Raw genomic sequence first — 72,089 nt, forward strand, 5'->3', positions numbered from 1 at the left:
CAGGCCATGTTCAATGTATCAATATCAAGTAGGTAATCCTTCATAATGTATATTTCCCCTTAGTCCTAATTCTGGTCTCTACCACACAACAAATATTTCACATGAGCCTAGAGTGCATACCGACGAGCGAGAGGTGTCAATCTACGGCACTACGGGGTAACACTAGAAGTTTGCAGGGGAGCAAAAAAAAAAAATCTAATGCAATTCTTGATTCTTCTAATGCCTTCTTCTTATCTAAACAGTTTAAAAGTCCTTATGTAAAACTCAGCATGTGACATTTACAGCAGTTGAGTAGAATCTACGTTGGAGACACTTTAGTAGACTGAAGGAGCTATTTTAACCAACAATGGCTCAAAACTGATGAAGAGATGACAAAGTTTCTGTTGGACGGGTAAATACCAAATTGTTTATTGTATTTTAAAGATTTGTAACCAAAATTCTAAAAAGAATAATATGGCGCTAGCTTAATGCTATCTTGACCTGCATTGATTTAACGTCCATGCATTAACTTAAAACCTAATATGGAAGTGGGGGGAGGGGAACGATAATAGATTTATCTTTTGTGTATTGAAGCTAAGTGATCAGCGTTGCTTTTAACCTTGCGCTACATTGGACTGTTGACTTGGCTTTAATAGTTAGGCGGAAAGGTGCGAGCCTTTTACCCAGCCAAGTCACCCATGAACTTCTCCAACAGGTAATTGTGAAAAGAACAGGAGCCAGGAGAGAGTGAAAGAAGAATGTAGACAATGTAGTGAGTGAGCTTATAGAAATCTTTGAAGATGTGATGCTGAAGATACAGTTTAAGAAATTAAAGCCTCAAAAATTAAAGTGGGGACTACTCTTATCTCCTCAGAATGAAAAACCACAGGTTTAAATCCCACTGTCAATCTTATGTGTTGGGTGTTTTCTGCATAAGTGGGTTTTCTTCAGGATCCTCTGATTTATCCCAGCATCTCAAAATGTGGTTATTAGGCAACTAGGAGATCCAAATTCCCCCCCAAAAATGCAAACTGATGCAGACAAATGGTGTGCCATTTATCCTCCTATTAGGAAGAACATATCCACACACATATGCAATTCTCTCTGGACACAGACACATTCACACAACTAATAAGGCGGGTTTGTTGAGAGCCAAAGAAGAGAAGAACTCAGAGACTATGAAAAGACTCCTCTCTTTGCACTCCTGCCAAGGAGAAGCTGCGTTATTACATAACACTCTGAGGGGTTTAGCAGCTCACATGCTTTTAAGAAAGAAGCACATGTTCCACCACACCTGAAGTCTTATTGCAAGCTGGGAGAAGCCTGACATGAGATGAAGGCTTGTAACCCAAGGCAGCAATGGCAGAGGAGGAATAATTAGCAGGGAAATGCTGAGAAAGTAAATTGTCATTCATAATTATATCTGTTTACTTACTCGGTTGCTAATGATGCCTTGAAAACAGGTTTTATTTATTTATGTATTTATTTTAGAAATGTTTGCTACCGCAAATTAGAAACCTGCAATTGTAGACGAAGAGCTTGGTGCTACATAGTGGTTTACAAAGTCAGGGTCAAGCACCCGATGAAAAAGCATCCACATATTTTTTCCATTAGTTTTACAAAGTTGAAATGCATTGTTTGCAAGTGGATGAAAATTTCAGTATGAATATAGGAACTAATTTTATTTTATACCTTGGTTTAAAGCTACAACGGCAAATTTGGAAGACTAATTAGCTAAAAATATTTTTCCATGCTGCTTTACAATATTCTAACTTAGTATAGCTAAATTTAGTGTGGAGATTTAAAAAAAGAAAAAAATGAAGAAAGTGGTTATCTCGCATTAGTCAAAAAAGCGACACCACTGACACGTTTCCGAGCAAAAACAACTATTGGACCATCCCGTTGTCGGTCTCGCCAAACCGCCACACTTCCCTGGGTCCTCCACTGATAACGCACTCGTGTTTAGAAACAGAATACCACTGCTACCACTTCAACTTTAGGACCCAAAAAGATAAATACCATTTGAAGTCACAAATAACAAGACATTTGTACATAAAAAAATGGCAACTGGTGTTTAGCACTGTCCTGTTTCCTCGGGCATCACGGGCTTCTGGTTTCGGCAGAAGCGTCTCAGTGAAGATCCCAGAGGGGCAGGGTGAGTGTTCCGTCACCGTATTTACGTTCAAAACTTAGCTTGTTTTGTAGATTTGCTATAGCAGCTTTAATCTTGCTACAGCTGCACCCAGGGTGTGAGTGTGTGTGCATGGCTGAATGACTGATTGTGTTGTAAAGTGCCTTGGGGGGTTCTAGAACTCTAGAAGGCGCTAAATCAAATAAAAGTCATTTACAGCACAGGCCATTTACCCTTTGACTGTAAAAAGAGCTCTTTGACCTCTATATGTTAGTGTTCATTCAGACGTTATTGATGTCGTGGGTCTGTCATGGTTTGGGAAGTTTGGCTCCTATCTAATATGCTTTCCCAGTTGTCCTTCCTTTTTGGTGCACATGTGGCTTTTGTTCTCTTGGTTCCAGAATTTATCAAGCTGCGGTTTGCTGCTGCTGGTGATAAATTGTGGCTGATTATACACACATGTGGCTCGTTATCTTTAGTCTGTAAATGAAAGAAAATGATATATGTTAATCGTAAATGTGAAAATAACACAGCTGCGGAAAGCTGGACAAAACAAAGTATTGTAAATGAAGACCTAAACTAACATTGGTATCTTAATATCTGCAAGTCCTAAAAACTAGGTGGTAAAGGGTATGATCACACCCAGATAATGAATGTGTGTACAAATCATGAAAACATGTTATGTGGTGATTTTTAACCCTCTGGAGGCAGGCGTTGCAGATTTGCAACGTTAAAACCTACCTACCTGGTTACTCCACATATGTGTTTCATGAGCATTTTTTAACTCAGAAGTCCCCCTGAAGGACTTAGTTGTTCATCCTTTTATCAAAACTTATTTTGAGCCTGAGAGGGTTAAAATGTGGTTGTGCCTTATATCTCTCTTAGCCTTACTCATATGTTGGCATACTCGTTGCAGAGCAGGGCATACCGCTGAGCTGAGTAAAAGACATATTCAAGAATTCTGATTAATCTCCTCTGTCTGTCCTGGAGTTCTCCAGTATTCACTTGTCTCTCCCACTCAGACTCAAATAATGTTTTTTAGGGTCAAGTCGAAGTTATCAGCAGAGCTCCACATTGTCCTTGTCATCTTGTCATACTGCGTTTTTCTGGAATGCAGCTCCTTTTCATTGAAAAAAACTGATAGTTTGCAAGTTATATATATATATATATATATATATATATATATATATATATATATATATATATATATATATATAGCAAGGTGAATAATATTTGACACATCAGGATTTTATCAGCAGTGGTGTTATTAGTTGGCTCTTTACAAGACATTTGCACCAGATGTTGCCATCAAGCCAAATATCGAATTCATACAAATAACTCAGAACATGTACAAGTTGAGTCATAATAACTAAAGTGAAATAACACAGGGAGAAGATATTAAACACACATTATATTAAACTTTGTAGAAAAGCCTTTGTTGGTGATTACAGCTTATAGACATCTCTTGTATGGTGAGACCAGTCTTCTGTGTTGCTCAGGACTGATTCTGGCCCATTCTTCCACACAAAGCTCTTTAAATCTTGAAGATTATTTGGGCCTCTTTTATGAACTTTGATCTTCGGTGGGATTTATGTGGTTTAGGTCAGGTTGAGTGGGCCCTTCAAGCAACTTGATGTTCTTTCTTTGAAACTAATTCTTTGTTTCCTTGGCCTTGCGTTTGGGATCATTGTCTTACTGAAATGTCCACCCTCTTTTCATTTTCAGCTTTCTGGTAGATGACAGCAGATTTTTATCCAGAATGTCCCGGTATATTTCTCCATTCAGCCATATGAAGTCTGGTGGTACCCCTTGGTGAAAAGCAGCCCCACACCATAATACTTCCACCTCCAAACTTAACTGTTGGTATGGTGTTCTAATGGTGGTGGTCAGTGCCATTTCTTCTCCAAACATGATGTTTGGAATGACAGCCAACAAGTTCCATTTTGACCATATTATAGTCTCCCAGAAATCAACAGGCTTCTCCAAATGCTGTTTTGCAACTTTTAGCTAAACCTCAACATACATTTTGTCCAATAATGGAGCGTTGCCATGGCGGTTCAGGGCATTGCTTATAGTTTTCTTTGAAACAACAGTACCTGCTGATGCAAGGTCTTCCTGAAGTTCTGCCTGAGTGGTTTTTGGCACTTGGAGATCTCTCCTGATTATTCTTTGGACTCCTCAGACAGGAATCTTACGTGGACCACCTGATCATGGTCGGTTTGTGGTGAACTGATGCTCTTTCCATTTCCAGATACTGTCCTTCACGTTGCTCATGGGGACATTCAGTATTCTGGAAATGCATCTATAACCCTTCGCATCAGAATGATTGTCAACGATAAGATTACGACGATTTTGAGAACATTCTTTACTTTTGCCCATCATGAAGTCTTTCCTGTGTGCCTCTTGGGTAACGAGAAGCCTTTATAGGCCGTCAATCAGAACTAAAGCAGCTGGTATCTATTAAGACTGATAGGAGACAGGATCGCAGGTGATCTCATTGCTTTCTATTCCATTTTGCAGACAGTACATTGACTTAGAAGACATTTTAAATGTTTACTGATTAAAATATACAGGTGCTGGCCAGTAAATTAGAATATCATCAAAAGGTTGAAAATATTTGAGTAATTCCATTCAAAACGTGAAACTTGTACATTATATTCATGCAATGCACACAGACCAATGTATTTCCAATGTTCATTACATTTAAATTTGATATTCATAAGTGACAACTAATGAAAACTCCAAATTTGGTATCTCAAAAAATTAGAATATTCTGAAAAGGCTGAATATAGAAGACACCTGCTGCCACTCTAATCAGCTGATTTACTCAAAACACCTGCAAAGGCCTTTAAAAGGTCCCTCAGTCTTGTTTTGAAGGCACCACAATCATGGGGAAGGCTTCTGACTTAACAGCTGTCCAAAAGACAATCATTGACACCTTGCACAAGGAGGGCAAGACACAAAAGGTGATTGCTAAAGAAGCTGGCTGTTCGCAGAGCTCTGTGTCCAAGCACATTAACAGACAGGCGAAGGGACGGAAAAAATGTGGTAGAAAAAAGTGTACAAGCTCTAGGGATAACCGCACCCTGCAGAGAATTGTGACGACAAACCCATTCAAAAATGTGGGGGAGATCCACAAAGAGTGGACTGCAGCTGGAGTCAGCGCTTCAAGAACCACCACGAGGAGACTCATGAAAGACATGGGATTCAGGTGTCGCATTCCGTGTGTCAAGCCACTCTTGAACATGAAACAGCGCAAGAAGCGTCTCGCCTGGGCCAAGGACAAAAAGGACTGGACTGATGCTGAGTGGTCCAAAGTTATGTTTTCTGATGAAAGCAAGTTCTGCATTTCCTTTGGAAATCAAGGACCCAGAGTCTGGAGGAAGAGCGGAGAAGCACAGAATCCACGTTGCATGAGGTCCAGTGTAAAGTTTCCACCGTCAGTGATGGTGTGGGGTGCCATGTCATCTGCCGGTGTTGGCCCACTCTGTTTCCTGAGGTCCAGAGTCAATGCAGCCGTCTACCAGGAAGTTTTAGAGCACTTCATGCTTCCTGCTGCTGACCAACTTTATGGGGATGCAGACTTCACCTTTCAACAGGACTTGGCACCTGCACACAGTGCCAAAACCACCAGCACCTGGTTCAAGGACCATGGTATCCCTGTCCTTGATTGGCCAGCAAACTCGCCTGACCTTAACCCCATAGAAAATCTATGGGGTATTGTGAAGCGGAGGATGCAATACGCTAGACCCAACAATGCAGAGGAGCTGAAGACGACTATCAGAGCAACCTGGGCTCTCATAACACCTGAGCAGTGCCACAGACTGATCGAGTCCATGCCACGCCGCATTACTGCAGTTATTGAGGCAAAAGGAGCCCCGACTAAGTATTGAGTGCTATACATGCACATTCTTTTCATGTTCATTCTTTTCAGTTGGCCAACATTAGAGAAACAAACATTTTTTCATTGGCCTTTAGAATATTCTAATTTTCTGAGATACCAGATTTGATGTTTTCATTGGTTGTCACCTAAAAATATCAAAATTAAACGTAATAAACATCGGAAATACATTGGTCTGTGTGCATTGCATGAATATAATGTACAAGTTTCACGTTTTGAATGGAATTACTGAAATATTTTCAACCTTTTGATGATATTCTAATTTACTGGCCAGCACCTGTAATGTGTCAAAAACATATTCTCCCCCGCTGCATAGAGGTGATGTTAAAGTCTATAAAATAATGTTTTTATAAATTTCAGTGGAATTTTTACAATGATCTACCAGCATTAGTGGTCATCTCAATTTCATGTGCGTTCATTCAAGTACTGTCCACAGCGGATTTGTTGTTTCTGCATAGCTTCACATGAAATTGTCTGAACCTTCATTTTCAAATCTGAACGTGTCAACCTGCATCAAACACACAGAGTCAAACACAGCATTCATTTGTTTTCTTTTTATTTAAAGACTAATGCAGAGAATCAGATTTTACAGGGCCGTATCATAACCAAAATAAACAAAAGAAAACATTTACAGGTTTACCAATTCATCTACAGCAACCACAACCCTTTTTCTGTATCATCAGACTACCAGCATCACGTACTGTACGTGGATATGTGAGCTTTGTGTGCAGTTTGTGTGTTCTTTGACGAACACAGTATTGTCCCAATTTATCTCACCCTTATCAACATTTGTGCTTTAGAAAATGTTTTTTTATCTTTTTTTTCTTGTTTGTTTTGTTTTCAGTGAAAATCTGAACATATTGCGCTTGTTAAAAATACAAGAAAAAAAAACAAAATAACTCCAGTTGGTATCTAGAAATAATCAAAGATTTAGTGTTGGAAAGCAGGTGCTGATGAGAACTGCAACGGGCCTGTAGCTGTGTGATATTTACATATTTGAAATGCCTGTGAGGGTGGAGATAAAAGTAGGAAGCTCATGACTGCACTGTGTTTCGTTTTTCACATTCTGGAGCATTAAATGTAGCAAAAACCAAATCTGGCTGGAAAAATATTTTGAAATGTTTTTTTTTTCTTTTTTGACAAAAGAGGATAAGACTTCCAATGGAAATCTGCGGTAGAAAATTCACATTTACGCTGTCGAAACTCTCTGGTCTGGTGCACATTATATTATCATTCAGCTTTGGGAAATACAAAACAAAGTCAATGATCCTTTAAGCAAAGCGACATTTTCACCTTCTACCATTTTCGTAATGACTAACAAGCTTAAGGACTGAATGGAGTGAAAAAAGCAATAGCAAGGTTATCTTGTTCTTAGCTCCTGTTTTTTTTCCATTCATTCACTTTATTGCATGACCCCGGAGAAAAAGTGCAATCAACAATGAAAGCAGTTCTCCCTTCAACCACTGGCAAATCCAAAGCTCAAACAAAAAAGATAATCCACTGTTTTCTTTGATGTCACCCTGTATGCCCATTGTTCGAAAGTGGCGGTGGAAGGGGGCAGGGAGCTAACTGATGCACAACTGATTCAAAAAGTCAAGCTAATTTCTTTCTTTTGCCTTTTATGTTTATAAACCTAAAGTTCAATGGTCATGAAAAGATCGGTGATCTGGTTAAAAGCTGTTCTTGCATAGCACGAAGCTGACTACATAAATGTAATGTTATTGTTCCCTTACATGTGCAAAATGCATAACAATAGGTTCATAATACAAACAATATTCATCATCATCTTAGCTAACATCTTTAATTATAGAATTAAAACTGTATGCATTATGTATTTTACATAAGTATATATACTTTTCTTCATGATAAACGTAAATACAATAGTTTAAAATCCAAACATCTTTATACAACTCTTTGCCCTGACCTTTACAAATCCTTGAATCTCTCTGCTTGTGGATGAGGTGGCTGTGAACAGTGGACTGCTTGCATATGCTCAATAATACGACTTCCAATGGGAGATATTGGTCATCATGGTGAAAAGAATTATTCTAAAGACACAAGCATTGATCTGTTTTTTAGTTTGTTGCAGCCAAAGCATGATTCATTGCACAGATGAAGCCCCACAGTTCTAATGAGTCTTGACCTGTTCAGTGCCGCCTTAAAAATATTCAGCAATCAGTCACTCTGGGAAACTTTCTCAAACCAAACGGAAGCTGAAGACTCAAAATGCAAAGCACAACGCAATGACCAACGTCGTTAACCCGTGGGATCGAGTCGAATTCTAAGTCCAGCACGCACAAAGAACTGCTAAGTACAGATGGGTCAGTGTAAAGCTACAATGAACATAACCCCCAGACTGAGTGTCAAGTTCAGGTCCCAAGAAAAGCCCTTGCTAATTTATATTGCTACATTGACATAATTTAAAGTGGACTGTTTAGAAACCTTGAAAAGTCACATCACAAAAACTGAAGCTTTAGTTCCCCCTTAAAGTGTGTGTTCTTGTTTTAAAGAAGAAAAAAGAAGCAAGCAACGTCAAAGACCACAAAAAGAGCATTTCTTTCACCTTGGTTTTCTGTTATCGGAAGAGGGATTGACATCATGCTACAAAAATATATTCATCTTCATCACAACCTTTGAACTACAAGACAAGTCCTCTGTGTGTAACACAGCACCGGCTAACCTATGATTACAGTGCCACTTCAGCTAAGCTTTGTTTTTCACGTTGTCTCCTTCAGTCTCCGTCTCTCTCTGTTGCTCACCAACAAATGACTGCAAACGGGCATGAGTTACTCAAGGCAGTGTAGCTGGTACTTTCTGAGTGTTATGTCTCAATATTCAACCCAGTGACTACATGAACTATGATGAACATGAACGGGGTGGGGGCACAGTAGGATGGAGAATACAGACGTGCCATCAATCACCCACCGTAGCCTCAATTCTGAAAATGGAAAAGGCACTTCTCCTCCGTCTCAACGTGCCCCACCACTGTACTTTCCTTAAATGCTGTTCTAAGTAAAGGAGATCCCAGTGTACGTGGGTAAAAGGCTGAAAGAAATGAAGAATTCAGAAAATAACCAACAGATTACGGAATTTTCACAAATTTAAAATGCACTCAAAGATTGAAAATGGTTTTACATTCTTGCTCAGCCAATCTCAGCGTATCGAAGTCCTATTCGCTGCTTCTGATGCCGTCTGCGTGTGCACAGACACACAGCTGAATAAAATTTAACCGGAGTGTGAAAGATGTTTTTGGTGGAATGTTAACTCAGTGAGAAACAGTCAGTTAAGCATGAATTATATAGCTTCTATTTGTTTAAAGCCTTTTTTTTTATATAAAGAAACCAAATGAAAAGAAATGTGAAAAATCAAGAATTTACCAACCGGGGATTCAGATAACACCCTCTTTAGTTACACTTCTTTTCAAAGCTTATTCAAAATAAATACATCTCTAACACCTAATAGTATTTACAAAGCAGTGAAAGGAAATTAATATATTCTCAATGCTGAGCACAGGGATGGTGGACCTTTATGTGTTTTGATCCCTAAATGAACAGCGTTCATTGAGACATGTTTTATTGCTATTGCAGAAACCATAAAATATATTTATAGTATTTCCCCTAAAGAATGACATATTCTAATAGACATTCTACAAAGAATGGAAGATATTTTTAAAAACAATTGAAGAAAAATGAAAAGAATCAGCGTTAGCACTGGTGACATCAAACGAACCAATAGGCCATCAGTCAATGCTGCCTTGAATGTGAGTAAATAAATAAATATAAATAATAAAATGTCCTGCCCATGCATATTCACAAGTGCCTTAGAGAGATTTTAAAGGAAAAATAAAAAGACACTCAAACAAGAAAACAAACACTGAAACAACCGTCCCTTGACACATTTGGGCTCTGTAAAGTTGTAGAATAGTCTCTTGGCTAAATATATATAGTAGCATTGTTTTTTTTAGCATCATCTTAGACCTGAACAACACCCCTTTCAAAAGTCTGTGATAAATTCTTTTTCCTGTTTTGTATCTTTTTTTTTTTTTCCCCCAAATCCTAAGAAATTTAGGTTACCATATAAGCAATGTAACAACTGGGCTTTGAAACCAGAATGAATGCAATGTTTATCTCAAAATAAACCTTTTTTTGTGTATGTAAAACAAATAAGAAAAGGAAATGAAACAAGATAAAATTGAAAAGAGATTAAACATGGATTAGGTTGGAACCATCCCCTGTAATTTGGGCTTCTTATTCAAGTAGGTTGCCCAGTAGACCAAGTTAAATGTTCCAAAGAGCAGAGGGAAGGCTATTCTGGCAATCCTGTCAATCTTGCTCACACTGTTAAAGGTCTTCTTTGCCTCTGGAGGCTTGGGTTTGGGCTCTTCCTTGGGCTCGTCTGGGGGTGGTGGGGCACTTTTTGCAATTGTGGCCAATCCGGGGTTCCTAGCAGGATTAGGGGCGAAAGGTGTAGCAGTGGCAGTTGGGTAGGCTGTAGTGTTGTTCTTCTTGAGGAGAGACTCCTTCTTCTTCTTTTGCTGATTACAATATCGAAAAAAGTAGAAGAAGAAGAGGAAGGGTGAAATACAAAAAATCCAGTGGATGAACAATTACCACAAAACTGGTCTAATTCTGAGTTATCCAAGAATATTTATTCATTTAAAGCGGCTGGAGAATTGTGAGCGTGCTAGATACAGCATTCAGATTGGTAAAACAAAAATTTAACTATTTTATTTTTGACAATCTGGAGGTAAAAGCTACTGCTTTTCAGTTAAGTGCAACCCTTCACTGCAAAACATGATTTCTAAGTAAGAATAAAAAAACCCTCTTTTTTTAGACACATTATCGAATTTTTTTGTCTTAAAAATTCTTGTCTTGTTTTCAGAAAAAAGAAAAATCTGCCAGTGTGGTAAGCAAATTTTGCTTGGCTGGAATTATTAAAACTAGTTAATAAATCTAACTAGATTCTTATTATAGTTTTAAAAGTGTTGAACACTTGTTTAATCAATACTTTAGCAGCAGTCTCTAGTAGGAATGAATGCCTTGGAAGTCGTACTCTGGGAAAGGAAAACACCTATGCAGCATTTTCAGGAAATGGAAGTGAGCCACGTCACAGCTGAGCTTCTGATGGCAGTTTTGCCTCAGACTGGATAACAACAACACAACTCTACCACTGACTTACAACATTGATGTTTTATCTCCACTGATAACACAAGCATGGAGAAGCTTCTTCCATGTGTAGGAGTTGCTAATGCTAATGGTTAGCTTCTACTGGCCGAGGCGTTTGCTGATGTTTCCTGGATACTACACCACCAACAGCCTTCTTTGTCGTGAGTCCAGATGGGTGGGAATCAAAGTCGCAGTATCGTGACAAGTGTTTTGCTGACTTTAATGAGCCACAGCCACAAATAGGATCCCTCATGAAGTTATTACTTTACACCAGAAGATAGTGGAGATGTGTAACTTGAGCAACACTTACCCCAAAATTCCACTATCTCCACTCCGCTCCGCCCCCGCCGCCGCTCGCTTCCGGACTCAAATTATACTGTACCCACTCTACAATGGCTCTGCTCCGGTGCGGAGACCTGAGGTGCGCAAACAGGCATGCGCTGGATTTTCGAGATCTTGCTATACAGTCCGAGCAATAAACGCGGAAGTTAGATCCAAACACCCGTTGTGTGGGAGAAGCATCAAAATGAACTGTTTAATCTGCCCATCATTTGTGTTGAGAGATCAGCCGTGTTTGGATCAACAAAGTGTGACTACTTTGATAGTGGAAACTTTATTTATGGCTTACTTTTGTGCATTTAAAGTTCAACCGCCATTGATAGTTGTTAAAAGTTGTTAAACCTGTGCGTATGAACAAAAAACGCTTTTTGTTTATCGATTTATTGTGAAATAACGGAAGTTGTGCTTGCTCCTTTTCCTGTTGGGCGGTTGTGGTTGCTGTCCATTGACTGTGGAGGTGCTCTGGCGTCCGGCAAAAATAGAATCAACCCTATTTTTGCTGGATGGAGGAACGGCGGGAGGCGCACTGCGTCGCACGGCCTCAGTAGTGGAACAGCTCTGATTGACTACAACGGGACCGTTTTTGCTGCGGAGTTCGTGCCGGACCGGAGCGCAGCTCCGCGGAGCGGAGATAGTGGAATTTTTGGGTTATGGGTGTGTTTATATGAAAAATTTCAGAGTGTGTGACTTCCTGTCTAGTTCTATGGTAACTGCGGTAATTGTCATGATCCAGAAGCGGCTCTCCGCCAAAAAAGAACCCGAGCTCATCTGTAGTGGCACGGCATGCCGCTTCTGGGAAAGTACTTGAAAATTTCTGCGTCGCAGCTGGTTTGAATCACCCCCATAATCTATAACGGATTCTATTTCAAGCAGTGACGTTCTGTTGCTGTTCAGCGCTGCTGATGCTTCCATTATCTAATACTGAGCTGTTAATCTGATCGTTACCTTAGTTTTACTGATTGACAGTAAGTCTTTCTTTCTTTCAAATCTGATTAAATCTTTTGCAGATATGATATATTTTAATACTGTGAAAGATGCATTTCTTTGATTTGTTGTATTGATTTGTATTTGATTTCAGTCATTTTAAAACATTTTTCACTAGTGTATTACTATTAAGAGCTATGTTGTACAGTATAGTGTTTTTGCTGCTTGTGCACCTTAATAGAATTGGATCTTTGGTATACGTATTGGCAATAAACCACTGATGCCCAACCTACCTTCTCAGGTACCACACTTTTTCCATCCCAAGCATAACCCCTCTTGGTGAAGTAGTTGACTGTAGCAAACTCAATGAGGGCCGAGAAGACAAAGGCGTAGCAGACAGCAATGAACCAGTCCATAGCTGTGGCATAGGCCACTTTAGGAAGAGAGTTCCTGGCGCTGATGCTGAGAGTAGTCATTGTCAGGACCGTGGTAACTCCTGCATAACAGAGAAAAAGATAAAGTTACTTTCCATTATATTCATCTTTACTTTATCCTTTATTCTTTAAGCTAAGCCTTTTTGCCTTTTTCATTTAGAACACTGTTTGAAGATTTACAATGACAGCAAATGCAGTAAAGTCATTGTAAAAATCTGAATCTGTGATGCATTTCTCATCATATGAAACTGGAAATATTGTAAAAATATGTGTTTACTTTAAATTCAAGTACATTTTTTGGCAACTCTCAAAGCATGGTATACTATGAACATGAAAAAGTATTTTAATAATCATATTAAAGTCATTGTATTTACAGTCTAAGCAGCAGAAATGTCTTAGACATTTTAAAAATGACTAATAGTTCTTAAAATTGATGTTGACTCGTTATACTGCTGAAGACTTCAGCAGCAAAATCACGTCTTGTCTCTATTTTTTTAAATAAACTGTTTTCAGAGATACAATAAATTCTATCCATCCATTTTGTTCACAGAGGTATAATCCACAAGGAAAACCCAAACATATCATAAATAATAGAAAACCTCTTTAGTCCAAAATATCTTACATGGTATGATGGATCAGAATAGGTTGACAGAAGCTGCACTCTGTCGGCCTACAAACACCATTTTCAGTTCAGCTAGCTCACCCAGCGAGAGCTGTGATAAGACACTGATAACCAGAAGAGTAACTGGGTCATAGCAAATCTAATAATGCACTGCTCATATTGGCTTGTGCAGATGTTTACACACCAAGAAAAATTGGTCCCAGCTACACAGAATCCTGATTCCATTTGGACTTGGATGAAGAACAGCTGGTTTGTGGATTAACTAATAAAGGCAGACGTTATCCTTCCACACAAATGATTTATGCAGACATGGCACTAAAAATAGAGATGTAAGAATATACTGATGCACTGAAATATTGTGAAACTTTGTGTCTTGACACTGAATCGATATTTAAAAGCACAGTATTGACTGTTTTAATAGAAAATTTACATTCCGACATTTACCGTTTTTGTGTGGTACAATACAAACTCCAACTGCTAGGTGGCAGCAGTTCTTATTGCCTTCATTTTCACAACTTAATGAGATCTCCCGATAACACTGGATGTGTCTTGGAAGCGTCTGACCTGAGTTTCCAAATCAGTGAAATCTTAATAATTAAACATATCATCTGGCTTTTAGTATCCCAATATATCGTATCGTCTCTGCTGTATTATCATATATATCGTATCGCCAGATTCTTGCCAAAACCCACTCCTACCACAAAATAATTAATGATACATATTTATGTATGTGTGTGTATTTATTTCCTTATATTCTGTGCTTATTATTGATTTATTTTTAAATGTGAGTGCAATATAAATTGTCCTTTTACGTCGAGTTTTTTTTTTGTGATTACAATATGAATAAATGAATACCAACAGACAGATACATGTACAGAAGTGTTTTCCTCTCTGAATGAAACTAAAGGGAAAACACAATACCACTCAGACAACATACATGTACATATAGATTAATACTGTATTTTACTACGAGTATTCTGATGGATACAACCTACAGTATCTGTTGGTGCAGTATTCACCTCCGTTATTCCCTATTTGCCTTTTTTGAAATTTATGAATGCAAAACACACACAAAAAAAAGACATCTAAAAAAATCTGAACTCAGAACAAATACTGACGTTATTTACAGCACACTAATTGCAAACGCTTCACAATGACAAAGACGTGTCAAATAAAGGGCACATGCATTAGCAAGGAATAATAGTTGACCCAGAAAAATAAATCCCCAACGACATGATTGTATTCTTCCACTGACACACACACAAACACACACACACACACACACACACACACACACACACACACACACACACACACACACACACGCGCGCACACACACACACAGTTGGTGCAATTGTTCCCACCACTTATAATATGCAAAAGTAGCTGCTAAGTTCGTGTTTGCATCTCTCAGAAACTCTCTTTTTACTCCCTCCTTATTTCTAATGAAATTTTAAGTGATGAATCACAAGCTCCTCTTCCTCCCACTCTTTTTTCACATCGTTCTGCAGACTAGCTGCTGTAGCTAGAACTCATAAGTGAATAAACTCATCAGTTGAAGAACTAAAATATAAATGTCCACAACCAAGCACGACACATTGAATGGGCTATTCATGCACTGATTATTGTTCTGAAATTACATAATGAGAAAAATGCATTTATTTTAAATGTGACATCTTTAATATCAATCTGCTATGATTACATATTCACCTACATCATGGTTACGTTTCACTCATAAACACTGTAAGGTCCACATTCATGAATGTGTAAATCTACTGGAGGCAGTAGTGTGCTATCATATTTTAAAGCATTTTAGATTGGACCTCTAATATAGAGGCATCACTGCTTCTGACTTCGACTCCTTTGGAGAACTGCCAGAGAAAAGTGATTTAGCCAGCAATCATGTGTGGTTATGGCAACAGCAAGCGCTTTAGCACAAAAGAGCACCACCTAACGTCCACTGCATCTTAACTAGGAATCTGGAGGCGTAGGATGGAGGCAAAGAATAAAAGGTCACATGAGTGCAGCCTCATACATCACATTGTTATAGGTAACCTAAATACATCTGTAATGTGAGGGTGAAGCCCTATATGTTTGTGGTGATATATGGAGTAAAGCGAAATAAAGGGGTCAAGGTTAGTAATGAAAGGTGGGTGACATGTAGGTAACAACTGAATGGAGTCATTAGGTAACCTTTTCTTGCTGCAAGGGCAACAAATGCTGACAATTTGTCTAAGCTGGCAGCTCATCTGGGATTTACTGAAGTCCATTGATGTGGTGTGCCGGCCACAGTAATGTTTGACAAAGAAACAAAATGTTTGTCCCAAACTCAAAGTCCACGTACGGATTTAAGAGATATGGTGGTGCCTTAGAACTATTTTAACTTCACCATCCTTGTAATTTAAATCTCTTTAAAGATTAGAACTCTGACATTTGAAGATTTCTTTCTTACTTTCTTCTTTTTGAGTTTGGTACCAACACATTGCAGTTAGGTAAAGGTGGTGATTTGGTTTTAAAGGGGACATTTTATGACTTTTTTTTGTCAAATTGTAACAGTTCAATGGTTGATACCAAAACATCTCCATGAAGTTCTTTGCAATAAATCCCTCTCACAATTTCAGCTGTTTTATTCTTGCCATTTTCAGTACCTTCCAGAATAAGCCAGCTTGTTTCACTTTTAGAAAACAAGCTGGAGCTAGCTGTGCCTACCCACTCCCTACTCAGGCTGCTATAAGCTGAGAAGTTCTGAAATGTCTGGGAGGGGCTCATAGTAGAGCTGCTGCTTCTCCAGCAGCAGCTCTTTTGTACGTGAGAAGTGGTTCTATTTTACCTTTCCCATTTGTGACATCACAAACAGGGACTTTTTGAAACAACTTATATTAGGCACATGATTCCAACAACCAAACCCTGAGTATTTATGGAGGCAGAAGAGACCCCCAGACCTGCCAACCTGTATGCATTTTGCGTAGCCAGTACGCAATTTGGCATCTATTTACGCTGGTATGACTCACCTCTCTAAACTACGCAAAAAGCTGTGGATATGTGAGTTGAGTTCTGTGGAAACACGACTCAGCAGCGTGGTGAAGAAGTTTAAGCCAATCATCGTAGAAAAGCAGAGAAAAACTATCCTGCCTAACCTATAGCGTAACACTCCCACCCCCCTCCTCCCTGCTTCATCCTGCCCTCTGCTAAACTGTGTGTGTGTGTGTGTGTGTGTGTGTGTGTGTGTGTGTGTGTGTGTGTGTGTGTGTGTGTGTGTGTGTGTGTGTGTGTGTGTGTGTGTGTGTGTGTGTGTGTGTGCGTGCGTGTGTGCGTGCACATGTGTGTGTCAGTGGGCCAGACCGGCCATCTTTTGGTGAATGTGAACGCGTAACGTTACTTTCACTGTTGAATATTCAAGCCGAAATCTGGGTGAAAAAATAAAAAATCTGCGACTAAAGAGAAAGAGGCAGCTGTGTATCTGTGTGGTGTGTGTGTGTGTGTGTGTGTGTGTGTGTGTGTGTGTGTTTTCCTTTATCCATTGCAGATAGATTTGGCCTGAATATAAGGAGGAATGTGATTATTTATACAGTTTAAAAATGCAGCCATTTTTTTTCGCAGCTCATTTTGCAACTCATGCTATGGCAGATGAGTGAGAAGCAGACAGGGAGGGAATGGTTAGCAGACCTGCCAAAAAGAAGAGGGTCCATGTGTGTCAGAAGTTTTTTTCCTAATATCAAGAACAGTTGCCATGCTTGCGACCCTCACCATGCATTTTGCACAATCTGCAATTATGATGTGGACATAAGCCAACAGGGAGCTGCAGGTAATTATTAAATTAGCCCTGGTGATGTGTGCATATGTGCTTTAAGCCAATTCAATATTACATTCTTGAGAACAGAAACACCTACTGATATTTACAAAATAAATATTTACCATTAAATACATACAAATGTTTTTTATTAATTTGTATTGAAATAATTTAATGCAAGTACCTTCTATAAGCGCACATATTATACAAGGAAACTTTAGAGTTTTACTGTTTAATATTAAAATACATGATACTTTGGAGTCAGGTCAAACTGTAAGTCTACAACCTTACTAGTCAAAATAAGAACTATGAGCAAGTATGTGTGTGTGTGTATAACATTTTCCATCCAGTGAATGGGGAGATTACAGCGTGAAAAGCAATGGAGTTGCAAAAGTCCGCGAAAAAACGACGCACAAGTGGCACTCAAAAAATTTTGACAAGGTTGGCAGGTCTGAGACCCACATGATCAAAAAGGTGCAAAAGATGAGTTTTGCATAAAATGCCCCCTTTAAATAATCTAGTTCACAGGGCTGCACCTTATCAGAGCCCCTTAGACTGAATTATATCTCAAAGAGGCTTCCAGCTTTGACAAATTTAAACCATTTTATTCAAAATAAATGAGGTTTGCATAAAATGTACTATTTTAAAATGCTGAATGAGTACTTTGAAAGGGGTTACTACTGTGAAAAGGTGCTGAAATAAAGCTGGACGGAACAAATTGTGACTGAGACCAGATGCAAATATGTCAAATACTTTGTTTGCCAGTAAATGGTTTTCTTTGACTGGGGAGCACGGATGCAGTGGCACTGTGTAATAAACACCCTCACAAAACAATTCTTCTGTTTGGTACCTCCTATACTTCACTGTGTTTGACAAGCTCTGTTGTCATGGAAACACATCTCCCATCTTCTCCGATGAGCAATAAGATGTTGAAAGAAATGGGGACTAAGACTTTTTGTTTTTCTTGAAATCTTCAATGAAGTATTAAGGCAATGGAGGATTTACATTTGTCCTCAGCATACAACAAGGTGTTTGGGGGCTATAAACATTTAACTGTTTGCAATTATCTGCAAACGTGTAAAATTCTGTGTGGGGGTGACTGATTCCCTATATCCTCTGAGCTAAATCTAATCAGGAATCATCTAAATGATTTTCGGGTAATTTGTTTAAACGTGACTCAAAATTTGCATTAAATCACTTAATGTTATGTATTGCAAGAAACAGATGTAAAGCCTTAATAACTGTTAAACAAAAATATTGAAATGAAAATGTACAACCCTGATGTTTCAGCTAGCACTGTATTGATGGTTACATAACTCCAAAATCTATGAGAATAGGCTCCGCCCTTTAAGGCTGCTATTGAATAAGCCATTGTTTGATTACCTAATAAGATTTTATCCAACTGTAGATCTGGCTTTAAGGGTGAAGCATGTATAAAAAAGAACAATGGTTACTTATTGTAACCCCAGATTCTATGAGTATAGACACTTCTCTTTAAGCCAGAGCTACAGTTGGAAAATGTCTCATTCACTAATCTGAGAATGGCGTATCCAATAGCAGCCTTAAAGGGCAGAGCCTATAAGAAACAGAACTTTTGTTTCCTTGTCAGTGAGCTTCTTCTGGAGAATTTAGTTTTGTGTGGATAATGACTGACTTTTGATAAATATGCAACCAGGCATCCCGAGCCCAGCCACTGCTGCAGCTCACCACTCCTCACAGAGATGGGTCAAATGCAGAGATGTAATTTCACCAGTGTGTGATCATGACTAATAGGACTTTAAAATCTTCTTACAATTACTTACTGTTACCATTATTTACACACTCATTTTTAAATCCTCACACACATCTGAGGTAATAAACTTGCCAAGATATTGAGAACAATGATGGAGCAAAGTTAATTTAGAGAAGTGAATAAAAAGTGAGGAATCATAAGGAAAAGCAAACAGTTTTAAGGTTGGAGGCCTGGTTACTGGCTCAGGAGGAAGAATGTTTAATGTGGCTGTAGCACACAGTACAAAAGTGCATTTAATGGGGATATGTGAAGCAGATAATGGCTAATGTGTAATATGTTTTTGGTAGAATAGGGTAAAAACTAGGGATGTCCCGATCAGGTTTTTTTGCCCTCGAGTCTGTGTCATTTGATTTTGAGAATCTGCCGATACCGAGTCCCGATCCGATACGTTCGATACATTAAAAAAAAAAGAAAAGAAAAGGAAGAAACGATTCCAGGATGTTCCTTATTTTTTATTTAGTTACCTTTTTTTTTTATTTTTTAACAACAAATCACTTCTGTGAGGTTGCTTGAACAATGAAGTAATAATAACATAAACTCTTCACTTTTGGACTTCATTGCAAATATACAAAGTCTAATATAAAATCAGATAGCACTTCAACTTAAAATACCTGGCAGCGGTCTATTTTGCCTCGGCCCCCAAAATTCTTAGATACGTCCCTGGGCATGGGGCGGAGATTTGAAGATGATCTGAAGTATCAACTATATAAATACTACATGCTGATAAATTATTGCTTTATACAGGTAGAAACATGCAGTGGGATAAATCTACCTACATTTTGTTTTTTTAAGAACTTTGTTTTGTTTTCTTGGTTTTTATTTTCCTATCTTCCTGTCTGTCTCTGATCTTCCTGCATCTCCCAGTCCTCTAGAAAAACTCCTGTCTGCTTCCTTCTTTTTCACCTCACAAGTAACTTTTTAACAAGCAGATCAAATTGATCTATTGACCGCAAAAAAAGCGGAGTGTGCGCTGCACTGCCTGGCTGCGCCAGTCAGTGCGTTTACGTGCAGCCAGTAACCCTTTTAAAACCCGAATATTCACAATAACCCGGTTCCGCAGGTCCTTGTAAACACCGCCAACAACCCGGATATGCTCCACCTGGGGTAACCCTTTTCTAACCCGAATGTTTGGTCGTGTAAACGCATATCGGGATATCCCCATCAAAGCGTGTGTTCTGCGCATGCTCTGTTCGCAAGGAATCTTGGTAGCGAGACATCTTGTATGTGCCAGAACACCGGAAGTAAACAACAAGTTGGGAGCAACATGGCGAGTCGCGGCACAGCACCACACTTTTGGAGTGACGAAGAAACTAAAGCGCAAAGAAACGCAGTCACTGTCTCTTCCAAACTGGGAAACATGTTGTTTTTACGGATACTGGAAGAAGAAGAACCGGAAATGACGCATATTGCGTCAGGACGTAGTCCATACGTCCTGACGCTACCCCAACGCCCGCATTTAAATCGGGTTATGCAAGTTAGAGGTAACTCTTTCTATTTATGCTTGTAAACGGGTTACTCTGATCAACTCAGAAACCTGAATACCGACCTTAACCCGATCATAACCCGGATATTGGCTGCATGTAAATGTACTCAGTGACGAGCGCTGCAGCATGAGCGCGTCCAAACGTCATGCTCAAATACAGACAGAACTTACCAGAAAGAAAATGAACGGACACGAATGACTGTGTGTTAATTGTATAGTTTTGGTGACACCACTAGAAACTTAGACAATGTTACTGTGGCTGTGTGCAGAACGCAGCTGGAGTTCATGAATAATCAGTGGTCTGCCTGCTGCTCTGCTCAAAAGAATCTCTGCTACGCCGAGTCCATATAAATAATATAATATAGGTAAAAACTTTTTTGTGCTCCTTCTGGGTGTGTAAGTTAAGGGCATCGGAGAGCCTGACAACCTTTAAGGAGAACCAAGTTGCTCTCCTGTAATTTGAACCCAGTATCCGAGTCTGGATCGGGAAGTAAAGCCCGAGTCCCAATCAGTCTGAAACCACGTGACCGGGGCCGATTTCCATCATGTGATCAGATCGGGACATCCCTGGTAAAAACCTTTAAAATTTTGATTTAATATCAGTCAGAGTGCAACAGTCCACTACTGCTCAGCCTTCTGTAAAAGGCTTCAGACAAAAAAAAAAATGAAATGTTCTTTGAGCTTGTTTAAACCCAAGGTTACATGGTTTTCCAGTGTATGTCAGACAAAATATTATCATTATTATTATTTATAATCTTTCTGACAAGTTATATTTTCCTCTGGGTACAACTTTAGCCCCTCACTGACAGTTCTTGAATGACAGCTTACAGCTAATCTTAACAATCTCAAGTTAAATGCTCAGCCATTGCATCACAGTCTAACCACAGACTAAACCCAGTCAAAGAAGAACATGTCTTTCTGTCATGCTCCTTGGTTCCAAGCTGAAATTTTCATTTTACGATTCTTTTTTTTTTCTTTGACTGAAAAGGCAACCAATCAAACCTGACAGTCAAAATGTGCGTTAAAAAGAACACTATGAAGTGGAAAGCGTGCTCGTTAGAAGAACAGCCCAATCCCTGTGTATGGATGCCAACCAAATATTGCAATAGCATTAAATCAATGCTTTTTGAAAGAGTTTCCTTGTGCACAAAAACTCCGAACAAAACCTTAACACTGTATTAAAAAATATATGTACACAATTTTGAGCCCCCTCTTTGGGTCAAAACTCTGTAGTCCACCTACACCTGAAGAACAAGGAACACACTTTGAAGATGATAAAGTATGTATTCTGAACACAGAAGATAGATGGTTTGAGAGAGGAGTAAGGGAAGCTATCTATGTCAAACGGGAAAAGCCTACTTTAAACAGAGGGGAGGCCTCTGGTTTCCCTTTTCAAGCACCTACAGCGCAGCTCTTAACGAAGTTCCAAAACAGCTTCAGGCTAAGTCACACCCTATTGCACCTAATCAAAACAACTATACCAACACAATAGGGCCTAACAGCATCAGCAACTTGTCAGGGATAGGGAGGTTGGGGTGTTCATAGGTAGTTTCAGCTTGTTAAAGAGCAAGTCACCCCCTACCAGAGTATTACTCCACTCCCACTTCCTGTTTGAAAAATGCAACAAGTGCTGTTGCCTAGTAGACCGAGAGGACGGAGCCACTAACAAATGCACAAACACTTACGCACAGGCTCACAACAACATTGTGACATCATATGGTACCAGCTAACGTTATAGGGTACCTCTTAGCCAATTGCAATGGCAGATTTTAATTCAACTGCAGTGCAGTTGTTACCTGACAACGGCACAACACTGACAGTTTTAGGCAGAAAATTTAAATTTTAACTAAAATGCACTTAAGTGATAAACTATTGACTAATGTGTCTGCAGCACGATTAGACACACATTTATATAGTTTATCAGTAAAAATTTTGATTTGGGGTGACTTGGTCTTTAAGTAACCACGGACAGCTAAAGTTTATAAGTCTCATGTTCAAGTCAGAAATGGCAAAGCTCCCTGGATGAGAAGTGAAACACCTTCAAGAAACCAAAGAAGTCCAGTTGCCTTCATTTGAACCCATTTTGATTGTAACATATTGTGTTGGTTCAATGAAATTATATAAATTTGCATTCTATAGTTTTTATTTTCTCATTTTGGGAACATTTCTCTTGGCTGTTTGATCTCCAGAAATCACACAAGCATGAAGGAGTTCTGCATTGTTGAGGAGTCGCTAATGCTAACGGTTAGCTTCTATTAGCAAAGACACACTCTGCTTTCTCCTGGCTGCAAAAAAAAAAACAACACAGCCTTCCTTGGTCGCGAGATGGGCGAGTCAGTGAATGCTAATTTACACTGTAAGGTCAAATCTATGTGGCCTTTTCTGACCCAAAAGTTTCCCTGCCTATTTTCTATCAGCAGCTAATGCAGACAATACGGGTAGAAGACTATTTTCAATTTCTGCCTATTTGAAACACAGAGACTGTTGAAACGGATTCTAAGTGAACTCACACTTTAAGATAAAGACCTAAAACATATATCAGTGCAAAGATAATGTTAAAATAAAAGCATAGTCATGTAAGCTATTCCTTTAACCACTATTTAGAGTAAACCTTTCTTATATGTAGTGTCCCTGTAGTAATTCATGCCTTATCAATAATGAGCCCTTCACAGAGAGACATTACCTTCAGCATCACTACATCATCTCTCACAAATGAAGACATAAATCACAACAGGTGATTAAATGTCTGTGCTGACGCCACGGCTGCAACGTTTAAATCACACACCCAGATAACGCAGCACACTGCTGACAAAGTCAACAAGTGAGCAGGATTTTAAGCACGCCCACTGGTTCACAATCAGCATGTAGAAACCAACACATTCTTATTTGTGTGAAAATGTCTACAGAAGCACCTCCAAGCATACATGCACACACTCATTCACAAGGCACAATACCTTTAATGACCAGATACATTAAACAACATTGTGGGGAAAGCCATTCAGTACCCAGACAATTGATTTTAAGGGAGATAGATGGAATCACACTAATCTTCTGAGCACTGCTGTTCCTGACAGCTTCCTACAGAGAGGAAGGCGCAAGAAGGGAGGCAAAGAAGCCCAACATCAACACCATCAGTGGCTGTTACCTTTCGGCTTTCATTTAGACTGCAAAAAAATAAATTGCTAACAGTTTTCCACTACATCGGAGTAGCTATAAACTAATCAGGCTCCTAATCGGCACAATGATAAATAACATAACTTTACCCACTGCTGTGTTTTTAAATTGCCTATTCATCTACAGGGCAGGCTTTAGGAAAAAAATAATTTAGTGCTTTATAGTCACATAATGTAATTTAAGCAGGCATTACACAGTGCTACATTTGTTCACATTGATGATGTTTCTTTGTCAGATTTGGAGACCTGATCACCCCTTTAGTAACAGGATGGCGTATGGGATTACAGCTTTTATTCTTCTCCAGTATTGGTGCAACATTTTATATTTACTGGTGCTGTTCTGAAATGAAAACGAGGAGAGACCAAGCTGTAAGTAGGTGTCAGTGGGAGGAATGTTTCGAGCGTATCTTCACAGTTTAGTCACTTCTACAGTAAGCAGAATATTAAAAATAGTGCACACCTGCGTCCTCTTACTGCACATAAACATGGCGGTGCTGTGTCGCCCCCACCATCTTGTTTCTGTTTATTTTTCTTCTGTGTATTTTTCCCTTTTTTTGTTTTTTTTATGTGTATGTCCAAAGGCATGATGATCCTGCTGTACACCAGTTCACACACCGGTGTCTAATAAACCCCTCAGGCCATTTTATTAGCTTTCCTTTTAAAGGAAGACTGACACAAGGATTATTGTTGCATGCCTTTGTTAAATGTGCATTCTTTTGAATGTTTTCTATTTTATTTTTTTTCCATGCATGTGTAATTTTTCTTTCCACAAAACAGAAACATTATGATAACCGGTCATCCAAGCCTGTTTCTACCTGCACTGTATGAAAATTGCGACAGACCACTGAAATTGAAGCTGGAATTATATCAAATGTGTAAATTAATACACTTAGAATAAACTGTGAATATTATGTGAAACTTTCCCAAGGGTGTCCAAATATTCTTGATTATCAAATATTTCATCCTCTTCTACTACTGATTTTCTCATGTTCAAAATGTTTTGGTTGCAGTTTAATTTTACAACTCCTTCCAAAAGCTGTTTCACATTTGCTCCACTTTGGTGCTTATGGAAATAAACTAAGAAAGCTTCCCAGAAGCCGAGACTAATTAGAAAGGACATCTGTTTTGCAAATTTCTAACTCCTGTTCAATTTTAAACGATACAAAATGCAGGTCACACAGGGAATTTAAGAAACCTCACAAATAATTTTGAGACATTTTGGAAGCCCCCTTTGGAAAATCTTTTTAAACAATTAAAAACTCGTAGACAATGATTTAAAAAAAAGCTAATCCTGTAGTTCTGGTGTTTATTTTAAAGGTGTAGTTGACCAATAAACCATTTTTTAATTATTATTTCTGATTATAATCGGTCACTTCAAGTTTTTCATGCAGGCTGAACATGAAAACAGTCTCCTACACACATCTGCTGTGTCAGCTTCTGATAGAAAATAGATGGTGAAATGCTAGGATTTGAAAATCCTCACATATCTATTTTTGCATTCATGGCCTTGCATTCATGGCCTTGCCTATTTATTTATTTTGCAGCGAGAAGAGCGAGCGGAGAGTGTCTTGGTGAAAGTGACTTTGCAACATATCTAAACACTTTCTGTTAGCCAATCAGAAGTGAGATGTGTGCATATCATTAATAGGGTTGCAACAACGAATCGATAAAATCGATAAAAATCGATTATTAAAAGTGTTGGCAATGAATTGTGTCATTGATTCGTTGTGTTGCACAACTCACCCGTTGTGTTTAATAAAGTGAAGGAAGGAGAGAAAAAACGTTTCCCAAGCAGTTTTAAAAAATTTCCCCATGTAATCCGATTAATCGATTCATTGTGTCGAGACCCCATCCAATTCATCGATTATCCAAATAATCGTTTGTTGTAGCCCTAATAATTAATAATAATGAGTAATCCTTTAAGTATCTCGGGGTCTTGTTCACGAGTGAGGGTAGGAGGGATCGGGAGATCGACAGGCGGATTGGTTCGGCGTCTGCAGTGATGCGGACGCTGAGCCGATCTGTCGTGGGGAAGAGGGAGCTGAGCCAGAAAGCCAGGCTCTCGATTTACCGGTCGATCTACGTCCCAATCCTCACCTATGGTCATGAGCTTTGGGTAATGACCGAAAGAACGAGATCGCGGATACAAGCGGCCGAAATGAGTTTCCTCCGTAGGGTGGCCGGGCTCAGCCTTAGAGATAGGGTGAGGAGCTCGGACATTCGGGAGGGACTCGGAGTAGAACCGCTGCTCCTCCGGATCGAAAGGAGCCAGTTGAGGTGGTTTGGGCATCTGGTCAGGATGCCTCCTGGACGTCTCCCTGGGGAGGTGTTTCGGGCATGTCCTGCCGGCAGAAGGCCCCCGGGTCGACCCAGGACACGTTGGAGAAGTTACATCTCCAATCTGGTCCGGGAACGCCTTGGGGTCCTGCCGGAGGAGCTGGTGGACAAGGCCGGGGAGAGGACGGCCTGGAGCTCCCTAGTTGGGATGCTGCCCCCGCGACCCGGACCCGGATAAGCGGAGGAAGACGAGACGAGACGAGACGATGAGTAATCCTGCTGTTTTCAGCTGACCTCTACATCAGTAAACTTTTCAGAACAGGAGCATCATAGCTTTTTGTAAATGACTCATAAGGTGTTAATTTACACTTGTGAACACTGCAAATGTATTGAATAAATGGGTAAACTGCACCTTTAAGAACAATAAATTTGTTAAAGTGGACATATTTTAGTATTATTTAAAATATAATTGTTCTGTCGTCAATAACAAACATTCATACATTTTTTTACACTAAATGCTTTAATCAGCAGTTTTATTCTTCACAGTTTCAGTAATTTACAGCCGCTTCAGGGCTCTATCACTTTAAGAAAACAAGCTGCTTCCAGCCGCACCTACCCATCCCCCACTCATGCTGCTATGAGCTGTGCAGCTCTCATATACAGGAGGGGCTCAGCAGTTCTCTCTTGCACATGAAAGATGGTTCTACTCTCCTTTCCCTGTTTGTGATGTCACACAAGATGACTTTTTGAAACTCAGTTTTTTAGGCAAATAAATCCTGAATCCAAACACTAACAAAAAATGGATGGATGGATTATTTTCAAGTTTGGCGTGTTTTTGGAGGCCGTACAGCGCCACGTGGCATCACAAAAGAATAACATGTCCCCTTTAACCAGCAACAAAATTGGAAATTAACAGAAAGAACCATCAATAGATGAAAGCAGGTAGGTGGAGAAAATCTCCCTACCCCTCTATTGTTTCCTCTTTTATAGAATAACTTGTAGCATTTTAATGCTATCTTCATTTTCTGTCTGCATCTAATTTAGCCCTTGCCTGTGCATGATAGCTCTAACACCATAGGTACACTACTTGCTCTGATAAATTGGCAGTGTTTATGGCAGGATACATTCAGCATAGTAAAAACACATCAAGATGAATGGGAGCAAAGGCAATGAAAAGCATTCCCCTATGCACACAGCAATCATCCTGAGCAATGACTCCACAGAAACCATTAGACTCTACCATGAACATGTGGGAGACTATTTCTGAGGTTATGCTGACAGGTATTTTACTTTATTTGTTTATGAACATTGCTTCTTTATTTATGACTCATCACGCTACATTGTATTAGAATTGTTCAGTCCTAACGTGGGTTTGATTGGATGTCATCTATGTTAAAAATTTGTGCAGACTAGCGATAAAGATGGCAATTAAAGTTCATGATTGTCTTCTATGTCTTTCTAATGATTTCATTTAGGGTGATGTTGACATTGTAACCTCTTAACAAACTTGCTAATTCAGCTGTTGTCTCAGATGATGTATATTAGTCACCCAAAAGGCCAACACCATCCAACGTGCTGGAATGTGTCTATGTCATAATGAGAATGTGCACATCTGCTCATCCAGCTGTGAATGCGTATGTTTGTGTCTTGCATGTTCACCTCCCCTGCATGTATGTAATCTCGTGGAGCCGAACCACCACGGGTAGCATGAGGGACACACATGCCCCAGATAGTTTGAATCTAATCTAGGCCAACCTCATTTTCCCTTGACACGTGATGAGCACTGCAGGTAGCCAGCAGTGGCACGCGAAAAACATCACCTCACACAAACAGACGCCAAAAGATTGTAGGAAGACGGGGAAAACCTGCTAGTGACTGCAGAGCTGCAAATGTGATCCGTCCCTTTTTAGGTAGTGGACAATAGGAGGCACTGGGCTCCATAAGGAGAGGATAAAGAGGGAAAGAGTGACTGTGTGAGAAGGAATTAAAAGAAGAAGAAGGGGGTGCGTGGAGTGAGGTAACTCAAGGACATTCTGCATGCTGCTGTGCTTTGCTGCTACAGAGCATGCTGCAGACTAGCAAGAGCTTTCCTTTTGGGCAGCATTATGTAAGATCTGTGTGACAGACAGACAAATATACATCGGATACTGAAACACACACACACACACACGCACGCATGCGCGCACACACACACACCAAAGCAATAAACATGTCCTACATAAGCAGGCACATCCACTTTTAATCTTCAATTCAGAGCACATAATTTTAAATGCACACAGAGCTGTCCTTAAATTCTACTGCAGCAAGCCACCACTAACTAAAGCGCTTGTTCACCTCATTGGTGCAAAAACAGAGGAGGATACAAATTTTATGCGGCATGCTCAGTCCCAATAAGAGACTGATGAATGAAGATTTTAGATTTCCTTTACAATTATTAATATAACTGACTCTTCTAGAAACACATAATTAGACTTTGGAAGTTGGTTTGATAACCCAGTCCAACTGATAATTGGATATTTTACACAAATGTGCTTTACAACAAAATAGTCATGAAAGATTTCAAATAAAAAAAAATTAAAAACTGCAAAGTGAATGCCATTGAGGGTGTAAGTGAAAAGGGATCTGGATCTGTTTACATTTCTGAGTTTCTCAATGCCAAGGAACCTTGCATTGATGTTTTGGCCTTGCCCGGGTTGCCTTGCAGATACATCATCAGGAACTGCCAAGGTGTGTTCCAATGTTCATGTTCTACTGAAACGTGTGTTCTCCATTTGTTAGCCGTTTAGCTAGCTGAGCAAGGATACACGGGAGGTGTATTGTAGCCTAGCCCTGCTCAAAAATTTCCCAGAATACACTGTGGTATATCCAAAAGGATGGCAGATCAGAAGCCGGCAGCTACTTCTTTGGCTAATTTCAAGTTTAAATGTAAGTCAAATAATTTCAAAGTTATTTTTTTTTAGATCCAAATAAGTTATCTATGGTTGGTTAGATGCTTAGTTCTTGCAGCTTCGGTGGCCAGCAGGTAGTAACTCACTTACATTTTTAATGTAACCAATATATACACATTTTAAAAAGGAAAACCCTCGTTATATATTTAAATTTATACTTATAACAATATAATGTTATCTCCCATGTCACGTGATGTTACGTGACCAGTCACGGAAGCCACGTCTGTTCTATTTAACTGTTTTCTTTGACCAAGGAATGAGGAAAGCACAGTGATCTCATAAGCCTGGTGCCTGGCCTCGCAAGGCATCGCCTGCATCGTTGCAATGGAGCAACCAACAAATATCAAATTTATTGAGTCATCTACTGCCATCTACGTCAAATTGTCAAATTAGCTTAAATGCTACCTTGACCTACATTGAAATAATGTCAACCAAGCTAACTGTGGAAGAGTAGGGAGAAGAATAAAAATGGAATTTTCTTTTGTGTATTGGAGCTAAGTGATTAGCATAGCGTTCAACCTTATGCTGCAACCGGACTATTGTTTTAGCCTGTTGTAGCATTAGCAGGGGTGTGTTAGCATTGTGAGTGCCAGTTTCCTGTTGGTTTTAGACGTTTCCTTGCTTGATTACTGCAGATCTGATTATGAGTTGGCAAAAGCTGATGAAGGCTGAGTGGATAATTCAGCAGTTAGAATCAGGTGTGTATGAATAGGAACATATACAAAACATTACTTGTTTGTTAGCGCTACATGGCTGTATGTGTGCTCATGCGCATTGTGAGGCATGGCTTTCACCTCTTTCCTGCAGGGGGCTGGGGTGTGAGATGATGTTTTAAAGCTCCTCCTTCTTTCCTTGATAATGTCATGCTAATGGGCCCCCACTTAAAATGTGTTTATTTTGAGAAATTAAATAAAAAGAAAACCAAACACAGCCACATTTAGCATAAAATAAACCACTGTGTTGTAATTCATGATAATTCCATTAGAAATTGTATTAAATCTATGTAATGTTGACTTCCAAATAAAACTGTTTTTCAAGCAGTCACACATAATGCCAAAAATGCTATAAATGCTCAATTTGTTCATGTTCAAACACAAATAAAGGCAACAAGTTCTACAAACCATGTCCTAGCCGCTTTCTAGGACATCTACAAGCCTGGTTTGGTTTTAGCTGCCACAGTCTTTTTTTTTCCCTCTACAATCATCTATCAAGAACATATGTGTTTAGAGGAGAGAAGAACAGACAACTCACCAAAGACAGTTCTGGCAGGGACGGACTCTCTGTTGAGCCAGAATGACACTTGGGAGAGAATGACGGTCATGATGCAGGGCAGATACGTCTGGATCACAAAGTAACCGATTTTCCTCTTCAGATGGAAGTGGGTTGTCATAACAACATATTCTCCTGTTTTCCAGAAAACAAAAGATAGAAAAATGTTACAACAAAAGTACAAGTGCCCTACGAAACCTCCACAAGATGAAAAACAAAAACTAAATTGGAAATAAAGTCTCAGATTTTTCCTATGCATAAGGCAATGCCTAATTGGAATGGAATGTTTATTATGTGAAGTGCCTTGAGATGACTCTTGTCGTGATTTGGCGCTATATAAATAAACTTGAATTGAATTGAATTAATAAACATTTACTGCTTTGTACTTTAATTACATTTTAGCAATACGCATTTCCCCTATGGTGTTTTGTAAAAGAAAAACACTTCAAAAAGACAGAGAAAAAGCTGAGAGATCGACATAAGCATATGACCAGGGTTTGAATAACAGGGGAGCTAGGGGGAGCTGGGCTTCCCAAAGCCCTCAGCTGACACACCCATGGGGAGCCCAAAAAGTGATCCAGTCCTCTCCCCCACTGACCTGCTCTTGGTGATTGTATATAACAAGCTGTTATAAGAGGTTTCATTTACTGTATTTATTTTTGATAAGTTGAACAGTGACCCTAAATATGAAACCAAGGAAGCAAAGACAATTTTCCATTTGGGGAGGTAAAATGTAGGTGATGATGGCAACAACTGACATCAGATTTCAGTTTTATGAACACCATTATATGAATAATTAAATTAAAAGGGAAACACCAAACTAAAGGTAAAGCTACCTTACAGCAAATATGAGCTAAGATAAAAATAACGCTACCAGCAAACATGGAGAGGTTCGGTGCTTTTGGTTCACTAGCATTCAATTCTGGTTTCAAATGTTTCTCCTCTCCAACACATCTGTGATTGGGTGAATGATACGTCTTTGCAGGACGTTAGACATGATCAGTATGTCACTCATCTACTAAACAGAGTGTTTTGGAGTAGGAAACCATCTAAAGCCCAGACCACCCTGTGTGTTTTTCAGCTGTTGCGCAGGACTGCTCATGTCACACCGCGAGAACTCTACAAAGATGGCACACTATACAAAGCAAGATTTCAGTGAGTCAGACTGCAGAGAATCTTGATCTAGCTGGACGCGTTACATCACGAGCGCACCCCAAAAACGCATATGTCATTAATAGCGAACAGCTAACTAAAACAATAATCTTAAAAAACGAAAAAAGAGCCACTTTTTTTATTAGTTTCCGAACCCGACCTCCAAAAAGGAGCCATCTGCATGTTACTGCGTGTAGCTTCCACTGTTGGTGATGTTGCTAATTCTACTCTCGTGTTGCACTCTCATAACCAGCTGTTCGTGTGACTCCCTGGGTGGTTGCAGATGGAAGTTGTAGGTTTTGGTCATGAGGGTGCTCAGTAAGCTGTCGCAGAGCCAGTCACACTGGACAGCAGAAGCCTCGCAAATCACCCTCACATTCACCATTTTTTGTCACAATTCAGTTCACAACGAGAGATTTGTCTAGGCCGGACGAAACACGCAGCGTGGTCCCCGCTTTAATCATGCTGGACAGTGGCCACTAAGGATCAGGACTGAACACTGCGGGTTTAGACCATAGATGCAAACATTTACAGAAAGAGGATGTACGCTTAACAAGTTATAGTTTTATACTGATCTGAAACTGGACTTCATAGTTGAAACAGTCACTGATGTGAAGCCTACCAGTGCTGGACTGCACCACACCAGAATCCACACTCTGTCCCATCAAATCATACTGGTTTAACCTGGAGCCATCCTCTGCCACCACCACTGACTGAGCAGCCCCTCTGGTCCACACGTACACCACCTCAGCTCTGGTGTAGGCATCTGATAGAAAAAAAAACAAACAGTGGGAAACATTATTTTCTTGTGCTTCTGGGTGTTTTTGTCACAATGCCGTCTACAAAAATGAGACCTTTTTTTCTCAGATCTTTCATTTCTTGTCATTTCGTATTGGTGTCGCCTGTTTTCTTTCATTAGCTATTTAGGAATCATTTTTAAATTAGGCTTGAACCTCATTCTTTCTCCTATTTTTCTTCTTTCATGATCTAATCACATCTGTTCTCGCTTGTTTGGTTTTTGCCACATTGTGTCATTTCTCATCTTTAGAGAAAATAAGCAAGCAGGATCCCAACAGGACAACATGACCTTAAAGCAGCTAAGTCTGTTTTTTATCCCTCCTGGCAACCCAACCTGTCAAAGCTGCGTGTGGCTCGACCACTGCAGAGGAGAGCATGTCTTAGCTACAGACTGTGGCAGAGGGAAGAGAGCTCGTCACTAAAATATTTAGCGAGTGAGTTCAATTTAAAAAGTGTTTAAGGCTCAGTCCTCTCACTCACAATGTGCAGATGTCTGAGGAGTGACAGAGGAGCTGCTTGGTTTGAACTTTTATTGTCAGCTTAGTGTTTCTGTATTTTAGTCTCCTGCCTTGCCAAAGTCCTACAGCCATTTTCGACCCTGTTATTTTCTCACTTTTCCCAGTTTTTTTCCCTTATTGTCTATTCTTGTCTCCTACCTCCTTCATTCTATTTCTTGTTAAACCTTCTTAAGGACGATAGTTTGAGCTGTCAGCAGTGAACAGCTAGCATGATTCCTTAGCAATTTAATGGAAAGTAGGTGAGCTGCATGTCTCTCAGGGTTTTGGAAGGCCTGTGAAGGTTGCATGTAGGCGGAGGGTCTCTGTCCTTTCATTTCTTGTTCAACAGGGCAGTGTGACAACACAAATGTGTGTGTGTATGTGTGTGTGTGTGTGTGCGTGTGTGTGTGTGTGTGTGTGTGTGTGTGTGTGTGTGTGTGTGTGTATGTGTGTGTGTGTGTGTGTGTGTGTGTGTGTGTGTGTGTCCATTAGCCTTCATCATTTTGTGTGAAAGTGTGGGGGACTTACAGCTGCCAAACTTCAGTGGACAAGCATGAGCATCCATAGGGAAGTCTTCTAGGTGCATGGGACATTCAGCCCTGACTGTAAGCCTAACAAAACATCAAATACACTGTTAGACAATAATGTACCAAGAAGAGTAAGCAAAACAAAAACAAAATGTACTGTGGCAAAGTCCATCCATCCATCCATCCATCCATCCATCCATCCATCCATTTTCAGCCACTTATCCGGAGTCGGGTTGTGGGGGCAGCAGCCTCAGCCGAGACGCCCAGACTTCCCCCTCCCAAGCTAATCGGGCCAGCTCTTCCAGAGGAATCCCAAGGCGTTCCCTGGCCAGCTGAGAGACAAAGACCCTCCAGCGTGACCTGGGTCTTCCCTTGGGTCTCCTCCCGGTTGGACATGCCCAGATAACCTCACCAGGGAGGCGTCCAGGAGGCATCCTGACCAGATGCCCGAGCCACCTCAACTGGCATCTATCGATGTGGAGGAGCAGCAGGTCTACTCTGAGCCCCTCCCGGATGACCGAGCTTCTCACCCTATCTCTAAGGGAGAGCCCAGCCACCTAACTGCAGATGCAGCACCAATCCGCCTATAAATTTCACACTCCATTTTTCCCTCACTCTTGAACAAGACCCCAAGATACTTAAACTCCTCCACTTGGGGCATATCGGCACACTCGTGAATCACTAGTCTCCCATCTAACCCTCATCTCACTCATCTGTGACACCAACGTTGCCTCTTCCTCTTCCTCTCCCCTCCCCCCTCTTGTCTTATTTTAAAACAAATGTTTTAAGTCCTCTCCGTAGTTGTCAGTCTGCAGTGTGCGTGTCTATACTGTCAGGAAGGGTCTACATTCCTCCCCTTCTAAGGCTAAGACGAGTGACTCTGAACTCATCAGGTAATACAGCCCACCAACCTGCTCACAAATGTCAAGTATCATTTTGAAAGTGATGCATTATCAACAAGACCAATTTCAAACAAACAAAAAAAGAACTTTTATTTGCAATGAATGCTTCGATAGGAACATGACAGTATGGGAGTGTATGTCTGTGTTCCATCTCTAGAGGATGTTTGATGAACTGTAGAAAAAAAAGAGTACGTTAAAACGTAGAGAATCGTTTCGCCCTTTTATCATTTTGGTAGGAGAAATCTCAGCGTGCTCAAAGATCTACCTGATGCACACGTAGAATATCTTATTTGTTTTTTATTTCATTATCATTTTGATTTAAACTCCAATGTCCAAATAAGAAAATATTGAAAGTATGGCTTGACTCGAATGAAGTCACGGCTCAAAATTTTACATACCAGAGTTTCAATCTTACATCAGTCTCGCATGATGTTGCTCAATCTGGTAGCATTTGGCGTATATGCTGTAAATGACTCTCGGCTATTATCATAAAACATTGTATTGAAGTGTTTTTTATACTGACTGAGCTACAGCCATTTCAGTTTTCAAAAGTTTTTCAATTGTAGAAGTTAATTACATGTTCAAATAAAAAAAACTGTTAAGTGGTTCATTAAATATCTTACTAGCAAACATTCAGCACTGACTCCATCTGCTAATTGTAGTTAACACCACAGTTTAGGTAATATATCGGATGCAATGACAGATTATACAATGTGGATGACTTGCAGCTACACTTTGACATGAAATGTTGAATTAACTCAACCGAGTTATGTTAACTGGTTCCACTAGCTGCTTAAATGTAAAGAACAATATAATGTTAAACGTAAATGCATGTTACTATTTACATTTAACTAGGTTTAGTGCAGGGGTCGAATTACAGGGGAGCAAGGGGGAGCCGGGTTCCTTCGAAAGGGTGATGGCCACCGCCAGAAACCCTCAACACATCCAGGGGCTGTCCGAAAAACGATCCAGTTTCAACACACTTTGTTTTACAATTAATATTCTCATGTTATGACACCTCTGTTTCAGTCCAGGTACCTCGGCCATCACGTGCGTACGTTCTATGATTGACATCAGTGTGTAAGCCGATGTCTAATGCTATTGGCTAATGCTGAGAGACGCTTAATTAAAATTGCATAAAGCTCTACTGACTGAGGGTTGGCCTTAGCAAAATAAATAAATAAAAGGTGTATCGCCTACATGCAGGCAGGGTCAGCCTTTCACTTTTACAGATATTTAAAAAGTCATATATAATCTGTGAAAGGGATGATAACTCCAGATTGCTGCTTTAACAACTGCGTTACACGTGTTTCAGTTCAGTTCAATTCAAATTCAATTAAAAAATACTTCATTAATACCAGAGGGAAATTGATTCACGGTTTATCAGTACTGTTCCAACAATCAGCACACTTTTATAAGATACAGTGGGCCTATTTTGCGGAAGACATTTTGACATGCATCTGTAGGGAAGGCACTGGGATAATTAGCTGTTTTTACAAAACAATTCCGTCAATTTGCCACAACGCTCTGGCGGCATCAGGGAGCCTTAGGTTATTTATACGTGGTCAGACTGTGGTGGTAATGTGGCGTAATCATGTACTTCTTACAAAAGATTAGGCAATGGCAGTATGAAGGGGGTATGAGGGTGGTCTCTGCACTGCCGTAGACTTCCGTTTATCTTGGACATAGCTCAGTTTTTATTGTGATTGAAGTCGCGCTCATTATACTTTTTTGACAAGCCACTCCTAAAGGTGTCTGTCCTCCACAGCCCTGTGCAGTCTTCAGTGACCTGACCTCCAGCTCTAACGGAGATAAGCTCCTGGAGAGCTGCCTCGCTTCAGTTTGCCATCTCAGCTGCTTCTGTTTACAAAAGCAAAACTTTCAGCCCGTGTTTACTTTTATTCTCAATATATTTGCCAGCCGGAGCTCGGCAGTAACTCCTCATGTGTTCATGACACCTCCCTCCGTTGCACTAAGGTATAATCTGCATTTATAAGACAGACAATTACTGCAACGAATGCCACAAAATTTGTGCATCGCCATGCCAGCATGGCACCTTTGTATGACACACGGTTAAGGTAATATTACACTGATTTTCTGCCACTCTGTGTCTTGTAAAAAGGGCTATGGTGAAGGCTGCATTCGGTTCCTGCTGCTGCAGAAGTTCTAACAAGTCAAAAACAGGACCCTTAACAGATGTGGAGTCATCCTCAAAAACGCCTTCAGCAGTCCATGCACATGCTATTTTACTATTTTGTTTATAGTTTATTTTTCTTGTTCAGACTTGAAGACATATACACTTTACACGTGCAGTATCTGATGTGAGCCCACCTCATGGTATAAAGCAGCTTTCCTTCTTCAGTAATCCTCAGCAGCTTGTTCGGCATGGTCATGTTGTGAGCCACTGACTTCTTGCCATTGTGGAAAAAAGTATCAGGGGTCCAGATCTTGCTGGCCATCAGATTGTTGAGACGCAGAATGGACATTGGGCCTTTAAACTTTAATCTTTCATCCATCCAGCTCTGTCTGAAGAAGACATCAATAGTGTACTCCTGCAGGTTTGAAAGGCAGACAGAAACAATGTTAAACAAAAGGCTGGAGCTTGCTGGCCTGTTGCTTGTCCTTGTCCTGTCTACCTTTACCTTACTTTTACTGTGCATCCTGTTTCATTTTCTAGTTTAATTGTTTTTTTTTTCCATGTCACTTTGACTTCCTCATGGTAGCCTTAGCCCAGTTTCCCTGCTGGTACCTGTCTCTTCAACTTTAAGGTTTGGGCAGATGTGCCATCTAGCAAATGGAGCTGCATTGCTTATATGACTGGTGTCTTTTCTTAAAAAAATACCTCTGTGTTTGTTTTATCATTATATTATGCAAAAATATGTGTAGTCTTGTTTCTGGTATTTACATATTCGCAGTCTGGCTTATTGCAAAAATGCAAACAAAGGGCTATTCCCGTCCTTATTTGCTTTGTATTGTTAAGTAGAATTGCAAAAGAGTAAAAATAATTATTGGTTGCATTTATCTCGGGGAGAACTTTTTCCCAGAGTAATGAAAGTCACATTTGACACTAAAAAGGAATCAATGGGCACAGAATTGGGAGGACGTTTCATTTCCAAGCCGGCTAATGACTATAGCTGTGAGACGATTTTAATAGTTCCACATGACTGCCCACCAGAGTAAAGAGAGTCTGTAAAAATTACAACACAGCCCGTTTTTTTTACTCATCCTCCCCCCCATCTTTTTCTTCGTTTGGCTCTCATGGATAATTAGTGGGAACTGAAACAGTGCTTCAAGGTAGCAGAGGAGGATATGGAAAGGCTACAGATGGAGGGAATCTTCTTTAGGTCTTCCTTTTGGCCTAAAACAGTCCTGGTCTGCACGTCAGCTGGTGCAATTAACTCAAACAATGTCAAATATAGTAGACTTCATGTGCATATAAAGGGAGTGAGTCACTTGAATGGGATTAATTGGTCTCTGGTTCACAGGGCAAAGATCAGATACCCATGTTTGAACAGCATGCATTTTTTTTTCAACAAAGACTTTTGAAAAGTGCTGCAGAAATAATAACAGCAAGCTTTTGTAAATCAATGATTTGGCGGTTGAAAGTCAACCAATTTATGGAGAGGCAAAGCAGCGCTATTCAAGAAGCCCATTTTATACTCAGAGGCGGTTTAATGCGCTTGTCAAGTGCAAAAAAACAAGCCCAGTGAAACATAAAACAGTATATTTAAAGGGTCAGTAGAATTTTGTTTTTTTGCTATTGGAAACTGTTCTATGAGCAAAAAGAATGCAAGTCAATGGGGCTAAAAACGCTATTGTTTTATTTCCGCTTGTTTTGTACCATGGATTTCACATATGATGTCTGTGAATTTTAAAGACACATTTTGATACCAAGAACGTGCTTATTTTCGAATAGGGGGAAACGCTATTTTAGCTTTTGTGTAAAAATAGGTCCAGGACTACAAATGCGCTTTACGAAAGTGACATCATCAAACCAGACACAGAGAAAACTGAGGGAAAAAGGCTGTAAGTTCAGCAAATTTCCCACAGGAGGAAAGAACCACCATAAATCTGGCCATTTGGTAAGTAGCAGCTACATTATTGGACGTGCCGATTTCTGGTTTGTAGTCATGCTAATTACAAACTTTTACAAGCTGATAAATCTCAGAGTACGTGACTAGCATGGTCGAAACACCCATCCTTATTTTTTCATTGAAATTGCTGTACAACATATGTGTGATCCAGGGCGTAAGGCAAAGCAGATTAGAAAATGACAATTTTAGCCCCATTGACTTGCATTCATTTTTTCATCCTTCCAGGGACCCATGAGCTGACCGGAAAGGGAGAATTAGGCTCCCTATATTCAACAATGACAAGGGGTTAATGTTTCTGTTAATTCTACTGCCCTTTTAAAATCAACAAAACATAAAATAGTAGATTTAAAATCAAATAAGGTCCCATTTACTCATATTTTTAATACATTTTCAGTAGGAATGAATGCCTTGTAAGTCGTACTATGGGGAAAAAATTACACAGATGCACCAGTTTGAAGACAGAAAAGTCCGCTGGAGAAGAAAGTGGCAGAATGCGACAAGATATGGAGACCTATTTCCTAATATTTAGACATCTCACCTCTGATTGGATAACAACAATGTGACTCTACCACTGACTCTGTTTGCTCTGCAACGTGGGTATTTTATCTCCACAATTAACACAATTCTGGAAGAGTTCTGCCATGTGGTGGAGTTGCTAATGCTAAGAATAGCTTCTGCTAGCCAAAATGCTCTCTGCTGTTTCCTGGACGCTATACCAACAACAGCCTTTCCTGTTGTGAGTCAAAAAGGGTGAGTCCATGAACGTTAAGTGACAGCGTGATGCTGATCTGTCAGTCTTTTAAAATCTGATTTGCATGAGGTGTGTACCTGTTTTGTAAGTTTAAGGGTTTTTTGGAGATTTCTCTCCCTTTTTTTTTGTTTCAAAGCATTTGGATTTTCCATTTGTCTGTTTGTCTGGATTGTTTTTCATCCATTACTTTTATTTTCAATATCTAGAATTCTAACTAAAATGCTTCAACACATCCTTGAACACTGACTGAGATCGCTTTCTACTAAGTGGTAAAAGCAGATGTAGAGGTAATTTTACAATCTTGCAAAACAAACAGCCTTTGGCGTCAGAGTTCACAGTGCATTTAGATAAATCACCCACAGTCGTATTTACGAGCACGGCTGGAGTTAACAGAAAATAGTTCACAATAAATCCTTTTTTCGAGTGACAGTTTTATCAAAACATTAAGAGTTTATCTAATTATTTATCCCTTCAATAAATATTTTATAGCTTGTGGACAAATTTGTCTCAAGAGGTTAGAAGACCGACGTCAGAGTGAAGAGATGGAAGCACGAGGAACTGAGTGACATTTACAGAGGAGGAAAGAGCCTTACCATGTCATGGTCCGAAACTGGTCCAATACTAGTCACAAAAATGTCAGTCTTGACTTCGGTTACACGCTCTGTTGAAGCAGGAAATTGCCCGAGTTAGTGACTATCAGAGGCGTTCATTAGCCCTTAACTACTTGTTAATACAGCACAACCTGGACAAGACCTGGGATCTATTTAATGTAGTTTGCAATGCTTTTTGTACTGTACATAAATCATGCAGAGAAGCACAGAAAGTGACCAGAAAAAGACACATTCTGGTCTCAGGATCAGCACTTTTACCACCATTAGCGCTGCCTGTCACTATAAAATGCTATCACTACAAACATGCCACTGATGGTCCAAGTAAAATAAATCAGCTCAAAATGACGAGACTGATTAGCAGAGCTTCATTTGGAGGAGGTGGAAAGGACTTAAGTGAATGTTGCATTGCGTGTGTGTGTGTGTGTGTGTGTGTGTGTGTGTGTGTGTGTGTGAGAGAGAGAGAGAATGTGACAGCACGATTTATGAATGATAGCCATCATAACCTATAATTTCTTTCCCCCGGCTGCTGAATTTCCAGCAGGCTTGGTCTTATTTTTTTTTGTTTGATGCGTTCCACGAGATCCTCAATGTCCTTCAACTTTCACGCTGTCTCTCTTATTTTTTCTGTTCAAATTTCATAACTATTTTTTTTTTTTTTTTTATTTGTCTCCAAGCCTCATTTTATTTTGGTTTCCTTTCACATTCTTGATGCCTGCTCGGCTGCATCGTACCACAAGATCACGAGAGTCCTTCAGGTTTCATAAAATGTCTTTCTCTTTATTTTAAACTCTTTTTTTGGGCTTTGCCTGCCACATCTTCTCATTACATCATTGTTCTTCAATCTTCACTATTCACATTTTTATATTTTTTTCTAGAGATGCTCGATTTAGACTTATTCACCGACATCTGACCTATATTGTATGAATCTTAATTTCCAATACCGGTACATGCTGTGTCCCCCTCTCACGAAAAAAGAAAAACTAAAACATTTTAGCTGACCAACATCCCATTTCTCTTATCAGACTTAAATTTTAAACATTTTCTGTGCAAAATGAAAACTACTTCAATTTAAGTTAGTAATAGGAAAGTTTCCTATGTAACAGCAGCTGAAACTCATTCTCCCTAAGCGTGACGCAAACATGTGTTTATTAGTTAGTAGTATATCATGTCTTATTCTGTATAATGCATCTATGGTGATCAAACATGTATAAAGATCTTCAGTTAAGAAAAGCAAGCCTTAGGTTTAACTAGTTGTTGTTTTTTTTAGCTGTCTAGCTGATTATATTTTGACATTTTGAGAGCGAGAGGAGAAGTAGCTGAAGAGTTTGATGTATAACGTGTGTATGGTGTGTAAAGCTTGTGTCATTAAAAGACTGAAAACTGATACCGGTATTTTTCTGATATAAAATTTTAATGTTGATATAGATCGATATTAATGAAGACCGATAATATGGAATATCCCATTTTTTTCTATTTTCCTTTGCATTTAACTTTATAGACTTGTGTCTCTTAGCCCATTTGTGCTTAATTTTTTAGTTGACAACACGGGGAAATAACACCTATTGGAATAGAACTGTCTTCATGTTATTTTCACCAATGCAGCAAGTAAATAATGAGTCAGCAGTTCTTTCTGCTTACTTACAGTCTCATGCTGACCAGACACAAAAATCTTTAAGTTTGTGAGAATTTTCTGTGTTTTTATGTAGATAGGAAACAATTTCTGGCACAGGATTTGGACATTTAAAAAAAAAGTACAAAATATAGTCAATGACTTCTACTACTGACCTCCTAGTCCTGGCCTGAGGCGATTGTCGTAGCCATCCAGGAGGCTGTCTAAGATCTTGGTGAACACTGTTGTGTTATCTGTCGGTTCGACTGTCATACCGTTCTGCCCAGAGCTGCCAAAGCAAAGAAGGAGATTTAAAGTCACGGCTCCAATCCAAATCCTCAGCCAAAACACACACACACACACACACACACACACACGCACGCACGCACACACGCACGCACGCACGCAGGCGCGCGCGCGCAAACACACACACACACACACACACAAGAGCTAAGCAAACAAACAAACAACAACAAATAAGATCTCTGTATATGAATTATCTGGTTAGGAAAAAAATGTTTTGTTTCAGAATTCCAGTGGAACTCTGTTGAGTGGGGCATTGCACGATGCATCCTAAATGGGAAAGAGAACACAGATTCCACTTTCCTAATGTCGTGTTTTTGTGACTGTGTTGTTAAAATAAATAAGTAAAATAAAGAAAAAACTAAAATGTTCAATTTTCATTGGTGAAAGTGTCTGAAATAGCAGTTAAAAAACTGTATTTAACTGTCTAAAACGCACATGTGTGCACGAGCCTGCATGCTGGCACAACAAAATAATAAACGGAGAGGAGAGGGAGACAGAGAGTGGAAACAGAGATATCAAAATCCATTATTTATACCTTAATATGGTCTTTCCAACAACAAAGGCCTTGCTGAATGTGCTCTTTGAACAACATGAAACAAAATGCTTAGAGCAACGCCGAAAACACTCACAATTCGTAATTGTGAGTGCAGGGCATGCATCTCCATGCATTAATATTTTAACTCCCTCCTAATCAAGAAAACAACCTCTAACGACATAAAAAGCTGGATAAATGAGAAAGTATATGCATGTATCTTTGAATACTCAAATCCGTGTATGTCTGCAGCTTCTGTCTGTTGACGTTCAAACTGATAATACTCTCTAAACATGCTTTTTATGACCCTATCTACATCTGCATTGTTCCAAATTAGTAGCATTTGCTTGGATTTGTAGTAAAATGAACAGCAAGTGTCTGAAAAACAGCTTTTCTAGCTAAATGGCTCCAAGGAGAGGGAAAGGTCATCTAGATTAGTTAGCAGAAACCTGCAACAGAAGGGGATGAATAGAAGAAGGAGAGAAGGGACAACATCTGGTTAAAGCATTATAATTAAAGCTTTAAACAAAGTTTGCATCAAAGCTGCGTGACGGAATAAGATCCTTATGTTCCGGACACCAGCCTTCAAGAATAAAGATGGAGCAGCGACATCACACATGCAATTTTTGTAGGGAGGGATTGTTCATATGTCTTTCCCTGCCCCCAATTATTCCCTTTCTTACTAAAAATGATAATGATTAAAAACACATCAAGCAATTGAACAACTAAAACTGTGATGAGTATTTTAGCTCGGCTGCAGGCCTGGACAAAACCGCGTTGAAACACTTGAATGTAAAACAATAATTAATCTGCTTTGTTTGGACCTGGAGAGCCAATCACTCATAAAAGCAGAAATTATAAAAACAACAGGTGAGGCTAAAATAACCTCTCACTTCAAATCCAGTGTTGGGCAAGTTACTTCAAAACTGTAATGCATTATTTATTACTTGTTACCCACATTTTAAAGTAATTCATTACATTACAATATTACTGATTTTAAAATGTAAGGCATTACACTACTTTTGCACTACTTTAAGTTGCTTTCACCAAAAACAACTTCAATATGAATCTGGTAATGTGACGCTCAGTGAGCTCATGACATATATGTGGAAAGTGATGCGGTACCTGAGCTAGGATTGCTGTTAAAACAGTCAGATATAATAACAGTGCTTTAAAATGATTGTTTATTAGATAAAAGCAACAAAAATCTGTACTCTCAGTGCGCTGCCATCTTATAGGGCCATCTGAGCAGGGAGTGAGGTGGTGGGGGCTCCAAGCCTATATTTGCCTTGGTCCCCACATGCCTTGATACGGCCCTGGATGTGGGACTGACTTCTGGGGTGATCTGATTCTATCACATGTATAAATATTAAATGCCTATATATTATTGCTTTTCATTGGCAAAAATGTATATTGGGGATAAATCTACCTACTTTTTTTTTCTTTTCAAGCACTTTGTTTTGTTTTCTTGATTTTATTTGAATAATTTTCTGCTCTTTCTCTCTCTAACCTTCCTGCATGCTGCATGTTCTCTCCGTCTTCCAGAAAAACTTTCCTAGATTTCCTACTTTCTAACTAATCAGCCAAAGGGATCTACTGAACGCAAAAAAATAAAAAATAAATAAAAAAAAAGCTTAATATGCGCTGCGCTCCAGCAGTAATGAGTTGAAATCACCGGGGCACAGATTATGAACTCAGCTGAAAAGTACATGAAGTATCAAAGAATATGGGCGGATATAAACGATCGCAAATGAATTACTTTGTTTTGGTGGAGTGATTTTGTGAATATAACAGCAGCCGCGTGCAGGATGCAGCTGGAGTATTTGAGCCGTTACCGCTGTGTCCTCTCTGCTCATAGAATGCCCGCAAAGCTGAGTCCATAAATGACGTGATATATGTGGATACTGGATCTTTTTCAGGCTTCCCGCAATTTGAATTTTTAGGAAACCCACATCTTGACTCTGGGTTTAAAACTGCATTGTAATTACTGCATTACTGACAATTGTACCAAGTAAATATTACCATTTCTTTCCCTGTAATGCCTTACATTACCACATTACAGAAAAAAGCAATGCATTACAGTAATTAATTACTTTTGTACTGCGTTACTCCCAACACTGTTCAAATCTGACTAAATAAGCTAAGACCTAAAATAGGATTGGTGAGTGGATTTGGTCATCATGTGTTTTAGCAATATCAGCAAAATTTGAATATTTATGGAAATAGATGCTTTAGGGTGAATAAAACAATGAAAATATACACATGATGTATTGGTAACACTTTAAAATAAAGGCACCTTTATTAATGTTACTTTTTATATTAATAAGCATTAATAAACAAAGGATACCTTTATTACTGTTCTCAATATTAACTATTAAGTGTTCTTAAGGTTAGGACAAAGTGTGTGTGTGTGTGTGTGGGGGGGGGGTAGAAATGCATTACCTATTATTAACATTAATATCAAGCAATTGTTAATACTTTTATAGGTTTTCTAATTCTTAATAATGCACTAGTAGCGTTAATAAAGGGACCCTATTGTAAAGTCTCACCTAGGTATTTCCAAAAAGACGTGCCACCATATTTTAGCTTGAAGTAATGAACTTACACATAAAATCAGAAATATTTTTGCTCTACATCTTCCAAAACACCGTGTGGCAGAGTGTTTTCTGCTGACGTGTAACATCAGGTGTGCATTCTCATGTAGAATACACGGATCAATTCAGATTATGGATGAACGTTCAGGATAAGAGAGAAAAATGGAAAGAAAACAAAGTGTTATGAAAGACACGTTTATCAACTAGGGACTGTCTAACCACTGTACACCATCCCCATCTACAGGTCATCTGAACAGCAACAGCGCCACACACACACACACGCACGCACGCATGCACGCACGCACACACACACATACACACACACACACACAGTCTACTTTACTGTAAATCTCGCTTTTTTGCTGTTTCTCTCTCTCTCCTGTCGAATATCTAATTATAAGGCAATTCCTTCCGTGGCTACATCCTGTAGCCAAGCGCTTGGTCCGCTTGATTATCATGTCTAGCTGAAAATCCCCAAAGGTGTGTGTCCGTGAGTGAGTGTGTGTGTGATTCTGACTTCAAAAGGGGACACTAGATTATACAGTAAATCTTTTGGTGATAATTGCTTTCGCAGCTCGCCATGACAGTCCCTCAGTACTGTCTCTGCAGCACTTCAGTGCTTTGACATTTCCCCTAATGTACAGCTCTTCAAATGCAGTAAGCAGGCCCCTTCGTTTGCAGCTGGAAGATTTCAAAACAGAGCAACAGATGGGATTAATGAGTTTGATCCAATCAATGTGCAGCAATGGCATGCTGCAGTGTATTTCAAACAGGACACGTGTCACAACCACGTAGTCGAGGAATTTTGGCTGACTAAATAAGCCAAGATATACAGAGTTACCACTTTTACTAGTGATAATTCTAGATGTGACAATGTGAGTCAACTTCCTGTGGCAGTCCAGCGGAATTATTCAGCTCCAATCCTGTCTTTCATTTGGAACATCTTCACTTTCACAGTTGCTTTTGTAAAAGTTGAAGCAGTTAGCATGGCACTAAAACATGCAGAAAGAACACTGGTTTGGTATTTGAATCGTGTGGGAGTTAATGCAGCTGCAGTCACGTCGGAGTATCACATGGCTGTCACCTCTAATCCAATCCTCATCTTTTTCTGCTTCTTTGTGTATTTAGGTAGCTGACAGCTGACCGCTCAGTGGTGACACTAAAACAAAGTGTCTGTACATGGACTCTGCCATCCCCGCAGCTGCTGTCAAAACAAATGCGCAGCATTTTATGGCAAATATCCCAGTGCAGCAAAGAGCATATACCCTATGTAGCCCAGGACTGCAAACTGACAGAGTGGATGTTACATGGTGAACCAAAAACAAACGAACAAAAAAAGTTGAAGGAAAATAAACCATTTCTACTCATCATCTCTTCTCCCTGTGCTATACTTTCAAAAACTCCTATAATTATGAGCATGCAGGTGCTCTGTGAGTTTGCCCCAGATGCAGGTAGAGTGTATATCATCTGTAAGCTCAGCCCCCACCCTGCTAAAGAAAAGAAAAGCATCTGGAGGAAAGATGGAGCATCAAACCAGCATTCTTGGCTAGCTCAGATATCCGGACATATTTACGAGGGAAATTTGGCAAACAGTACGCCCTGCATTAAGAGGTAACTGTCCTGTTTCATGGAAATATTTGTCAGACACACTCTAGTTCCCCTGTCACTACTAAACACAGCACAATTAGGGTTACCCAGAAAGAGCCTAATCATCCAGGCGGAGTTTGGATCCATGATTATGATTCCCAAGGCATTTGTCCCAGACTCTGTTTCAGGTTTCACCATCATCTGTTTCAACATCAGGACACATGACCAGCATGCGTATGGAATCTCTCGGGGTGTTTGGGCCTTACCTTTTCCCACCCATTACGCCGCTGGTGACGAGCAAGCAAGCCCACAGACGCAGAGAGGCCGCCCTGCTCTGTCCACACATCGTTGGTAATATGAGGACCTTTCACTGCTGCGGGTTAAAAGACACAGAAAACCTCTATCATCTTCATGTCATAGGAGCCTTTACGTCATCATACCCAACATTCAGCCGTGTAAACGTGTCAATAGATGAGATGTGTTGGAAGAAAAGAGCTAGTTGGTGACCTCATAACTCTTTTGCCCGCCCCACATACCACCAATCAGCCATTCAGCATCATTCCCTTTAATTAGATTCATTGACAGAGGAATAATCCTCATAACTGGGGGGGGGGGGGGGGGGGGGGCACTTAACTGTGATGCAAATGCACTTCCACAACAGACGTTCGCAGCATACGGTGTGACTGCATCTGTAGCGCATAATGATTAAGAAGAAATAACAAGGAGGCATGCACCATTGAGCACAGAGCTTGTAGCACCTGTGAGCAGCCTTCCCTTCCGAACACTCTGCAATGGGAAGCATCGGCACTGCAGAGCCAGGAGCCAATCCCAATCTGAACATGTTCATCCTCCTGGAACATTTGATGTGCACGTAAAGGCGTAGCTCCTATGTTTACTTATTTATTTATATGTTTTAGTTTCATTATTAATTCCATTTTGAAAGCACAAGAGATATGTCCACTAGAGGGCCGGTGGTAAAATTATAAAACAGGCGCTTAAAATTCACAAACCCCACCAGATTTATTTATTTATTTATTTATTTATTTTTGCCACTAATACAGCATAGTGGACTCCCGTAAAATGCTCTGGTGAAATGGAAAACATTTAAATAAATAATAATACATCTCCTGGTTGACAAGGGTTTAATAAAGCGAGGATGATGAAGATTAACGAACTGGAGAGGAAAATCCCGCAAAAGCACACTTTCTAAGTTATTCTGGGCATAGAGGAGGAAGGGGGGTGTCAGCCTCGTGCCCCCTATGACATCTGAATAGATTCTACCGGTAACTGCATTTTTTGCATGCAACTGGCGTCCCTACAAGGCTGGTCTAAATACAAGCATGACAATCCGTGCGTCGTGGAGCAATTAAGCAAATGTGCGTTGATGCCGGTTTATTTGGGCGCTATCCGCGGTGCTGAAACCAGGCATCAATCGGCTCTTGCCTATAAAACACCTTCCCACTTAAACACGCTGATACCGGCAGCAAAGTCGTCCTTCCTCTCAGTAAACCCCGCTTCTGTCGGTGTCCAGCCACCAGAAACACCCCTACAAGTGCGATTGTTACTCATCTTTCTCCTTTAGTCTAAAAAAAACACAAACGTTTGCATTTGACTTACAGCACAAGAGTATATCAGGTGTCCGCAGAGTATATCCTCAAACTTTAGGATTTTTTTTTCTGGATGGATTGAATGAGGGGGAAAAATCCTCTGTGATCTCAGATCTGACGAATTTCAGCTTGAGGCTGGAGAAGCGGCTGCTGACGATATGCGCAGGTCTCTCTCCCTGTTCATTGGTGGTTATGGAGTGAGTTCAACTCTCAGTCTGTCAGCAACAGAAATGTTCCCTAAACTAACACATCTACCTTCCATCGCACCTCGGATTAAAACGCGAGGCAAACGGACACAACCAAACGTCTAAAGGCGCAGATTATTTTCTTTTAGAATAGGCTGTGGCAACGTAATATTATGACAAGCCCGCCCATTTTATATGCAGCACAATTTAACTTCCACTGATGTCCTCCTAATCTCCTTCCAGTGGATGTTTGAAAAAAATCCTCTTACATTTCCTGCTCCTTATGTGTTTATTTTTATTCCCAAATCGCACTTTATCCGTCAGTCCCCCCCCCCCCCCCCCCGCCAAAAATAAAAAATGAAAACATAAAACCCCATCATTCCATTCAGCAAACCGATTCTCCCAACAGAAATAAATGATTTAGAGAGAATAAAAGATTAGCAGTCATAAAACAGGACAGCAAGTACTTACGATGGAAAGATTTGAACGCAGATGGATTACAGCTCGCATCCGCGCGCATAAACGCTGGATAGAAAACGCCTCTATTTTCTGTTTTAGATAATGACATCCACTCACCAGCTTCCACTGATGAGCCGAACCTTAGTCTGCTCTAGAATTCTCTTCGAGTCACTCACCGTCTCCTAAAAGCCCAAGTTTCGCATGGAGACAGCAGCGCTGTGTCTCTACAGCCAAATATTCTGCTGCCACAGCCGCGCCGCTTCAGACTGAACGGCGAGAAGCGCTGAGCTGCGTGTATCTGCAAAGGAAACACACACACACACACACACACACACACACACACACACACACACACACACACACACACACACACACACACACACACACACACACACACGCACACAGCTCATCATGCACGGCGTATATTTCTGTGGTCATCTGCGTAAGTTATAAAATCTGAGGTAAACGTTCGAGATTGGAACTAACGTGGAGAGAAAAGGACACTCTTATTGGCGTTTGGTGTTTATGTGTCTCTTTTGACCGCTAAATCCGTTTTATTCGTTCAGACTGTTGATATTAGGCAACTGAATGTGATTTTTTACCCTCGGATTTGAATTAAGGTTTATTTTCATCTGAGCAGGCAAGAGTGAGCTGGCAGTGGAGTCACGTCAGTCTGGTCTGCAGTGCAACGTTTCGTCTGAGTGTGTGCGTTGCCTCCTTACGCGTGGCTAAAGTAATGCATGTGCGTGATTAGTTATGAGGGACGTCACCGCCTATTCTATCATTCATCTATCTGTCTATCTATCTATCTATCTATCTATCTATCTATCTATCTATCTATCTATCTATCTATCTATCTATCTATCTATCTATCTATCTATCATGCACGCTCTTTTCCGTTTCCTTTTCTTGCGCTTCTTTGCTCAAACACCCACTCCTGACCTGATGCTGCAGGTGGGTGCTCACATTGTTTATTTATTTATTTGTTTATTTATTTATTCATTTACGCATCTTAATAAAAGATCCCTCCACCACCCCACCCAGCTGTCGTAAGTGGAGCATCGTTTCAAGCTGCCCCCTTTCTCATATAGCCAGTCTCTCCACAGCTGCATGTGACTCGGCTTGCCCGTGCGTGCACGTGCACGTGCGGGCGTGCATATCTAACACGTGCCAGTCGGTATTTTTTTATTTTTATTTGTTTGCGTGCACGCCTGCAACTGGGAGTCTGTATCTTTATTTGTTTTACTTCGCTTAAGGAAAAATAGATTTAGCAAAGATTGTCATTCAAAACATGAAATAGTGCAAGTGATTTTTTTCATGCCTTCCTCTCACAGCTCCATCTCTGAGCAGTTGATGGGAGAGGTATAGTGTTGGGAAGTGCGCGCGTGTGTGTGTGCGTGTGCACGGGACTAAACGAAGGGAGATGGATGGTGGTAATTTAGGTGAGAGATGTGCAGGTTATGGTGGAATAATCGTTCGCTGTGAACATTGCCTTTGAATTTTGAAGGGAAGGGTATTGACTAACAATGCCCACCCTCCCTTCTGTTTGTGCATCTTTTGTGATGCTGTTTTTAGATAAATTTATTTTGTCTTCACACAAATTAAATGGCCAACTGTTGTGACCAGGCTTTCACACTTTTAACAAATGCAGCAATAACAGAAGTTTCCCAAACTACTGCCAGATTTGTGTAATTTTTCATATTTCATGTAAAACTATTTGTGCTTTTCAAATGAGCAAACCAAAACGTGTTGGCCCAGTGTCCTTTGAAGTGCATCTGTAAATCCACACCACTTGTTTTTTTTTAAAAATGTCTTGTGGAGATTTGTCAAACACGTAGCATCATGACAGTCAGGTCTGAGAGGCAACAGGCTCCTTTAACACCCATCACCCATGGAAGGTCTCCCTGGACTGTTCATTTTATTTTTAGTTTAGTTTAATGGACACCTGACATCTGACAGGGACAAAATCTTGACATATCCATTTAATGTATTTTTGCCTCATGCTCTAAACCATGGTTTCTCAACCTTTTTCAGCTAAACGCCCCCCCAAGTCATGCTGAAATCCCTTACTGCCCACCAATGTCCCATGCAGAGAAATGGAAAGTTTTTTTAAATAAAAATCATAATAAAAAATAAATAAATAAACAATTCAGCCTTGAGTTTGAAACTGTTTCATACAAATATGTCATAAAAAAGTATCATAAAAAGTGTTTTTAGCTATTAGCAACAAGATATTGTAGGAAGCTAATACTCCTCGGTCCAGTAAATTTGAGCTTCGAGCAAACATACTGCTAATGCTACCTCTTTTAGAGTGTCTCTCTTTAATTACCTGAAAATAGTTCAGTTCCTTTAAAGCTTTGTCTGGATGCATTTTGGACTCCTTAAGCCGGGAGGATTTCATCGTTTCGTTTCAAAAAACTTTTCACAAAGCAGGCACATGGGGAGTTGTGGATTCGTGGGTGAAGGAATACGTCCATACCGAAGGTAGTGCACATTGTACTGTCGACACTTCTTTTTATTCTGAGCCATTGTCTGTTATGAATGTTCTGTACTGCTAGCGCCCACCATTAGCATCTCAGCGCCCCCTTCAGTGGCAAAAAACTTTCACCGCCCCCTTATGTAGTCTGAACGCCCACTAGGGGGCGCTACAGCCCCCGTTGAGAAACCCTGCTCTAAACAATGCATTGCCTTTCTTACTAACAACAGTAAATAACATAATAAAAATCATTTTAGAAGACCAAACCAACATGGAGGAGACACCCATTGTGTGCATTTCACATGACATGTATATCAATCTTTGCTCAATGATTGCTGTGAGCCTCAGGCTGTCACCCCATCAGGTCTATGCAGAACCTTTTTTGTCCAGTGGGCAACTGGCGCTTCCCAACTGCGACTCCAGCCGGGCGTACAGAGAGAGGAAGAGAAGGTACTCCAGTTCAATTACTGCAGTAAAGCTTTATTTGCACTTGCTTTTCATACCTCTTTGACTCTTGAATTTCACAGCCACTGACTTGAATCTCAGCTGTTGCTCTTGCACTTGAATCTTTTTAAAGTATCTCATTTTCATTATAACTTTTTATCTGATTTCAACACAGCAAATCAAGTGTCACTGCTCACAGGCTCTTAAAGCAACACTAAAGGGGGTTTAACACATTAAGCTACTGTTTTCAAACTGGTTTCAGTGATTCTTGAGGCATAAACGTGAGTAGCTTCACAATGGACAGTACTCTGCTCCTCTACTGACCAGAAACTGCACTGAACAGTTTAGTGGTTGTGGCCAGTAGCTCATATAAAGGCTAACAGTTAGCTTCTCCAGTTTACCAACAGTCAATGAAAAGTGCAAAAAATAAAAAAAGAAAAAGCTGGACGGAAAAGTAAGTCAATGTTTTTGGAAGTGAAGCAAAGAGCAAAACCAGAGTGAACATTAGCAAAGCCTATTGAATGAGGGAGCTGAGGGAAACTACAGAATGATGGAGTGATGGTGGCTTTGCTTTGTTGCTACTGGACGTGTAAGTACTAATATTTTGTTTGCCCAAAGGTGTGGATCTTTTTAGTTTGTGGCTTATTTAGAACCTGTTGGCTCATATTAGCTCATTGTTACTGCTAGCTACTGCAGGCTGCTGCAAGATTGTTTTCGCTGTTTGTAATTCCACTTTCAACCAGTGGGGTGGGGGGGCAACTTGCTAAGAGTTACTTTAATGAAATTGAAAGGTTAATGCACCAGGGTAGAAAAGATTGCACAAGTTGAGGTGTTAATAGTGTCCTATAGCCAAGCATCTCTCACTTTATGGTTTTAACATTGTGGACACAAAGTCGCTGCAGGGGCAGGCTGTATGTTGCATTCTGTGGAACTTCAGAAGTGACTCGCCTCAAGCAGTTGTCCTGGGGGGGGGGGGGGGGGGGGGAATCAGGCTGCTGCAGCAGTCAAACACAGGCTCCCCCTCAGTGATATGCTCTCTGCAATCAGAAGAAGTTGGCATCTGTCTCTGACTCACTGTTTGAGGTCAAGTCCAGTGTGATGTATGCAGAGATGCATCGTCCAGTATAGACCATGAGAACACTACATGCATACCTTTATGTATTTATTACTTTAGAAACATTTATTTAGGCATCAACTACTTTGACCATTCTAATTGAATGCTGTCAGCACTTGAGAGGCTTTCTTTGATGGATTGTCCAACGTTGTTAAGCCTTTAATTGTTTTTTTACTGACATAATTTTTTATATGTTCAATAATGTTAATGGGGCTGAAATGTAACAATTTTATTACACAATATTTCCTCAGCGTGAACTTAGTAAGACCTCCACTTAACCGTCTCAAATGTTTTCCACTTGTAAGAAATCATTTGAACTGTGTAATTATAGACTCCAAGTTCTTTCTAAATGTCATCATAGCCAGCGCCAAATTGATATGTGGCAACATTTATTCAGTGAAATTATGCTTAGACACACCTGTATAATTGAGAACACCAAACAGTTTAAACCTTTATTTTTGGAGCCACGTTTATGGATCAATCAAGTAATCAAATGCATGTTATTAGAAACACTTAGAGCAGAGGCGCCCAGTCATGGTCCTGGAGGGCCAGTTCCCAGCACATTTTAGTTTCAACACACCTGGTTTCTGTCAGCAGTTGATTAACAGGCATCTGCAGAGCCTGATGAGCTGCTGCACAGCTGATTGAACCACCGAATCAAGAGTGTTGCGCTGGATACTGGCCCTCCAGGACCAGGATTGGGCACCCCTGACTTAGAGAATATGTGCCCATTCTGAGACAATTTAACAAGGGTGTACACATTTTGTTTTTCCACAGATTAATTTTGTATTTTTGGTTTAGTTTAGTGAAATTGCTGCTGTGTAGTACGTCACATGGTGTTGTTTGTTAAAGGCTGCCCCTTTTGTCATTTCCAGACATTTATCCTCCTTAATTGTTGTTGGATAATGTAAAATAATAATGCATTGAACATATATAGCACTTTTCTAAACACCCAAAGATGCTTTCACACACTCTCGCATTCACACACTGCTAGTGATGGTAAGCTACTTGTAGCCACAGCCATTCTGGGGCGGTCTGACAGAGGCGAGGCTGCCATTTGGCGCCGTCGGCCCCTCTGACCACCAGTAACACAGGCAAGTTGGGTGAAGTGTCTTGCCCAAGGACACAACAGCAGGATACCCCTGGCGGGAGCTGGAATCGAACCCAAGACCCTCCGATCATGAGGCAATCCGCTCTACCACCTGAGCTACTGCTGCCCCAGTATTCCAATATATGGGTTACTTATCTTATGGGAAACAGGCCTTTTGCAGACATTTCTTCAAGGGGGTTGTTAGATGGTTTGCGCTACCTGAGCCATTTCGTTCCTGGGTTTCGGCACCATTTGGATGGTTTTCTGTCTGTGACCCGGTCCACAGCTGACTGCAGCCTGGTCCAGATCCCAGCCTCATTCTTGGTTCTTTCCCTCACAAGGGAGGGGCATCCAGAGATTGCCTCAAGATAGGGCAGGGGTGGGCAGTCCCGGTCCTTGAGGGCTGCTATCCAGCAGCTTTTAGTTATTTGCCTGCTTAAACACACCTGTTTTGAATCTGCTGGTAATTAACAGGCTGCTGAAGAGTCTGATGAGCTGCTGAACAGGTGATTCATCCAGGAATCAGGTGTGCTGGAGCAGGAAAACCATTTAAATCTGCTGGATAGTGGCCCTCGAGAACCAGGACTGCCCACTCCTGAGTTAGGGCAATCACTTTTACTTTTACCACAGCAATACTTCAATGATAAAGATAAGGCGGTGATGGTTTAATTTGAACTTAATTTGTAAATAAAACTGAGATTAATGGTACAGAGAAAAAACAAGCCTGGACTCCCAGGATCACCTCCAGAAAGTAACTCGAGCCTTCTCTAACAAGAGCTAATCAAAGCTACCCCCTCATCCCCGCCAAAAAGTTAGTACCATTCTATTGGAGGAAAACCAGGAAAATGTTTGTGACGAGGGGGCTGTGCCACGCCTCATCCCATTTGAAAATTTCTTGAAATAATCATTTGGTGTTTGTGCCTGACTGACTGTGGAAAAAGAACAAATAATTGCAGCCTACTTATTTTCAACCCATTGTCTTGCAAGATCAGACAGAAACTCGGAATCGAATTGACCCAGGTCATCAACACACAAATTACCCAACATTTTCATGTTACAATGCATAAAAACGTATGCAATAATGGGCGTCATTTCTTTGTAACCTGACTGTTAAACACTAAACATTCCTGCAAAGATTTGTTTTCATAATTTTTAATGAACACTTTTTAATATACATTACATTAAATATGAATAAAGCTGAAAAAGCATGGTCCAAGACATTTGTATCTTGTTTATACTTGATATGCCAACATTTAAGTTTTGGACCTCTACCTCTTGGACAGGATTAGTACATTCTTCCGAAACTTGCTGATTAAAATCCCATGGATGTCTTCTGCTCTCGGGTGGACGATCTAAGCTTTTCCGATTGTAATTGCAAATTTTATTGATTTCATTATTTGAACGTGGGTTAAATGCTCACATATTTTCTTTATAATACACCAACTCAGTTGAGCTTTTAGCATTGGTTCATAATCCGACTATAGAAATATAAGAAAGGAAACATACAAAGTCAGTTGGACTGCGGCACACTTGACTGACACTTACAGTAGGTATGTTGTGTGAATATGGACAATAACAGCTTTATGTGAGGTTTTAAATAAATAAACACTTAAAAATGTACAAAAATTGTTGAAATAATCTTGCAATGTAAAGAATGTTTGTTGATATTCAACCTTTTCTTCATTGAAATATTTCCTACACATCCTAATTGTAAATAAAATTAACTTAAAAAATAAAAAAATAAAACATTCATGTTTATTTCCTGAGCAGTTAGGCATTCAGAACTGCTCGTCTCAGGCTGACCACTTTGATGTTCAAGGCAGTTTCACCCAGTTAGGAACTCTCCTTAGTAAAACAAATGCTTTTATAGTTTTACTCATCCTGTTGTAGCCAGCCTCTTGTGGGCATTGCAAAAATTGCATCCTAGGAGTCGTATGCAGTAACTGCAGCTTTCAGCACTACAAGAGGAACTCACACAGAAATTAAGCAAAAAATAAATAAATCTGCCTTTTTCAAACTTGATTTAATTTCTTTTGTTTAATCTTGCTCGGCTCTTGGATTTTACCAACACAGATGTTCCCTGAATAAAACAACACATATCCACGCAGACAGCGTAGTGGAAAGGCATTGAGCGGAGACAGACCACACAGCAGCAGCAGCACTCTGACTTGTCAGTTTACATAACACTGATTATAACCCTGAGATTTAGCCAACCACAAGCAACAGTTTAGTTTGGCCTGGGCATTAAAATTACACTGACCATCTGCTCAGCTCTTCGGTTGCTTTCCTTCAAATACTTTTCTGTCGTCATTGATGCCTTAAAGTGTAAAAATCACAAATTCAACCACAAAGTTTTGTGATTTGGTATCATCTGCATATCTATTATTCTGCTCTAACTATCTATTATTGGGACTTCAATTTCTTGTTTAGGTATTTTTGAAACTTTTAGCTATTTATATGTGAGCTGAATGCAATAAATTATTGGAAGCTTCGTGCATTTATATTCCAAAAATCAAAGCTGCATTTTTTTGGCTCAACCTCCCACAAAAGTATTGTTTTTGCTGTAAAAATGTGAGGCAAATACAATTTTCCCAGCATGGTTACCAAAATAAAACAGATAAAGTGACAACATCTTCTTAAAACTCTGTGTTCTATCTTTCCGAACACAACAGTTCTATCTATATTGATGTGTAAACAGATGCATATTTAAATGGGTTTTCATGAAAAGAGAACTTAATTAGTAAATGTGCAGAGTGTTTGCTGATGCTCCATCCAATCCATCCTTTGCTCTTGGCGATATTTTGTTGACAGCCTACAGGCATCAAAAGGACAGGTTAAGTCAGTGGTTACTTCTATCCTATGAATAAAAGATGATTTTGACATATTTGGTTGTACATCTTACACGTGGCTATACCTTTAGGGGGAAATAAAGAATTTGGTCTACATGTATTGGTTATTTGCGGCCAATTATATAACACTACATGTAAAATCTTTAATTGATTTAGTGCTGTAGAATTACACAATGAAGTTTATTTTTTCTTTTTATTTATTTATTTTTTACTACAGACTAATGCATTGAATTTTCACAAAAGGGGCAACATGACCCTGCAGGATTTTGGGTTGCATAATTTTATTTTATTTTTTACATTAGTACTTTTAATAATGTTATAGCTTAGCTTCTTGCCACTGATTTAGAACGGTAAATATGCCCCTGTTATTAAAACATACTGCTAAAATACTTTAAAAGACCAGCAGGTTTACGATAATAAGTGTAATTTTACCGCCGTCTAAAAAAACACTTCAAGGCTCGACATAATCTGTTTCTATTACTTCATCAACACTAAATATTATGTTTATGCTGAAATCATAGTTTTTTGAGCAGCTTTTATGGCCCAAGGATACGTGCGTTTTCAGGACTTTATCACAAACACATTTTCATTGTTATTAGTGGTTCATAAATTAAAATACTCTTTCTCCCACAGTTTGAAAGCATTAAACATTTTGCATAATTCAGTTGAAACATCCTTTAGTTATTATGGGGTGATGTAAGGACAGATATCCAATCATCATTTAATTGGTTTTAGAAAAATTAAAAGCTAAACAGGCAACATCCATGATTCCTATAAATACTTCAAAAGAATAATTAGGTAGATTTTAGGGTTTCATGTTCAGCAGAGCTTGTTTATTAGAATTCATGAAGCTTTTTGGCCACACACTAATGATTATCCTCAGTGGGTACAATGAAACTGATATGGCTGAAGACTTAGGGGACAATTTGTCTTCCTTTGGCTTTCAATAAAAAAATGTTAACATTGATCATGGATGCAATTGTTGTTAAAGACTGACTCTATGTAGAAGATCAACTCTTGGGGTGTAACAGTATGGTTTCCTGGAGCTTTGCTGGAGTATGATTCATTTAGCACACACCAATTTATCTGTGCTTGGGTGTGTGGTCAAACACACTATGAAAATCCCCTGAATGTGTGTTTGACGAGTCCTCCGCCTGTGAACTTGTGTCAATCCCCGGTTTGAAGCACCTTCCATCTACCATAATTTCCAGACTATAAAGCGCACCTCATTATAAGCCGCACCCACAAAAAAAAAGGTTTTCTACACACACACGCCGCACTCAAATACAAGCCGCGGCGCAGCAGCCACATGCAGGTCTCCGGCGCACAGCGCATGTATGGCCATTACATAAGATAATTAGACAGAAATACGCTACACGGAGGTTTTTCGTTGTTTTTTTAATTCAACAAAACAAATTTTAAACACGGGTGAACTGCCTGCAAGTTTAGAAAAGAAAACAGCACTGATAGCATTCAGATTTCTGGATGGTTATAAAATAAAAACAGAACTGACACGTTATTACCGGTAATTTGCATGTTTAGAAGAAAAGAACAGCACTGACAAAGCATTAATAATCCCTGGATGATTAGAAAATAAACACTGCACACAAAACATGCCTGGTTAGTAAATAAAACACACTTGCCTCCCAGAAGAAGTCATTCGCTCTCATCTTCCTCTTGTGCACTAAAGCCGTTAAACTCCTCTTCTTCAGTGTCGGAGTTGAACAGCCTCAGAAGAGCTTCGTCACATACCTTTTCTGTGGCGATGTCAGTGTCGCTGTCCGTGTTGCTGTCATCATCCCCGGGTGAAGCTGGCTTGAATGAGTTCTTCCCGCTGCCGTCTCCAGCGCCAAACCATGGATTCATTCACGCCAAGCTTACGTGCGGCAGCACTGTTTCCCTCCTTCACTGCCAGATCGATGGCCTTCAACTTAAATGCGGCAACATATGAACTCATACGTGTAGTTACCATGATGAGGGGGTATGGATTGCATGTGCTAAATTAAAATCAGCACTTTCTTCGATTTCCAATTTTGACTTCCACCTGTTTCACTTCCTGCTAAAACGCCCCCTGGCAGGTGAAGGAAAATATTCAGTAAAGCCGCACCTCATTATAAGCTGCATTGTTCAAAGCGTGGGAAAAAAGTAGTGGCTTATAGTCTGGAAAATACGGTATACTGTTGCCTGTTTGTCTGACATTTTCCCTTTGTCCAGTTTAGTTTAGAGGTGTAGTTCACTCGTTTAATCTATACATTTGCAGTGGTCTCTAGTAGGAATGAATACCTTATAAGTTGTACTCTGGTACAAAAAGCCCTGGTGCACCTGTTTCAGGATCTAGACGATTGCCATATCAGAAGTGAGCTTCAGACAGCAGGACTTGGAGTTTTACTTGCTGATATTTGGACATCTCATCTCTGATTGGCTAATAGAAATGCAACATAACCACTGACTCCATTTAGTTGGCAACACTGATGTTTTATCTCCATAAATAACACAAGCTTGAAGAAGTTCTGCCATGTGGTGGAGTTGCTAATGCTGATGGTTAGCTTCTAATAGTTGAGGCAATATCTGCTGTTTCCTGGATGCTAAACCAAAAACAGCCTTCCCCATCACGAGTCGAGATGGGTGAGTCCATTAATGTTAAGTGACAGTGTGATGTAGATCTGTCAGGCTTTTCATATCCTAGAGTTTCATAATCTATTTTTTATAAGAAGCTAATGCAGCAGATATAAGTAGGAGACTATTTTCATGTTCAGCCTGCATGAAAAACTCTGGGGACCATTAAAAAACATGTTTTCAGTGAACCACACCTTTAATGGATTGTGGGCTCTTTTCCATATCCAGATGTGAGGGATAAATCAGAGCGTTGCCCAAGTAACTATTGCAATTATACTCAATGGCATTTCTTCTCAAGCATCCCAAAATAAAGACGGAGCGAGAGCAAAGCTGCAGAAGCAGAGATGCTCTCGTTTGTTAGCACAAGGTAAAGAAAGACAAAAAAAGGTGACATTACCAACATGTGGGCTGAGACATTCAGTGAGACTGCTTCTGCCTCTATTTCTGGAGGTGTGGGAGTATTTGTGTATGTGTGCGCGTGTGTGTCTGTGAGACCGAGAGAAACTGAACCGATGGTGTCGCACTTTGCCAGTGTGAAAAAAGAAGAGTGGCAGAATAAAAACAAATAGAGAAAATAAATAAAGAACAAAACAGGGGAAAAAAATTCACACTTCTCCCAACTCATTAGAGCCTATCATTGAGTCCTTCAGCAAAACTACAAATTTGTATTGACGTGCTATTCTGGGGAACAGCCCCAAAAAGTTGCTTTTTAATTGCCAGCAGGCAGCCAAGGCTGGAAATATTTCTTTATGACTGTTTTATGGTTGGTTTTTAAGAGTTGTTAGAAGCAGATCTAAAAATGTGAAGCAGTAAAATGTGATTAATGACAGCTCTACTGGGGATGTATAAGATCTGCATATAGTAGTGATTACTAGAGTAGTCATTTATTAACATAAGAAAATTCCTATCTCCTAATAAGGAAAAGGTGGGTGGGTAGAAGGGGTAGAAGTGCAAGCCTAGCTAAACCTGCCGGCTGTTCTCCGTGGCTTCAGTGGAGTTGGTGGTCTGGGGGCTCTGATGGGGCTCTGGGGGTGTTGGCAGGGCCCTTAGTGGTGGTATGGCTAGTTGGGACATGGTCTGGTGACTCTGATTGATGCTCACAGGCTCCTGGCTGGTGGCTTTAGATTCTGAAAGTCTCAGACTCTTATCCCACATAACTATGATCTTTCTCTATGGTTTTGGCTTTTCATCGAGACAAAAGTGAAGATATATGACACCAAAAAGGATTCTTTCAAAAACTCGGGCCAAGGTGGAGATTCAGGGATTCTATGTTGTCAGCATTTGTTTGTAAACCTAAAAGCCTGTGACAAAAATACTCTGACATCACACGTGTGACTAGTGTTTACTGCTCTCTCTCTCTATAAAAAAAACAGTTGGTTTAGTTCTCCTGCACTTGGTAGTCTCTTGCCTGTCGTTGGCGTAGGCCCTTGGGTGCCAAGGTGTTTTTTCTGCATTGGAGGCAGTGATAAGGTGATTGGATGGTGGCTCCAGGCATGTGTCACGCGTGCCGGTGAATGAAGCCGAGGAGAGGCGAGGATCCAGACCGGGGAGGAAACAGGCAGACAGGTAGGATTTCTTACACTGATTTTATTCTGAAACACGCTGGACAATGAAACAATGGACCGACACAAGACACAGAACAGAAGGGGCTTAAATACACGAGGGCAGGGAGCTAAGGTGATTGGGAAACGAGAGGCAGGTGGGAGCAATTAACGAGACGCAAGGCTGAACCAAAACGGGGAGACAGGACAGGGTGTGACAGTACCCCCCCCCCCCCCAAAAGGGCGGATCCCAGACGCCCACAGGAACAAGGAGCAGGGTGGGAGGAGGGGGGCCCGGAGGGAGGGCCAAGAAGAACCAAGGGACCAGCAGAGTCCGGGGGCCTGCGCCTGGGACAGAGGAGGAGGAGAAGATGGGCTCTTGGAGGCCTGCGTCTGCGGCAGAGGAGGAGGCGACGGGCCCTTGGGGGCCTGGGCCTGCGCCTGCGGCAGAGGAGGAGGCAACGGGCTCTTGGGGGCCTGCGGCAGAGGAGGAGGTGATGACGGGCTCTTGGGGGCCTGCGCCTGCGGCAGAGGAGGCGGTGATGGGTTCTTGGGGGCCTGCGTCTGTGGCAGAGGAGGCGGCAACGACGGGCTCTTGGGGGCCTGCGTCTGTGGCAGAGGAGGCGGCGGCGATGACGGGCTCTTGGGGGCCTGCGTCTGTGGCAGAGGAGGCAGCGGCGACGACAGGCTCTTGGGGGCCTGCGTTTACGGCAGAGGAGCTCTGCAGGCACGGCCGGTGACAAAGTCTCTGCAGGCTGGGCCGGTGACAAAGGCTGTGTCTCAATTCAGGGTCTGCATCCTACGTCGGCCGGATTCGTCGGCCAGTTACGTCACAGCGCCGCGACTAGGCCTGTCCCAATTCGAAGACTCCTTCAAATGCGGTCGACGAATGCGGCCTTCTTTTCGCCTGAATGAAGGATGGGTCGGGTGTATCCTTCAACAGGTAGCATTTCCCAAGATGCCTTGCGGGCCAGCCGGCAGAAAAACTTAAAAACAATGGCGGACAGTGAAGCGGGAGCTGTCGGAGAGGATTGCGCATATAAATGTCAGTATAAACTTGAAAACTGTTAGGTTAAGGACTTTTTGTGATACATGAACATTATTTTAGTTAGAAATGTTACAGTAAAAGTGCTTGTATTGCGGTCTAGGCTCGTATGTTCGGCCGCTCGGTGTCGTACTTCTCCCGCTACGTTTTCCCCCTGATTTTAATAGAAGTTTGTATTTTAGGAACAAAAGAGAAAACCAGGGAATTTATTAAGCTTAGGGCGGAGATGGACCACATGATCACCGGAGCAAAGTATTCGGCGGCTGTGGCATGGAGGTACAATAACATCTCATATTTTAAAAAACTCGTTTGAGCTTATTTTTTCAGCGAAAACATGAAAGGAATAACCCGTTGTCCTCTTTTCTCTATCTGTTTTTTTTTCTTACATGTTTGTTAAGACTATTCTGGAGGAAATGGGCATCCAGGGGAAGGTGCCAGCGATGACCAGCTTCTGGAGCTGATCAGGGAGGACATGAGGCTGCAGATGGAGGCAGAGCAGCAGAGGGCACAGGAGAGAAGGAAGAACTTTGACAGCTTTTTACTTTGCTAGAAAAAAATGGTTAAGGAAGATTAAACATGTACATATAAAAGAAATATCTAAATAAAATCAGTTCTGCATTAAACTCTTGAATTTTATTTTTGTTTACAAATGAGAATTGTTTACTAGAGGGTATCCGCTGGGTCTTGAAAAGTCTTAAAAGGTGATAAATCGGTTTTGGTCAAATTAAGACCCTTAGAAAGTATTAAAAACTATTATCACATCTTTGCTCATGAGCATTCAAGCAGGCTCAGCTTGTCGAAAGTATTTTCTCTGAATTAGCTCTCCAACAGTCAAGGAAATGATTAACCCCCAGACACCCACGGTTGTAATATTACAACATCAGATTTAAGTCCACAAAAATAAACCTTCCCCATTTTTTTTCTTTTTAAAACCACATTTACATTGCTAATAGGTCCTATTGTTCAGTTCTGCAACACTATTGGCTGTTAAAATGTGTAAATAGGCCCGTTTATCTGGCCTCCTAGAACAACATGTGAAAGGTTAAAAAAAGATTTTGCAGTTGTTTTCTAAATTTGGGTCTCTGGGGGTTAAAAAGCTAAATAAAACGTTGAGCTCCGTCGTTTAAAGTTCCTTCTCCCTTCTGCCCAGCGGTTCCACGGTTGCTAGGCGACGGAACGTTCGCCGAGGGAGTTCATGAAGGCTAGGCCTGTCCATATTCACAGCCGTTAACATCCGGTCTACCCGGCCGACGGAGGACGCAGCCCACGTCGGCCGGGTGGGCTGGGTCCTTCGAAGGATGCAGACCCTGAATTGAGACACAGCCAAAGTCTCTGCAGGCTGGGCCGGGGACAAAGTCTCTGCAGGCTGGGCCGGGGACAAAGTCTCTGCAGGCCGGACCGGGGACAAAGTCTCTGCAGGCTGGGTCGGAGCCTGGTGGAAGGGCTGGACCTGATACGGCGGAGACGTCGGACCAGAGGGAGCATCGACCTCTGGAGTGGAGAGAGCGTCGACCTCTGGAGTGGAACGAGCGTCAACCTCTGGAGTGGAACGAGCATCGACCTCTGGAGTGGAATGAGCGTCGACCTCTGGAGTGGAACGAGCATTGACTTCAGATGAAGCGTCGACTTCAGATGAGGCGTCGACTTCAGATGAGGCGTCGACCCTTGGACAGGAAGAGGCGTCGACCCTTGGACAGGAAGCTGCGTCGACCCTTGGACAGGAAGAGGTGTCGACCCTTGGACAGGTAGAGGCATCGGCCCTTGGACAGGTAGAGGCGTCGACCCTTGGACAGGTAGAGGCGTCGACTTCAGAACAAAAGGGGACGTCGACTTCAGAACACGAGGGGGCGTCGACTTCAGAACACGAGGAGGCGTCGACTTCAGAACACGAGGAGGAGTCGACTTCAGAACACGAGGAGTCGACTTCAGAACACGAAGAGGCGTCAACCTCAGAACACGAGGAGGCATCGACCTCAGAACACGAGGGGGCGTCAACTTCAGAACACGAGGAGGCGTCGACTTCAGAACTGGAAGAGGCATCAACCACAGGACAGTACAGGGCGTCGACCACCATCGACTTCTGGTCCGGGGGCGTCGGCTTCTGGTCCGGGAGCGTCAACTTCTGGTCCTTCGACTTCTGGACTGTCAACCTCTGGACCGCCGGCCTCTGGACCAGAACCGGAACCGTCTGCTTCTGGTCCGGGGGCATCGACTTCTGGTCCTTCGACTTCTGGACTGTGGACCTCTGGACTGCCGGCCTCTGGACCGGAACCGGAACAGTCTGCTTCTGGGCCAGACCCGTCTGCTTCTAGGCCGGATCCGTTGACGTCTGGAGTGGAGGCGGAGCAGCTGCGGGAGGAGCTGCCTGGACAGGCTGCGTGTGAACCGGTGGTGCTGGGAACGGAGAGAGCAGGGAGGACAAACCGTCCAGCTGAAGCTCCCGGAGGCTGAGGGCCCGATGGAGCTGGGCCAGCTCAGCCCGGAGACCGGTGAGCTCCGCTGGGTGAGAAGAGGAGGATAGAGCGTCCAGGCGGGATTCCTGGGAGTTGATGAGCTGGCGGAACTGGCCAAGCTCCACCGGGAGACTGACAAGCTCGGATCACGGTGGAGTCCGGCGTCTTTCCCCACGCCGTGGACCGACTCCGGGGGAACAGACAGCCAGCCTCGTGCCCTCGAAGCCGGAGTGATCCAGGAGCATCTCCCGATCCAAACTCCCATCCGGTTCCGGAAGGGCGGCGAGGATCGCCGAGGCTGACGGTCGGGGACGGGGGCGGCGGCGAGGCGAAGCTGGGGCTGGAGAAGGAGAAGCCGGCTGGTGGGTCGGGGTAAGCCACCGGAGCAGGTACTCCCATGGAAGAACCTCCCCGCTGGATCCTTTAACGGGTTGGTCCATTCTGTCACGCGTGCCGGTGAATGAAGCCGAGGAGAGGCGAGGATCCAGACCGGGGAGGAAACAGGCAGACAGGTAGGATTTCTGAAGCTTGGTTTATGCTTGACGCATTCACTTTCCGCGCGGTGATGCGGCTCGCGGCTGGAACGCGCTTCACAACTCGCAGTGTTTATGGTTTGTGCGGCTCGTCTCTGCGGTGAGCCAATATTCTCCCAAACTGAATGGGGCAGCATGGAGCTCTACAGCATGCATCCAACACTACACCATAGTAGAAGTAGAAATCACTGTTTACAACATGGCATTTCAGCATTTTTAACAGCGTTGTCGTCTTTTCCGACAGTGCGAGCTATTTCTCTCCAAGAATGATCAATAACATGTTGATCACGGTGATCTCTGAGAGCTGAATCATACAAATGTCTGTATTTACGAACCTCTGCCGTGCCGGTCCGCCATGTTTTTCCGCGTCCGACCGTCCGCGTGGTTAGAAATTTTCCGAGGTGCGCGTTGCGGAAATCTTGGGCCGTGCGGAGACGTGGTGGAGGGGTGTGGTTGTTAAAATGACGCAAAATGACGCAACTTTTCCGCACGGAGCCGTGCGGACCTCGCGGACGCGTCAAGCATAAACCAACCTTTACACTGATTTTATTCTGAGACACGCTGGACAATGAAACAATGGACCGACACAAGACACAGAACAGAAGGGGCTTAAATAAACGAGGGCTTTCTATTCACACACACACACACACACACACACACACACACACACACACACACACACACACACACACACACACACACACACACACACAAACTCATGTCCACAAATATACAAACACACACAGAAAAAGGATGCCTTGCTCTGCCACTTTTAAAGATGATCCGTGACAATTTTGTGTGGTAGTAGCTGAGATCCTTACTCATTACATTCTTTAAAAGGTGTGGTTTAATCATTCTTTCAATACATTTGCAGTGTTCTCTAGTGTAAATCCATGCCTTATGGGTCATTTAGAAAAAAAAGGCTATGATGCCCCTCTTCTGAGATGCAGAACTTTGCTGGTGCAGAGGTGGGCTGAAAACAGCAGGATTACTCATTATTATTAATTATATGCACAGACCTCACTTCTGAATTGCTAACAGAACTCTTTCCGCCTTGTTGCAAAGTCAATTATCATCAAGAAACTCTTCGCCCTCTCTTCCTCACTGCAAAAAAATAGGTAAACAGCTTTTCTGTGGGCGGACGCGAGCCAAGATAGGCATGGCCATGAATGCAAATTCAGTGTGACATAGATATGTGAGGGTTTTCAAATCCTAGCATTTCACTGTCTTTTTTCCATGAAAAGCTAATGAAGGAGATAGATGTGGAAGACTCAGTGACTGATTATAATCAGAAATTATTATTACATTTTTTTCTTCAGTGAACCACACCTTTAAAGAAGTGAAACGATTGTGATACATCATTTTGAAGGTTTGACCAAAAAAAAACAATGTTTCTCAGCTCAAGATGAATCTACACTGGTGTGGTAGAGTTTAATATGGATTTCTTCATGGAAATCTAGACTTGTTTTTATGAACCTGAATTTAAATATGCTAAAAATGTCAAAGTGTCTTGTTTTTGCCTTAGGCCCTTGGATTTGTCTCTTGTTCTAGTACTACAGTACATTTGGGTTCTGAGTCTTTTACAAAAGCACTGATAAAACTCAAAGTTTATTGTGAAAATTATGAGGTGTTCTGCCCCCGTTTCTGGATTACTGTGAAACAAAAGCAGGTTAATAAAATGAAGATAAATTTAACATGATTTAGAATGTGAAATGAGCTAGAGAGTAAGCAGTCTTTTCATGTCAATCACAGAATAAAACATTAGATTTTAAATGAACCGACCTCCCTTTTGACGTTCTTCAGGCATCAACACGTTCATTTCCTGTCTTTGAATGAGTCGCTGCTGCTCAGAGTACATGAGTGAGTGGGAAAGAAACAAGACAATCACATTTGAGTTAACAGCAAAACAGCCTCTCAGTTACTTACTGTTACATCCACCAGATGATGTGTTGTTTCCAACAGCAACAGACTGCATAACATAAAATAATGAATAGCAAAAAAATTATAAACAGTATGCTGCACAGAACATTTAACATTCGTTTATTCTAAGCTTGTCAGACAAGGAAGCAACACAATTCTCCTGAATACATACAACGATGCTCTCCCTACTGTCCAGCTGTCATTCATGCGGATGCTGTTTCTAACATTTGAAAATCCACCCAAACCTGCACCTGTAGGCTTCGACTTGGCATTCCCCTTAGGTGGAAGTTATTATTGTTGCTCCCAACTCCCCGGTGTGACATTTACTTTGAGGGAGGAATGAGGTCATACACGAGGCGCTGTGCTTCGCATATTCTGCATTCTCAGAACAATGTGCTTTAGTGACTTTCAAACCAAAACCTGAACCAATATTTGGAATGAAGAAGGTATTTATAAAAGTGAAGCTGAACTCTTCTTTGCATTTGGAATGAATTACATAATGCATCTTGATTGATAGTCAGCACAGGGGCAGGTTTATCATTACAAAGTTGATTTATTTCAGTAATTCCATTCATAAAGTGAAAAGTGTAAATTAGATTCACTTATTACAACTGATGTATTTCAAATATTAATTTCCTTTAAGTGTGTTGATAATAATTGACAACTAATTAAAATCTCAAATTCTGTATCTCAGAATATTAGAATATTGTGAAAAGATTCAATACTGAAGATCCCTGGTGCCACATTCTAATCAGCTAATTAACTGAACACACCTGCAAAAGCCTTTAAATGGTCTCAGTCTAGTCGTGTAGGCTACGCAATCATGGGGAAAACTGCTGACTTGACAGTTGTCCAAAAAACTGCCATTGACACCTTTCACAAGGAGAGCAAGTCACAAAAGACTAAAGAGGCTGGCTGTTGAGAGACTTGTGTCCAAGCACATTAACCCTCTGGAGTCAATCCACACGCCGGCGTGTGGTGGCACACTGGTGGCATTGCTCCCGTTATTGTGCAACCAGGAAACCACTTTGCTTCATGATTACAGGTTCTTTTGACAAAGGGTGCTTAAAACTAAATAAAAGTTGTGATTTTACATGTTTATCCATGTAAAATAAGACATTTAAGGTGAATAATTCATGCCAAGATGAAGGTACTTGACCTGTGGCAGATGCAGAGCGAAATCCTGTCAACAGAGCTCTCTGTCGGCTCTCTCATAGAAAATCTATAGAGTAAAGTAAAGAGAAAGATGCAATGTGCCAGACCCAACAAGTTAGAAGAGCTGAAGACCACTATTGGGCCATTCCCATCAGTACCGGGTCGGCCCGGGCCGGGTAGCGTAGGTTGTTTACATATCTGGGTGGCCTGGTATTTTTCCGGGCCAACCAAGGCTCATTCTCAGCCCTCTTCTCGAGGGGGTCTGCTTCAGGCCGACCAGGGCCAACACACCCACTGCTGACAGCAAATTCACACCTTCCATTAGAGCAAGCCTCTGATTGGTGGGTAGAAGCAGCCCACATGGGCTTAAGACAAGGATGTGTGGAATCAACCGGGCCAGGCTGGAACCGACTGGGGCTACCCGGCCCGCGCCGACCCGGTACTATGGGAATGGCCCATAAGAGAGCAACATGGGCTCATAACACCTGAGCAGTGCCACAGATTGATTGACTCCATGCCATGCCACATTAGTGCAGTAATCCAGGCCAAAGGAGCCCCTACTAAATACTGAGTGTTGAACATGCAAATTGTTTTCATGTTAATACTGTTCAGTTGGCCAACATTTCTAAAATTCCTCTTTTTCATTGGTCTTGATATTCTGATATTCTGATACTTAATGTGGGACTTACATCAGTTCTAAGTTATAATCATCAACATTAGAGAAAAAACAATTAAAATGTGTCAGTTTGTGTTTAATGAATGAATCAAATATACGAGTTTCACTAATTGAATGAAATAAATCAGTTTTGTCATGATATTCTAAATTTATAACCAGTACTTGTATATTTATAAGTTAAATAAAAGGCAGCAGTAGCTCAACAGGTTGAGCGGGTTGTCCAGTAATCGGAAGGTTGCAGGTTCGATCCCGGCTCCGGACGGAGAATGCTGCTGTTGTGTCCTTGGGCAAGACATTTAACCCACCTTGCCTGCTGGTGGTGGTCAGAGGGACAGGTGGCGCCTGTGCTCGGCAGCCTCGTCTCTGTCAGTGCGCCCCAGGGCAGCTGTGGCTACATCGTAGCTCATCACCATTAGTGTGTGAATGGATGGATGATACACTGTAGTGTAAAGCGCTTTGGAGTCCTTACTCTGAGAGGCGCTCTACAAGTGCGGGTCATTTATCATTTATCATTAAATTAGAGGTCTAGGACATGAAATCACACGCATAGCGTCTTCCACTCAATGCTTTTTATTGTTATATCTCCATTATATATTGTAGGCATAAAATTGGTTCATTTATGACTTCTGTACCTATATCTATTCATATATAAGGTCATGAAATCTGGATTCCCCCCCCCCCCCCCCCCCCCCCCCCAAAAAAAAAAATTAGATGGTTAGCTGTGAAATGCCATCAATCAGCAGATTTGTGTATATGCACAATATTCATAACGACATTTGCATTGTCCATTCATGGCAACTGGTGGGTGTGTAGGAGGTGGTGCGTGATCCAGAAACACCTGAGAACATTTTTAGGGGGAGTGTAATTTGTGAAATTGGAATTGTGTTTGGCAATGTCAGAAAATTAATTGGTAAGAGTAAATTGTTTTTCTACACTCAAGTGGTGTTTTGGTGAGGATTTTATGCTAAATTTAATAAATTAGGTCTCTGGAACTTGCTGGAGGCCTTCTACATCCTGGATTTATATACTTTTCTGCAAAATCATAAAAAAACAAGTGTTTTTCGAAGGTCTGTAGGAATTTTCCAAAGATTGGTCTGCTCTTCTGTCTCATATCTAGACGCAATAGACTCAGTAGCATGTTTAGGCTTCATCAGATCATCCCAAATAATTTTCAGCCCTCAAACAGCCTCATTTACGCCGCTAAAGCTGGTTGACCATGATTGATGGGAGGCACCAGGCCACATTGTGGATGGAGGTGACCACTGGAACCTAAAGAGGTAATAAGGTGTGGTGGTGATAGTGCCACACGCAGGTGGATGTTGGGTCACATTACCTTTAGCATCAATCCCCCTTTGGGAAAAAAAAGTGTTAGGAACATTTTTGAAATGTAATTTTTTTAAAATCCTTATTTGATTTGTTGTTGACTTAATTTGATATCAGGAAGGCCGTCAGGTGAATTGTTTAAAATGCTGTGCTTCTAGGAGGAGCTTTAGAGGGAATGCTTTCTCTTCTTGGCCTGAGTGTTAGACCTCAGAAAGATCAATGCATTTGTGAAATGTGTCAACTCAACATCATCCTAAAGGTTCCTCCTAGAGCAAGTATTTTACTTGAGCACTCTCAGCATATTGGAGTAAGCAGCAAATTGATTCAATGAGAATCCAGCTGCAGAAGTCGTGATGTCTAGTCGTGTATTTCTAGCAAATGCAATCGCTCCCAAACAGGTCAGGGAGACAGAGAATGGAGGGGGAGGAACTTTATTTGAGCAGCAGGAGCAAGAGCAGGTTGTCCAGTAATCAAAGGGTTGTAGGATCAATCCTGGCTCCCAGCAAGTCATTCTGCTGTTGTGTCCTTGGGCAAGACACTTTGCATCTTTTTCATTTTTTAAAATAATTTTCTTGAGCCAGTATGTGCTAAAATGACTCTGTACAGGGTTATTGAAATGTCACTCAGACCTCACCACACACCCCCACCCCCCACCCTGGGCTGTTGGACTTAGAAAAAAATGTGCTTACCTACTTGGCACTACAGTCTGTTTCCAGCATGTTTCCCGTATGATTTAGATCACGAAAACAGCTGATTTGTTTAATTTAGTGATGAACCGCATCTGTAGACACTAATGAAGGCTGGTGAGACATTTCAGCTTCCAGATTAAGGTGCTAAAAAGACGAACGCACAGCGAGGAGATAGGTTCTGCTTTTGGTTTTGCTGAACAGACATTAGGTGGCTCTAGGTCTCCAGAAAGTGCTTTATGAAATACAGGCCATTTAGCATTATTGAACCATGGTCATCTTCAACATCATCATTTTCAAACAAATAAACATTTTTATAACAACTTTTAAAGTGTTTAATTCTTTGGCATGCTTTTTATTATAATCTACGTCTTTTCTACAGTTTTCTCTTGCCTTCATTTCCATTTTACCCTCTGGCCACCTTCTTATTCTCATTCAGAACCTTCATTCATCCATTTACCTATTCAGTCATCACCAATCCATTCATCCCCTTTTTCTTCTACTGACATTCACCTTCCTATCCAGCCAATCCCTTATCATCCCGCTACAGTGTACATTACATTTCCTCCTCATCCCTTATCCTGTACTGTTCACTTCTACTGTTATAAGCTTCTCGTCCTTCTGCTTCCTCTTTCAACTCCTGTGCTAATTTATCTTCTTTCAGCTCACCCATTACTCTCTGTTCCACCTGGGTACATCATCCAGACACCATTGTTTGTTTATAACTTCTTTCAGCTGTTTTATTAAAGTTTTTTTTATTTCATTTAATTAATTTGACCCAGTTAGTATTCTATTTTTATTTTGTATCTTCTTTATTTTTCTTTTCTACTATATCTAGCATCTCCTGTGAGGTTCATCCTTGTGCTGTCTCACATGCCTACCTGTCCTCTCTTGTCTTCTTTGTCCAGCTGATCTCGGCTAATACGTTCACCTTTGAAATTCTGTTAAAACAGGGGTGGGCAATCCTGGTCCTGAAGGGCCGCTATCCAGTCGGTTTTTGTTGTTTACCTGCCCCAACACACCTGATTCCTGGATTAATCACCTGTTCGGCAGCTCATCAGGCTCTGCAGCAGCCTGTTAATTAGTAGATTCAAACCAGGTGTGTTTAAGCAGAGAAACAAGTAAAACCTGCTGGACAGCGGCCCTCGAGGACTGGGATTGCCCACCCCTGTGTTAAAAGGTCACTCCTACCCTTCTACAGCACTGGACTGTTGCCTCTCTCACTCTTATCTTTTCCATGACATCGCTAACCTCCTTCTTAATTTCTGTAATGGACATTTTCTTTATACTTACATAAACACACATATTTACAGGAAAGGCAAAACACTGGAAAAATATGTTTGATTAACATGAGAACAAATCAATTTCACCCATTCTGTGAGCTCAACAGAGAATTTTATTTATTTATTTTTTGGTTTTGCTTTCAGCTTAGTCATGCAAAACCACCCAACAGTGAGAAACACAAAGCTTTCACAAAGAATCAATGTTTCTGCTTTCATCAAAGAAGCAGGAATCCCTTGATATTAGTCTTTGACATCTTCAATTTGATGTAAATATTTGGCTCGTAGATCATTTTAGTTGTTACATTCCAGTTTCAATACCACCACTTTAGTATTTGTACATTTTCTACTCAGAGGGCTGCAGGTTAAACAATTGTCTGACTGCATAGACTTCTTTCACAGATTCAGTAATATGACTACAAGATTTTTAAAAAGCAAATCAAACCTTAT

The 72,089-nt window shown here is 40.9% G+C and overlaps 1 protein-coding gene and 1 long non-coding RNA gene across 4 annotated transcripts; one reads left to right on the plus strand and one right to left on the minus strand.

Moving 5' to 3' along the window:
- Window positions 1-10,018: 10,018 nt before the first annotated feature.
- Window positions 10,019-48,753, minus strand: gabra1 (gamma-aminobutyric acid type A receptor subunit alpha1). Of its 3 annotated transcripts, none has more exons than XM_015961394.3 (10): window positions 48,615-48,753; window positions 46,454-46,560; window positions 41,345-41,457; window positions 39,542-39,609; window positions 36,435-36,655; window positions 33,203-33,285; window positions 32,002-32,145; window positions 30,210-30,362; window positions 12,733-12,935; window positions 10,019-10,545 (listed from the first exon to the last, which is right to left on the minus strand). In XM_015961394.3, exons 2-10 carry the CDS (start codon window positions 46,531-46,533, stop codon window positions 10,225-10,227), a joined length of 1,386 nt encoding a protein of 461 aa, XP_015816880.1. In that variant the 5' UTR covers window positions 46,534-46,560; window positions 48,615-48,753; the 3' UTR covers window positions 10,019-10,224. The 3 variants fall into 3 exon arrangements, with proteins under 3 accessions (XP_015816880.1, XP_015816881.1, XP_015816882.1); XM_015961395.3 differs by lacking the exon at window positions 48,615-48,753 and adding an exon at window positions 48,451-48,590; XM_015961396.3 differs by lacking the exon at window positions 48,615-48,753 and adding an exon at window positions 47,805-47,923.
- Window positions 48,754-61,322: 12,569 nt separating this feature from the next.
- Window positions 61,323-62,311, plus strand: LOC139072341 (uncharacterized). The gene is made up of 3 exons (XR_011521858.1): window positions 61,323-61,613; window positions 61,796-61,889; window positions 62,012-62,311. It is a non-coding gene; the product is annotated as an uncharacterized lncRNA (long non-coding RNA).
- Window positions 62,312-72,089: the final 9,778 nt, after the last annotated feature.

This window comes from Nothobranchius furzeri, chromosome 10, assembly GCF_043380555.1.
Source record: "Nothobranchius furzeri strain GRZ-AD chromosome 10, NfurGRZ-RIMD1, whole genome shotgun sequence".
NCBI lineage: Eukaryota > Metazoa > Chordata > Actinopteri > Cyprinodontiformes > Nothobranchiidae > Nothobranchius > Nothobranchius furzeri.

Bases quoted from the DNA above. Each gene is read 5' to 3' on its own strand.
- gabra1 (XM_015961394.3), bottom strand. From the start codon at position 46,533: ATGTGTGGACAGAGCAGGGCGGCCTCTCTGCGTCTGTGGGCTTGCTTG. The intron at 41,458-46,453 runs GTAAGGCCCAAA...TTGCTTTGGCAG, and splicing joins GGCGTAATGGGTGGGAAAAG to CTCTGGGCAGAACGGTATGA. The intron at 39,610-41,344 runs GTCAGTAGTAGA...CTGCTTCAACAG, and splicing joins CCTCAGGCCAGGACTAGGAG to AGCGTGTAACCGAAGTCAAG.